The following is a 72,089-nucleotide window of genomic DNA, read 5'->3' on the forward strand; positions in this document are numbered from 1 at the left end:
GACTCAAATTTTATTGGCGGCAGACTTTTTGATTTAAATTTATTTTTAAATAAAATTATAAGTCTGTCGTGTTGTGCTGTCTGCCATGGGCAGTATAACATTGTTGAGAAATCTACAAGGGGTTTGGCTTCCACTTTTGAGTTCAAGTGCCAAAAGTGTAAAACTATAGACTCTTTTTTAAGCTGTCAAGAAATGGGTTCTAAAATGAATGCATCAGAAGTAAATCAGCGTTCAGTTTTAGCTCTGAGATCAATTGGGAAAGGACTGAATGATTTACAAATGTTTTGTACACTGATGAGCTTACCATGCCCTGTCGAGCAAAAGAATTTTGATAATATAAATACGAAATTGTGTAGTGCTATCTGTGAAGTTGCGAAGGAAAGCATGGCTAATGCTGCCTCTGCAGAAAAATCATGTACTGGTAAAGATACATCAACTGTCACCGGTGATGGTACATGTGAAACAAGAGGGCACACATCATTAATAGGGACCTGTATTTTGATTGGTTCAGAAGCGGGCAATATTTTAGACATTGAAGTTATGTCCTCATATTGTAAAGTTTGCGATGCATACCAAGGTGCAAAATTTGGAATAAATTGTAAGAGATGGCTCCAAAAACACTTGCCCTTTTGCAAAAAAAACCATTTAGGTAGTGCTGGACAAATGGAAGTGGATGGTATGTTAAAAATCTTCCAGCGTTCTGAAAAACTTCATGGCCTCAAGTATACGAACTACATTGGGGATTGTGACTCTAAAACTTACCTTGCACTGTCTAAAAATAATCCATATGGTGACAGCTTCCCTATTCAGAAGGAAGAATGTGTAGGGCATGTTCAAAAGCGAATGGGCTCCCGGTTACGAACGTTAAAGACATTGTCCGGTAAAAAAAATTTGTCAGATGTTAAAACTATTGGCGGTAAAGGACACTTGACAGATTCCCCTATACAGAAACTGACAATATATTATGGTAATGCTATATGTGAAAACAAATAGTGTGGCTTCCATGAGAATGAGCAGTAGGGGGACATATCTTTTCAACAGATGATGAGCCAATGCATTGATTTTGTCCTAAGGGTGAAAATACTTGGCGATATATTGACTACCTATATATTATGGTAATGCTATACGTGAAAACAAAAAGCAGTGTGGCTTCCATGAGAATGGCCATATGGGCAGTTAGGGGCTATACCTTTTCAACAGATGATGAGCCAATGCATTGGTTTTGTCCTTAGGGTGAAAATACTTGGTGTAAGTATAATGCTGCAGTTATCAAAGGTGAAACAGTGAAGTATAAACACAAGCAATGGATTGCTAAAACAGTGAAAGATGCAGTAAAACCTGTATTCGCCGAACTGTGTAAAACAGAACTTTTAAAACTTTGTTTGGGAGGTAAAACTCAAAATCCCAATGAAAGCATCAATTCAGTTATTTGGAAATATTGCCTGAAAATTATTGGTTGCGGATTAAACGTTGCTGAGATAGTTGCAAATCTAGCAACTTGTGTATTTGAAGATGGACATCAGTGTTTTGGTGCTATTTTTAGTAAACTTGGGATTAAAATAAATAAAGACTTGTGCTTAAATTTGAAGAACATTGACCAAAGACGAATTACTGTTGCCGAAAAGAGGGCTTCCGCAGCTTCTTTTGAAGCTCGTAGAACCAAAAGAATGAAACTTGTGATTCAAAATGAAAAACATATGAAAGATGAAGGTGTAGTTTATGCAATAGGAGTGTTTTAACAGTTAATTTTATGTATAAAAATCAGTTTTACACTTTAAGTTCTAATGCAAGCAAGGAAGTCGAATTTTTAATGTTTAGTTTTATTATACGCTGTTTTTTTCTTTTTATAAGCAGCGCAAAAGTTTTTTTATAGAAATGTTTAGTATTTGTTCATCTTATACATATCCTAACTATGTTGTAATATATTTTAAACATTACAGTGTTTTTTTAAATAATGAAATACTTTTGACAAATAAAACATTATAAATTTGTTTTTCTTTTGAATGATATTTACGTATTTATTTTCTTCTCGTGCACTTAAAATCATACAAGGGAAATATAAATTGTTATTTTTCATATTTAAATTCCTAATTTTACTTATCAAACTACTAAAGTTCAATAATAATTTAGAGTTATACTCAAGTTTTAACAATGGTTCACATTTAATGCAGGACAGAGATACATATTATTCTCAAATACTCTTCCATTTTTAAACTGTTTCTTCAGTTTTTTTTCTTCATATTTTACTAGTTTATACTTGAACAATAAACTCTAAAACAGTTATCCACGAATAATAAAATTTACCATTATGCTTGAAGGCGTTTTTTTATAATTATTTATTTCAAGTGCAATTTCATTGAAATAGAATTACATTGTTTATAAATTTAATGAAATGTATACAAATTAAAGGTGTCATTGGAAGTAATATTTTCATAATTTGATTTTCTAAAAGAGTACCATAATTTTATGTCAATCTAGACATATAAGTATACAGAGAGCAAACCTCTCCAAAGAGAACCATTCACTCCAGTTACAGTTACAAATCTTAATTAAAGTCCAATTCTACAAAAACAAAATGTCTGCAGCTGTGACTGTTCAACCTACAAAAAAATAAAAGGCGTTCCCTCCTGCTGTTACTTTACACTCATTTGCAAACAATGTAATAATATCTATAATGTTTAATTCCGTTTTAACTAAAAAGTTTAAAATAAATGTTTATTTCATATGCATATCATATCTCATTACTGTTAAACATTTCAGATGTCATGAATATTTTACAATAATTTGAAAAAATAAATTTTTTTTTTCAATAAAGGAAGCTCTTGAAAGGTCATGAAAAAAAATTTATGAATATCCACGGTATAAACTCTGATTTTTTTGAAACTTCAAGAATTAGGATTCAACAACCCTCTTTTTCAAACAAATTGCCTCTGTAAGTTTTTTATTTTTCAATTATCTTATTCATGTTATGTTTATTATATTCACTTATTGCATTTTTACTTTAATTTTTTCATTTCATGCAGTTATATATTGATATTTCAGTTATTCCAGCATAAATAGAACACTTATAAACAAGGACCAAATTTCAAAGAGCTTTAAGCAATAGCTTAATCGATTATTTTTTAGTTATTATGTATTAAATTTTAACTTAGTTTTAAGAATAAAGTTAACTAATAAATGTTTACTTTTATAATAGATGAAAATCCTTGTCACAATAAAGTTTACATAAGAATGAAATATTAGAAAAGTATAATTTACTTTCTCAAACTGAATATAAATATAACATTGATTTATAATTCATTTTACTAATATTTGATTATCATAAATTTGAGGGTAAACATTCAGAAATTTTCCTTCTGGGAATTATATTCTACTTCAATTTGTTTGATTGAAAAAATGTCAAAACTAATACAAATCTGATTATCTCAATATATATTTTCAGTAAAAAGCTAATTGAGGCTATGCTTGTAATTAGTAGTGTAATCACTATGACTTTTTAAGAAGCAATAAAAACTAGAAATTCAGTTTATTTTTTCTGAGTGGTTGAATCATATTAATAATGTTGAATAGGGAGTCCAAATGAACCACCCTGAATAACTTTTGATCCAATGATCGCATCTCCGCGTTTTAGGACTCAATCTTTATGGCTCGAGAGGGTGACCTCAAAGATGCTAAATAAGTGCAGATGCTATTTTAACGTAAGAAAGAAGACGCAAAAACGTATAATCTCTGAATAAATTTTTTCCCCGGCGGATTTGGGTTTCTCTTATCCCCAAAACATAAGGCGTAGCCGCTATATAGGAAATATGGTCCTAACAGTTTGAACAGTTTGTTTTTTCACTCAATTAAAATGGTCGCAATTATAATGACACGAAAATTTTTTTAATTGTTAGGTAGAACATTTTTGCCTCATTTTAAAGAATATAATTTTACATCACAAAATACAAAATTTGAGCAAAATCGGTTGAATAATTAATGAGAAATCGAATTTTGTAAAAGTCAGATATCTAAAATTTGATTTCTCAGGAACTATTAGTTTAGTAGTACTCTAGTAGTTTTTATAAACAGTTACCCTTGTTTTATCCTACCCTTTGCTTATCAAATCAGCATTATGTATCTGTTTTTTGAAAAAGATTTGGTTTCCTATTTTCGATAAGAAATATCACTAGATTTTCATGGACACCCGAATTTTGTTTCAATTCGCTTCAGACTTATTAGTGATTAATAGTCTATTTTATCTCTTATCATAAGAATACATACTTTTCATATCTTTGAAATAGGTATTTTTACGAGAGACTCGTGTCTGGTAAATATGAATCAAAAAGTTCTGCAACCCCAAGACCCATAATTTCCTTAGGAATCACTTAACCACACAACATTTTTAAGTAAATGAAGTATATTGTAAAACCAGATAGCAGACCACCTAATAAAACTAATAAGTTAATGACCTATATTTCATTTTCTTGTATTTTCTTTCGTTTTTATGCATTTTACGAGTTTATCTCAGACGACTTTACGAGTTTGTCTAAACACCAGTATTTTTAGATGTGTATATTAGTTTTTAAACTGATTATTTTATTAAAAAAAAAGCAAGTATTTTGATGTCCAAAATACATATAGTATAAATAAATATCAGTATCACAAAAACATTTATGAAATTAGAAAATTTATCATGATTTTCATTTCAACTTTTTTAAATCTATTATTATGCTTACAAACCTATATTTTACAAAAACTCTTTGAATTTTTCTCTTGGAATCCACTCAAGGTTGGCTTTTGGGGCAATTATACATATTCAATGAAATTCTTATATACAACGTAATAGCATTGAAAACTTGTAAGAAGTTTTCTTATGACAACTTATGAAAAATTAAGAATAAGAAGATAAATTTGACTTTAGTAAACANCAGGCCGAATTTACTACCGTTTAGCGGTACCTTCACAAATTCAATTTTAGGTAAAACGGTAGTTTCACAAATTCAACTTTAGGAAAAACGGTAGTTTCACAAAATACTTTTTCTTAAAATTTTATTTTTGTATCCCTTAAGAAACGATAAATTCATATTTTTACCATATTTTTGTGTTGATTTTTTAACATAATTTTAAATTTTTCACAAATTATGTCTAAATTTTCACAAAATAGGTACCTCTCAGAAAAACCTAGACAGACCCCTGATAAATAAATATCAGTATCACAAAATCTTAAAGTATCAGTACACAAAAACATTTATGAAATTAGAAAATTTATCATGATTTTCATTTCAACTTTTTTAAATCTATTATTATGCTTACAAACCTATATTTTACAAAAACTCTTTGAATTTTTCTCTTGGAATCCACTCAAGGTTGGCTTTTGGGGCAATTATACATATTCAATGAAATTCTTATATACAACGTGAAAGCATTGAAAACTTGTAAGAAGTTTTCTTATGACAACTTATGAAAAATTGAGAATAAGAAGATAAATCTGACTTAAGTAAATAAACAAGATTGATTGAATAAACAGATAGAATAGACAGGTTAGTCAGGTTAGAAAGGTTTTGCTTTATTTAATATATGAAACAAATTTTATTTCTGGATAATAAAGCTAAAGTTGCCCGGATTCAATTCTAAGCAAAAGGTATTATTTAAATACTATTTAAATTCGTTTATATAGAATATGCAATTTTATTCTACTTTAAAAACTTCAAATTTTGTTATTGCCAAGTGTTTTTTTTTTACACATTGTTTTTATGACATTGGTGTTCTATTTCTACTGCGAACAATGCTAAAATTTGTAAAATATATAAAATTGTCTTGCAAGTTTTGATTAAAAAAATTCAGCTTTTGACTTTTTAAATATTTTAGAATAAAAAAATTTTATGTATTTTTGTGAACTTGTGGCTTTTAAGTAAAATGTTTAAAAAAGAAAGTACGGCATCAATTCAAAGAACTACTTGTTCTGATATGTGATCGGTTTATTTTAGCTTAAAAGTTTGTGATTTTACATTGCTTTGTATTTCGTGATGTAAAATATTTTTAACATTTTTCATATTTTAGTGTTAGATAAAAATGCAATAGTATGCGTTTATTTTTTCTGTTTGTAATTTCTTTTTAATAGTTATCTATGATTGTAGCATTTCTTCCCAATGTGGTTTTAGCTTAATCTTAGCTTTATTTTTTCCCACTTTCCTGACTTGGTTAATTATACTTTTTATTCATTAATGTGAATTTTTTTAATACCCATCAGAAAAATTGCTTCCATTTGTTTTAAAGTAATGCCGTACATAGCAGCAAGCTTATTTGAAAACATTCTCAACTATCAATGAAATTTGCAAAATTCACCAGCAGTAAAATACCTAAAACAAATTTTTCAATTATATTCAAAAATATAACCTCATGCTTTATTGCTTGAACCAATTTGGGAATTCAGTCATTTGTTCTAAAAGAAAAACTAATTTAACAATTTTAAATCATCTTATTTTTATGGCTATAGATTTAGGGGTCATACGCATACTATTATTTTAAGCTAATGCAGTCACACAACTTTAGTGTGAATTTATAATTTCACAATTGATTAGTCTCTTTCATATGATTTTGAAATTATCGATTTCAATCATCAATACAGTATCATAAAATTTTAAAATAATCATTTGAGAGATCATCCACTAAAATCACTTGTGTACTGTATTGAAAATGTCATATTCACCGTCTTTTCAATTCGAGATTGTTGACACCTGAATTTATAATTGTTTGATTAAGGAAATCTTGAACTCAATTAAAAATGCTACTTACGCATTTTCATGCAGGAATATAAATTCTACTGGTTCTTAAAGCAATAGAACTACAAAACTTTTCCATGCATTGATTTGAAACTATTGAATTGTTCAGTATTGATAAAAAATGCTGGATAACTTTAAAACTTTTAGCTCTAATGATTCTGAAATAAAAAATATAAAAAATAAATATTTTATTATTTTTTGTGATAAAATTTGCTTTTATTATAATTTTATAAGCAACTTATATTTTCTTTAGTTTGCCTTTTTTAAAAGTGGGCTGGTATATGTGTACTCCTTCAAAAAAAATGTCCTGACTGTGTTTTAATATTTTGAAAAATCTTTTTCGCCCATCTGCCTGATTTTCCTTGGCCCACTCTAAATCCTGCATATGTCACGCATGTCATTTTCTGGTAGCTGAATAATATGACTTTATTCATGTATTTTTCTAATGTGGTTGTTCATTTTTAGGGAAATGAAGTTGGATGATTTAGATGCTAAACCACTAAAACCATCATCTGATGCTCTTAAAACTTTGCTTTTGATACAATCAGTTACAGTCGTCTCAGGTAAAAATTATGAAAAAAAATTTGTTGCAATTTATTTATGATTCACTATATTTACAATGTTTTGAACGTTTTATTTTCATTTGCATATTCATATTTTTTTTTTTTTTATAATGTGTTTTTAAACTCAATTTACTGAAGATAAAATATAATTGTTACACCAGCTTCCAGGGTGAACTGGTCGTAGACTTGAAAAAGCGATTGCCTCTTGGGCCTTCCTTGAAGATGAAGCACTCTGAACCCATGTCATTTTGAACAAAAAAAAGCATTTAAAAAAGTCAAAATAGTTTTAAAACATACTTTGTCCTAATTTTATTTTTGATATTATGAATAAAATATTTATTTAGAATTTTATTTAATGAATAAGTCTGAACTTACATAAGTCAGTCACAATTTAAATAGTTATAGGAATTGCAATTTTAGCCTAATGCATGATGTGCAAAATACTCGAAAAATGTTTTTGTCATACCAAATTAGTTTCAAATTTAAAGAATGTAAATTTACTGGGAATTGTATTAGTGATGTTTAACCTATTTTCTGTGTAATTATTTACATTAATTATTCCTGTCAATAAAAAAAAGTAGCAGTATACAATGTTTTAGAAAAAAATGCTATCGGAAAAGTGACAATTTGTTATCTGTTAGTAAATTGTTTTTAGTAGATTGACAATTGCAATTTTGACACAGTGCAATTTTCAATTTTTCATGTACTCAATAGGTAAAATTTATTCTCTTTTCCTCACCAAATGGAATTTGTCTTCAATATTAATTTTTATCACTTTTGAATTAACTTGAATTCTTATATCTTATCTGAAGGTTTATGTTTTATGACAATACAAAAATTCAAAGCAATTTTATTTTTATCAGACCTAAAACAAAAATTGTAGGGGCAAACTTTTCTAATGTTTTTCTCCTACAAAACTCCTCCTTCCTCTTTGTTTTGAAAGTAGTATGTCTTATATTTTTCAAGTTTAGTTTTTAAATAGTTTTTAAGATACTAAAATTATTGCTCAGGAAATTTTGCAGATTTTAATTCTTAATATCTTTAGTATGTTTAAATTTAATTTCTTTTCATTTTTAACGTTTAAGTGTTAAATTTATTTGTGCCTAAAAATTTTTCTTGTACTTCTCAATAACTTTCCTAAACTTCAGAATTTTTTTAAAGTTATTTCTTTTTAAACAGCAAAACCCAAAAAAAGCATTTTTTTTTAAATTTAAAGGCTTAAAAACCTTTAAAAATCAAGACTTTCATAGCTTATATATAATTTAATGAACTAATTTGAATGATTATTGTGTAAAGTTTATCTTAAGTAGTTGACGATTTTTTTTCAATTGTTACAAATCAATCTCACGTGACCAAAATTTAAGATGAAGTAATTTTTCAATGAAACAAAATTTAAGTATTTTTTTAAATTAATTCTTTAGATTCTAATTGCAGTTAACAGTTATTTTAGTTTTGTTATTTTAGTTAGTGGTTTGTTTAGTTAATAAATATGTTTTTTCTAGTTATAATTATTTATCAACACTTTGCATTACTTCTTCAAAGAGTTTTTGAATATTTTAATTTACTAGGAGGCTTCGCTCTCCTACTCTTATGGTAAACTCAAATCATTTATCTCAGTCTTTCATTTTATCTCAAACTTAGATAAAATGAAAAACTTTTTGTGAGCACAAAATTTCAATAAAAAAAAATTTCTGCAAGCATTGATTAACTTTGAGAACTAGTTTCTACACTTTCGTTGCCACAACATTTTATAAAATTTCTTTGAAAATCCCAAGATTTTTTTTTAAAAATGCCCAATGCAATGAACGGTGAACTAAAGATGCTGTAGTGCTGTCTAGCACTACAAAAATACAATCCCAATTCACTTGTATATAAGACTTGTTAACTCGATTCTATGTTGGAGTATCTCTTCATAAATGAACATTGATGACCCGATCATGAGAAAATTAGTCATTGCAATTTATTTACGATATTTTTTATATTTGATTTAAAAAAATATCGTTATATTTATCATTATATTATGTAAAAAATATCGTCTTATATTTTGATAAATGAAACTTTATTCGTGTTTTTCGTGATTTCCATTTGCATATTCATATTTTTCGTTTAATAATGTGTTTTTAAACTCAATTTACTGAAGATGAAATATAATTGTGACCAGTTTCCTTACACTCGACTGCTAATGAAAACACAGGAGCGACCACGACAATGAACTTAATACAGCTTTCACGATCAGCATCAAGAAAGTCCGGTGATCTTAATACAGCTCTCCCGGCTTCTCACAAAACAGCAATAAATTAACTAGTATCCGCTTATCGAATTCTGTCACAGATATAATTCTGGTGGGTGCGTATTTTAGTGTTTCTACCACTGAAAAAATAAAGTTCCAATTCACTAGTATATAAGACATGTTAACTCGATTTTATGTCGGGGTTCCTTTTCACGGATCAACGCTGACAGCGTGGATAGCTCCTCTCCCCACATGATGACGTCATAATGAGGTTACACTTTATTAAATTAAATTAACATGCTTTTCATTTATATATGTGTAAGTGTGAGTGGCATTTTTTAGTACAGTAAGGAACCGATTATCCGGACCATCGGGACCGTCGCTATTCGGATAACTGATTTTTCCGGTTTCCTGAATCGCTGCAAAAAGCCTTTTTTTTTTATTGCTAACCCAACTAAAAAAAAAATATTTGAAAATAATCTTAAAACGAAGAAAAGGCGATGAAGTAATACACTAATGATAATTTCCAAAATGATGGTAAGGTAAACATCGTTCAAAAAAGAAGGTAAAATTCTAAAATCTTATGAGGAAAAAAAACAATTTTTTTTAAATGGTGGGAAAATTTACCGAATTTCTTTCCGGTTTTCTGATTTCCGGATAACGGGTTTTATACTGTACGCATTTTTTAGGTAGGCATTTTGTTATACTGCAAATCGGGGATAAACTGTTAAAACCAGATGAGTAATTTTTCTGCTTGCCAAATGAAATAAAAATTGGGTCAGTATTCATCAGCAAAATAACATTATTTTTATTTAAAATTAGGATATTGTGTCTGAAATCAAGGTATATACTTTTACACGTGTTTGATTGTATGCATAAAATTTAGAATCACAATTTTTCTCATATTATTGTTTTCTACTTTTTCTATTATTTGATGGGATATCGAAAAATTTCCAGATCATGAATAAAATGGAGGTAAAAAATTTACATTCTGCTCCCTATCACCAATATTTTATATCTTGAGTTTTAAAAATCAATAATATTTTCTCCCTTTTTCTTTATGTTTAAATTTTTGAGGCATTATTCATGCTATAAAAACATTTTTAAAAAATTAAAGGATAGTATATTTACTCTAAATTGAAGAAAAAGTTTTGTTTCTGTATTTATTTTGTTTACTTTGTTTTCCAGGAAAATGAAAAATCTTCTGGTCAGAAAATTGAAATGAGAATTCAGAATTATTTATCAAAATGATGTAGAATAGGATTAACTATCCAAAGAAACATTGAATTATTTCAGTAAGTATAATATTTATACATGTTTTGGGAAACATTTCTCTTGTTACAATTACAAATTACATGTTACAATTCTCTTGTTACAATTACAAATATCTTTCCGGGAAACAAACCTACATCTCCTGTTAAAATAACTGCCTTAATATTTTGAAGAACGAAAAATATTATTTGCATAAACAGAGTTTTAATAATGTAAATTTATTGTGCTTTAACATCTATTAATACAGGTACATTTTTATAATTTCTTTTACTGACTAGAGTAGAGTCAGAAAAATCTTAAAAGAAAAGATTTACCAGTGCTATTAAAAAATGTAAAAATTATATTCTTCTGAATAATTAATATTTTTATTACAGATACGAATTATATTTAAAAAATTACTTATGCNAGTAGAGTCAGAAAAATCTTAAAAGAAAAGATTTACCAGTGCTATTAAAAAATGTAAAAATTATATTCTTCTGAATAATTAATATTTTTATTACAGATACGAATTATATTTAAAAAAATTACTTATGCTTATTTTTGATATTAAGTGTTAAAGAGAATATGAAAGATTCAAATTTTTTAATGGAAATATGTATAATCTTCCTTATACACTGTATAAATTACGATATAAAGAATCTTTTGCAAGGTTATGACATGTAAAAAGGATTTTTTTCTAATATTGTAAATTTATTTGTTATAAAACAATTTCTAAGTTTAATTAGCTAAGCAAATACATAACCTAAATTTGATTCTTTTTTTTCTTTTTTTTTTTGTTGAAAAAAGCACTTTCCATTTTAAGTTTTTGTAAATGTTCTGAAAGGTTTGTCAAGGATTATGAGGAAGGTCTTTCTCACAATCACACCTTATTGGATGATTGCTGATTTTGTTAGAGTTTGTGTTGTAGGTAAATTATTTCATTTCATGAGAAGAATTTGAATTCTTGATAGTAATTCTAGATAACAAAGTTAATCATGCTCTAAAAATATATAAACAAACAAGAATAGTAAAAAACAGTTTTTTTTTCTTCAAATGAACCGAAAAAATTGGTTTTTGGGGTTCAACTAGATTTTTCTTGGATTATTTACAGCAAGGTTTTGAATAATACTTCATCTTCTAAATTAAAAGTGATTAAGTTATTATAAAGTATAATTGTGATAACTTAAACAATCAATTGATAGTATAAAAGGATAATTATATTATATATAATATCCTATTGCGTTTCAAAAACAAGCATAACCAAGCCTAACATACTGATACGAAGCTTTTGTTCTTAACTTGACCCAAAATTACATTTTAAAGTAATTTTGAAAATTATCAGAACTTGAAGTAGATGATGGTCTTTGTTATTTTTAAGAGTTTTTAGTAGCATTATGACTTAACTTTACTAACATGAATTATTGTATAAAATTATATTTTCTGAAGAGCAAAATATTTATAAACATTTAAAAATTTCATTTATTTGTTTATATAAAGTAATACAGACTCACATTAGCAGTTAAGACTCCATATAAAAAATTTTATTAAAAAATATCACTTTTTTTCATTTGGTTATTTTTGAATTGATGATATATACTTAAATAAAAGAAAATAAAGTTACTTTAAAAAAGTTAGGATTTTTTTTTAAGTGTTTTGTTTTAACTATTGTTTAAATTGGCTAATCTTGTCGGAATAATATTGCTTAACAATACCATTCTCCCTCAAGAGTATTTAATTTTTACTAGGTAATTCCAATCACTAGCATTGCTTTCATCTGATACTGTATTAGTAACAAATTCTGTTATCTGAATAATAAAAGTTAATTTGTAATCAAATGAAATTTTTTGCATTTTTTTTACCGTGCACCGATAAATTCATTGTTATATATGTTATGTAATTTAGAAAACAATTTTTTATAATTAGTTTTAATCTAATAAGGAAATCTCAAACTTTTTACAAGTAAAAACTCGTTGTTGAAAGACTATAAATTTCTTAACTTTTCTATTTATAAATTTGAAAAATCATATTTTTAAAGAAAATTTATGGAGTGTTATCACTTCGCCTACTGTCACTCTATGGAGTGTTATCACTGAACCTATTGTAACTCTAACAGATATATTTTAATGGATACTTTCATTTTAGAGATACATAGTAGTTATATTGGTATTTGTCCTTTCTTTTTTTTCCTTTAAATTGAAAGAGATATTCCTAAAGGCACAGCAGTAATTTCTAGGGCTAATATAATGAAAATATTATGTTTATTACATACCCATTTAATGTACCCATACCCATTAATCTCCACCATGTACTTCTATACTTTGCTGTAAAAATTAGACCACTTTTAAATAGGGATGCAACGAATATTCTGCCCTTATTCGTATTAGGCCTTTTTGTCGAATATTTTATTATATGTTTAGCCTAGCATAGACAAAGTATTTTTCGAAAAAAATTTTTTTTTTTTAATATGAATTGATTTATTAAAGAGTAATCTAAAATTATATTTTTTACTATATACTATTTGAAATAGTATTTTACACAAATTTGTTAATCTTAAAAACTTTCAAATTTACATTCTGAAAGGCAATTGAAAGAAATGATTTTTTAAAAAACTATAAGTATAATTGAAAAGGCAGTGCTGCCTTTGTCTCTATTTGTTACTGTATCTTATCTAATATTTTCGTTAACCCAACTGAATAAAATACTAAAGAATTTTCAATGATTAAGTCTGTAATATGATTTTCTTAAATTAACTATGATTGTATTTTATGGTTTTAATGTATAATTGATCTACACACAAACAATCCAGAGTTTTTCTAGATTTACAGTAATGCTCAGCCTTTCAAGTTTTATTAAAACAAAAAGGAAAAATAAGCATTTATTTGGTTAAATCAGTCCTGCTAAGTTTACTAGGTTTAACCTAGAAAAATATATAATGATTCCAATGTTGCTAAAACAGGATTTAGAGGATTATAGTTTGTTTGAGCCCAAAACTATTATCTACAACACACATTAATCATTATCATAACAATCTCATTAAAAATGTAAATGTATAGAAGCAATAATAACCTGCACCTTTAAAAATGTCAACGTATGGACAAAATAAATATCTCTTCAGCTTAAAAAAAACCAGTATGGGAAGTACAAGACAATGGCCCTCAATATATCTTTAAGTTTTAAACGTGTCAGAACTATTAGACCTAGAACTAGCTGTTTAAAGGTAGAATCATGTGAGATTCTTCAAGTTGTAACTAGTTAGAATGAATTGTATTTAGATATTGTATGGACTTGAAAGTATTTTGTTTGCTTGAGCTTCTGCCGTTACTTCCCACGACAAACTGTAAATTAAAGTTTATTTTATTATTTATTTTATTTTATTACAAAGTTATTCATACTATTTGGCAAATTTGATTGCCAAATAGCATGAAAGAACTCTATTTATTTATCCTATTAAGATCTATAAGTGAACATGAATAATTTTGCGTTTAGTAATAAGTTTTTTGTAAAGAGGTGAGTTTACAGTCTTATTTAATGTTCTTGCTTGCCAAACATTAAATACCAATCGTGCATGCATCACAATGTATATGAAACAGATCTTTAAGCTCTAAATTATGTAACGAATATCTTTAACTTCTTGAAGTATATTAATGTAATTTACGCCACAAAAAATTCTTACACTGTTGAAAAGTTTAGACACCAATTCAATTATCCTAAAAAGCAGGTAACATCATAGAGTTTTGTTATAATAAAGAAACAACTCTTTTAATTTTAAGTTATTAATTTAGGAAAAATAACGATGAAAATCATAATGACAGAATAAATATTATTGTTAAAAACCTTTCAAATTTTGGGATGCAAAAATATTTTACAGGAAAACACAACTTTTATAACTTCAATTATTTTTTGTTTATGATAACAAAAAATATGGAAATTAATCTGGATAAACTGGATCCTAATATTTTATTTTCCTGTTGTCAAAAAAATGTACCGATAACTAAAAAAAAATTGCCACACCATCATTATATTTCAATATATATTTAAATTCATAACATATAAATAACTGAAAACGGAAAAATAATGAATTATTTAGTTCGAAAACTATATCCAAGACACTTTTGCTTGATACACATTGTTATCAATCAAATTTCATAGAAATGAATGATTTAAAATATTTTTTGTTATAATTATTTCTGAAAAATAGCAATGATGCATTTCTAAAAGTGTCTACAAGATATTAAATGAACGGATTAATGCCGATTATATTTGATATTAAGTTATAATTGGGGTTTACTTCTTTCTAGAGGCTGATTTGTATAACTATTTAACTTATTATACTTGAGCTACAGTATACCTTGCTACAGTATATTGAAAGGAAAAGATTGCCTCAGCATTGAAAGATTTAAGTAAAGATATCAAAATCAATCCAGCTGGATTTAGCAGCTGTAAGTTTTCTTTCTTTTTTATCGAAATTTATATGTAAGTACTTAATTGAAAGAAGCTTCAACTTTGAAAATATATGTATATATATATATATATATAAAAAATTGAAATATTTATACATTTTATGTGTTGAAGCAACTGGTTTTAATGAATGTAATTTAAAATCTGAGACTTTATTCAGGTTTATTTTTATGTTTTTATTTTCATGCTAAAACAAGGTTACAAAAAGTTTGACTTTTTCAATTTCTGAGGCTAGCATGTTTGTTGTAAGCGAAAAACAAGATTTGTGTGAACTTTTTCCAAGAAAAATATCCAGATTGGATTCAAGATTAGCACCACCGAAAAAATTTAATAATATGCAATAAATAAACCTTTGCCTATTTTTTTGGGTAGTGTCCAGTTTTGAGCTTCGCTATCTGGACTAAATTCAATTGATTGGAGTGCCTGATTAAATTGAACTTTCTCTCATCATGTTTTTGTGGTTCAGTATCCACTCTAATGTATTGCTCTTCGTGATTATTGAGGCAAAACTCCATTAATTTTTTAAGAGTTTCTAATTTACTCTTCTGAAGAGTTAATAGTATATCCTGGTATTCTTAATTTATTAGCTTTTTTTGCCCTGATGTACCTCAATTTTTATTTATATATTCAGAATATTTCATTACCTACAAATAAAAATGCGCGATTTAAAAAAAAAAAAAAAAAATTCATNTTACACTCTTAAAAGTAATCACCTGTTGGTTTTTTTAATATTTAAACAGGTTTCATGTGGTCCTTAAAGAAACTAAGTAAACCGAAGCTTCAACTTTGAAAATATATGTATAAATATATAAAAAATTGAAATATTTATACATTTTATGTGTTGGAGCAACTGGTTTTAATGAATTTAATTTAAAATCTGAGACTTTATTCAGGTTTATTTTTATGTTTTTATTTTCATGCTAAAACAAGGTTATAAAAAGTTTGATTTTTTCAATTTCTGAGGCTAGCATGTTTGTTGTAAGCAAAAAACAAGATTCGTGTGAACTTTTTCCAAGAAAAATATCCAGATTGGATTCAAGATTAGCACCACCGAAAAAATATAATAATATGCAGTAAATAAACCTTTGCCTATTTTTTTGGGTAGTGTCCAGTTTTGAGCTTCGCTATCTGGACTAAATTCAATTGATTGGAGTGCCTAATCAAATTGAACTTTCTCTCATCATGTCTTTGTGGTTCAGTATCCACTCTAATGTATTGCTCTTCGTGGTTATTGAGGCAAAACTCCATTAATTTTTTAAGAGTTTCTAATTTACTCTTCTGAAGAGTTAATAGTATATCCTGGTATTCTTAATTTATTAGTTTTTTTTGACCTGATGTACCTCAATTTTTATTTATATATTCAGAATATTTCATTACCTACAAATAAAAATGCGCGATTTAAAAAAACAAAAAACAATTCAAAGAATCGAATGAGTTACATTTTTGATCCAATATCTTTTTATTTTAAATTGATATTGATAGTAAAAAAGTCGTTCTTACTCGAACTTAATAGTTCAGAATTCGGGACTGTTCAAGTATATTTTCTTAGCTGCAGCATTTACTGCTTCAATATAATATGGAAATTAACATTTTTATCTTATAAATTTTTAAGGGTGAAAAATACTTTGGTGATGCACAAACTTATTTATGATTTCCAGGAAATATTATTTAAATATTTAAAAATGTTTTTAAATTTCACAATTTTTAATTTGTATGATTTTAAAAATGACAATTTATAATCAACAGTACAAACTTATCATACACTTTTTAACTGGTGAATGTAGGAATTATCTATTAAATCACTTTTGTACAATAATGTCAAGCAGCATATTAACTTTGTTTCCGTTTCAATATTAGAAACGAAGTAGGAAATTTGATGGAATACAAATTTAATGGAATTTATACAGAAATAAAAAATTTGAATCCTACTTTAGAATGATTTGATTCAAGAAAACTGTGATTGTAAAATCTAATTACATAATTATTGCTGGTAGGAAATATTAACAAATTAAAAGGTTGTGTTTTAATCCCCCAACAGTTCAATAAAAATTTATCTATTTTGATATCAAACAATTTTGAGTTGTTCATTGCTTTGACCTATAAAAATATTTTGGAAGAAAATATTAAATTAAAATTAAGTGAAAAATATTCTGTTATGAAAAAAGTAATTCTAAAATTAAAAATTTTGTCGTTTTATTACTCTTTTGCTTTACTACTTATTTAGAGAAAACAAGTATTTTTTTTTTAGTTTCCTAATTTCCCTGATTCAAAAGTCTGTGTATCTGGTTCCAAAAAAAAGGCCTGATTGTTTCATGTAATATTGTCATGATTTTTTCTTTTGCAAGTCCTGCAGTAATTGACAGTGAGAAAGAAAAAATAAAAATAACTTGGCAACAAGTTTAGGATTAAGTGTTATGTCTAGTGTCACATTTTAGATGTTTTATTTTTGAAAATGTTACACTACATATAGTTTTCACTACAACAATTTTACACCTCGGCCTTACCAAAAAATATGGAACAAGGAATATGGGATTTATCCTATCTCCCTTTTCTATGAATCTTCCTCTACCACACACCCGTGTATATTACTAATTTTAACATAAATTCAACATGGGCTGCATTCTTATGAAAATTATACATGTCTGAGTATAGACATGTTGCTAACTTTTTTATATTTTATGGATAATGAATATTCTATATCCTATAAATAAAATTCTTAGAAAATGTTTAAGAATTTTAACACCTTGAGTATCAACTTTGTGGAATAAGTTGTCTTTTTTTTATTAATATATTTCTCAATACATAGTTGTGCTCATTTAATTAATGTTTTACTCTACTTTTCAGTAACATAATTGTTTTATGTACATGTCTGAAGTTACTTTCTTCACCATTGGCTACACGAAAAAAAAATTTTAAAAATATTTCAAGTTGGAAATTATTATTTTTTTCAAAATTAAGAACATTAAATGTTATATATACAGAAGAATATTGGGTTTTAATAGGGAAGAATAGAATGAATTGATTAATACAGCTTAAAAACGATATAATAAAATTAGCTTCCGTTGTTTTCAATATATCATAATATGTAATTGTTGGCAGAACAATGTTATGAAAATTTGACAATACTATTTTCTCGTATTAGCTCAACAAGTTTAGCAAAAAAACAATGTCGTATAAAAATTTTTAGCCCTTGGTATATAAATTGTTTTAATTAACTATCTTTCCTTTTTATTTCTTGAAACTTAAATACATATTTATTTTTTTCATAGGGTCAAGAAACATATTTTTGCTCATGGCGTCTTTTGCTGACAATAAGAAAATGGAGGAATAATGTTGCCAAGAATGGTGAAAAATCCTTTTGCCTTTTAGTGGAGGTGTATAAAGACCATCATCGGAAGATAAAAATTAATAGAATTATCAGCTGTACCGTTTGCTTATCTTGAAGAAAATTGAGTATCCAGCACCGTGGTCTAACAATATTATCAAATACTTTTGAAAGAAAATGTTTTTTTCGTTCTATCCAAACTGTATGGGCAATTTAAAACTTGTGGCGTCTTTTGCTGACAATAAGAAAATGAAGGACTATTGTTGATAAGAATGGTGAAAATTCCTTTTGCCATTTAGTGGAGGTGTATAAAGACCATCATCGGAAGATAAAAATTCATAGAATTATCAGTTGTGCCGTTTGCTTATCTTGAAGAAAATTGAGTATCCAGCACCAAACTAACGTGGTCTCACAATATTACCAATTACTTTTGAAAGAAAGTGTTTTACTCATTCCATCCAAACTGCATGGGCAATTTGAAACTCGTGGCGTCTTTTGCTGACAATAAGAAAATGGAGGAACAATATTGATACGAATGGTGAAGAATCCCTTTGCCATTTAGTGGAGGTGTATAAAGACCATCATCGGAAGATAAAAATTCATAGAATTATCAGTTGTATCGTTTGCTTATCTTGAAGAAAATTGAGTATCCAGTACCGTGGTCTAACAACTATTATCAATTACTTTTGAAAGAAAATGTTTTTTTTTTTTCTATCCAAGCTGTATGGGCAATTTAAAACTTGTGGCGTCTTTTGCTGACAATAAGAAAATGGAGGACTAACGTTGATACAAATGGTGAAAAATCCCTTTGCCATTTAGTGGAGGTGTATAAAGACCATCATCGGAAGATAAAAATTCATAGAATTATCAGTTGTACTGTTTGCTTATCTTGAAGAAAATTGAGTGAATCCGCGCCAAACCAGGGTCGAACAATATTATCAACTACTTTTGAAAGAAAGTGTTTTTTTCATTCCATCCAAACTGTTTGGGCAATTTAAAACTCGTGTCATCTTTTGCTGACTATAAGAAAATGGAGGACTAAAGTTGATACGAATGGTGAAAAATCCCTTTGCCATTTAGTGGAGGTGTATAAAGACCACCATCAGAAGATAAAAATTCATAGAATTATAAGGACTATTGTTGATAAGAATGGTGAAAATTCCTTTTGCCATTTAGTGGAGGTGTATAAAGACCATCATCGGAAGATAAAAATTCATAGAATTATCAGTTGTGCCGTTTGCTTATCTTGAAGAAAATTGAGTATCCAGCACTGTGGTCTAACAATATTATCAATTACTTTTGAAGGAAAATGTTTTTTTCGTTCTATCCAAACTGTTTGGGCAATTGAAAACTTGTGGCATCTTTTGCTGACAATAAGAAAATGGAGGACTAATGTTGACAAGAATGGTGAAAAATCCTTTTGCAATTTAGTGGAGGTGTATAAAGACCATCATCAGAAGATAAAAATTCATGGAATTATCAGTTATACCGTTTGCTTATCTTGAAGAAAATTGAGTATCCAGCACTGTGGTCTAACAATATTATCAATTACTTTTGAAAGAAAATGGTTTTTTCTTTCCATCCAAACTGTATGGGCAATTTGAAACTCGTAGTGTCTTTTGCTGACAATAAGAAAATGGAGGACTAATGTTGACAAGAATTGTGAAAATTCTTTTTGCCATTTAGTGGAGGTGTATAAAGACTTATCATCTAAAGATAAAAATTCAAAGGACTATGTGTTGACCTTTTTGCACAATTCATTATCTCAAAAAATCTTTATGTGCCATTCAGCTGACTTGTATGGATTGGTATAAACAGTTTCTTCTGCCTGAAAAATCTTGGATTCCATTTTAACTTCCAAGTATCAGCAGAGAAATGTGCGTAAAGTGCCTTCTTTTTTTCATGCAGGGATCTAATGATACAAAACAGAGGTCATGAAGTTTATAATGAATATTCTACAAGAAGACAAAACCTCTTTTCAGTTAAATGCCATCAAATCTTTTTTTCGACATTTTCCTTCAACACTGGTTATTATAACTATCCTGTAAGCACCAGCTATATTAATATGTGCATCAAAGTATTCATCTTACTGAAACTGCAGTTAATAATTTGATTCAAAGCTGCTCCGTTTGGTTAATTGAGTTCAAATTAGATCAATTGCTTGAAATCAATGAAATGAAAAACATTTTATTTAGTGTGTGTTATGGACAGAGTGCTGTACCCAGGAGCCGAAACGAGACCCATTACTGAAAAAAATGAAATATCAAAGATGGATTTGAATGGGACACATACTGCGAATACCGGCTACTGAATTTATTGGTGCTGCTCTCACATGGGCGCAGGAAGGACGAAGAAAGCGAGAAAGTCAGAAAATGACATGGTGACGAATGATAGTTGGTGAAAGAGATGAGCTTGGAGGAGCTTGGCTGTTTTTGACTGCAAGCGTTGGAGGACAAGCCTTATGCCTCATACTGACATAAGAGAAATCTTGATGGTGATGATTATTGATCATGTTAATGGTAAGTCAGTTTCATTGAAGTTCTAATGGAATTCAATCAGCAAAGAAAAGCTAATTATAAAGCTCATTAAAAGCCCTCTATAACTTTTGATTTATAGATCACACATCATTTTTCAGTGTTCTAAGATTAAACTGTAAATGTATAATCAAATATTCTTACTAGCTAATGCTATCTATAATTTAAGTTCTAAAATCATATTTTTCTAGAGGCTGCAATCTGAAGAATGGGGATCCAAATAGATTGATTACTTAAAAGCTGTCAAAAGTAAGTTTCAACCTAAATCTTTTAATGGTTATTTCACTTTTTCCACCTTTTTTTATATTTCTTTGTGAATCAAGATATTTTTGCACGCATTATAAAACTGATTTTTCAAAAAATAACTTCATCCAAAGATTAGTTTTTAATCATTAATTTTACTATCAATTTCTTAATGTACTAATTATTGTTAATAATAATTTTGTTATTGTTAATAATAATTTTAAACTATAATTTATAAAAATTTTAATGTTCTTAAACAGACATTTTAAATTACAAATTTGGAAGAAACATTTTTTTTTTATAAACAATAACTTTTCTAAAAAATCATGTTTTTAAGACTTTATTTCTAGATCTAATTGCTAGATTTATAAAAAAAATGTCTTTAGAGGAACACTAATACTTTAAACATTCTGAATAATTATTATAATCTCATTAGCATGCAAAGAAGGGGTAATTGTCTCTGACAAAGGAGGCATCTAATTGACGACTAATAAGAATACCAATCTTAAATCTGTTTCCAAATTATTAATACNTGGAGGACAAGCCTTATACCTCATACTGACATAAGAGAAATCTTGATGGTGATGATTATTGATCACGTTAATGGTAAGTCAGTTTCATTGAAGTTCTAATGGAATTCAATGAGCAAAGAAAAGCTAATTGTAAAGCTCATTAAAAGCCCTCTATAACTTTTGATTTATAGATCACACATCATTTTTCAGTGTTCTAAGATTAAACTGTAAATGTAGAATCAAATATTCTTACTAGCTAATGCTATCTATAATTTAATTTCTAAAATCATATTTTTCTAGAGGCTGCAATCTGAAGAATAGGGATCCAAATAGTTTACTTAAAAGCTGTCAAAAGTAAGTTTCAACCTAAATCTTTTAATGGTTATTTCACTTTTTTCACCTTTTTTTTATATTTCTTTGTGAATCAAAATGTTTTTGCACGCATTATAAAACTGATTTTTCAAAAAATAACTTCATCCAAAGATTAGTTTTTAATCATTAATTTTACTATCAATTTCTTAATGTACTAATTATTGTTAATAATAATTTTATTATTGTTAATAATAATTTTAAACTATAATTTATAAAAAAATTTTATGTTCTTAAACAGACATTTTAAATTACAAATTTGGAAGAAACATTTTTTTTATATACAATAAATTTTCTAAAAAATCATATTTTTAAGATTAGATCTAATTGCTAGATTTCTAAAAAGAATATCTTTAGAGGAACACTACTTTAAACATTCTGAATAATTATTATAATCTCATTAGCATGCAAAGAAGGGGTAATTGTCTCTGACAAAGGAGGCATCTAATTGATGACCAATACCAATCTTAAATCTGTTTCCAAATTATTAATACACATTTCTCAGGATATTAAAGTTTTAAATATTTTTTTTAACTAAATATGTCATAGAGAGTCTTTCAAAATTTAAAATTAAGCTTTTAGTCTTGAAATTTAAATACTTTTACATTTAGGAAAATTGAAAACATTTTGGTTTGAAATAAATGAGTTTCTACAAATGAAAGATTCTACTACCATGCATGAAATTTAATTTAAACTATGAAAGTAAATAAGTTTCTTTTTTTTTTTTTCCTCCTCCTTACATTATTTTAATCCTTCTTTCAAAAGCATGTACTAGAAACATTTGGCCCTGGTATTCACATACCTGTGTACTCCATTGTTTGACCTTGCTGTTGATATTCATTAGAGCTCAAGAAATTTAATCTTTTGTTTCCTTTATTTCTTTTTCCAAATCTAGAATTACAATTATTAAATTTATTTGATGTAATTTGATATGAAAAATAGTTTATTTCTAAGATTATTATTAATAGAGGTTCATTTTTTTCTATTGAAGAAGCTTTATTGTGTTCATTTTTTATTATGATTTTCAAACATTTTAATTTTATTTCTTCATTAGTACAATTTTTAAAAGAAATTGAATCTGTACTGTGAATTGCACAGCTTCATCAGCATAAATTATTTTTCTTTTCTTTCCCTTTTTTTTCATTTTTTTTTTTCGTAATTTTATATCAAATCCACTGATAGCTCTTCTGACTTTAAATTTTGTTTTTAGTCTGAATTATTTTTAGCCCTTTTAAAAAACTAGAATCTTTATAAATTTTTCTAGTACTCACTTTCATTGAAGAGGGAATCAGTTTGTCTACTCATGGTGAAAAATTGCAAAAACGTGAATGATACGAAAAAAGAGAAGAAGGTTTGAATCTTCGAAGCAAATGTTAAAATTCAGAAAGTTGAATAGAAAATACGACCTACCAAAATAATGTCCATATAAAACCAATATAATTAAATAGTTTCTGTAAAAGTGTGAAAATTGATTCTTTTTATATCAGCAGAACAAAATTTGTCGCTAAACAAGATTGTACACTTTAACCTTTGAACTATTCAATAATCAGCACACTTAAAAAATTTTGAAATTTTTTTAAATAAAAAAACCATATGAAATATGTTATATTAATTCATTTCATTATTAAATATTTTTTAATATATATTACTTTTTTAAAAGGTAGTGTGTGTGTTTTCTTGATACTGGTTGAAACCTATCTTTGTCTTTACAAAATCATTGAAACATAACTTTAAAATTAGTTAATTATGTTTGTTACAAATTTTAAATATACATTGGTATTATGGAATCTTAACAAATTGAAACTGAAAATTTTTTTAAAGTAGCAGTACCATGAAAGGATCTCAAACTTTACTTGTTCAGTACTTAACAAAAAAATTGAACTGTAAACTATTCAGACTTGTTGCTCTCAGCTAAGTTATTCTGAAATTAAAACAAATATACTTATTATATATTATTTTTTATGTATAATAACTACATATGTTTCAATTTCATATATTTACAAATATATTATTTTTTGCAAATATGTGCCTTTATTATACTAGAGTACAACAAGTTTTTATTTTGTTGTTTGCTCTTTTTAAATACTATCTGGTACATGTATACTGTACCAAAAATTATCAGGTTTTATTTTATTAATTTATTTCTTCATGTGTTCATTTTTTATTTTATTTTAAGAATTTTTTTCTTCACATTTTATCCTAATTTTTCTTTGGTTGAGCCTGAAAAAATAAGCCAAAATCCTGTTTATAATAATAAATTAAGATTTTGTTTATGATTAATTTTTACTGTCAACTTAGTTGTGGTTAATAGCCCTCCTTGTAAAATCATCCTAATTTAACAAATCTTTTCAAATTTGAATATTGATTTATTAGTTTTGAAAATTTTTTGGCTTTGATTTAGTGTTTATTTTTTTATATATGAAATTTTTTTTTTGTATATCGCATAGATTTAATATTACAAAGTTGTCATCTATTCCTGATTTCAAGAAAGCCGCAGTTAGTTTTGATTCCTGAAAATTTACTACCATTTATATCGTAAGTATGATCAATTATATCAACATTTTTAATTGATGAAATTTTTATCACTTTTAACATATTTTTTTATAGGTCATCTTTTTTGTGAATGTATAAAATGTTGTTTAATTAATTTAACACAGAATCTTATGTATTGGAAAGAAACTGGGAAGTTTCTGCAGAAAAGTTTCTCTTAAAAGTAAAACGGTGCGAAATTCGGATGCAAATCAGTTTAGTTTTGATAATATAAAAACTAAAATAGAAATAGAAATAATAGGAATAAGTTTAGAAACAGAAATAAGTTTATGTTAGATTTTCAACTCTTTTCCATTTTTTGATTGGTTTGTTCATTCTTTTAATTAACTCTTGCAATAAGAACATTTGAAAGATAAGTTTTTAGCAAAAGAAAGGCATTTAGGCATTATAATTATGCCTTAGATTTTCCAAAGCATTAATTTTTGCATCAATATAATCCTCAGTATTGTTTCCATTAAGGTTTGCGGCACTATGTTTGTTTTTATAGTAAAAATAAGTTTATCTTACAGTTTCACCTCTTTCTTCCTTTTTTATTGGTTTGTTCATTTTTTTAATTGACTCTTGCAATCAGAACAATTGAAAAATAACTTTCTTAGAGAAAGAAAGACATTTTGACATTATGCTTGTTTGTCTCAAATTTTCGATTGCTTTACCGTTGACATTAAATTTATCCTTAGTATTGTTTCCATTTAGGTTCACTGCCCAATATTTCTTGTTAAGGTAAAAGCAAGTTTCTGTTAGTTTAAACTCTTTTAAATTTTTTTATTTGTTTTTTCTTTTAATTGATTCTTGAAGTCTGAACAAATTAAAGATAAGTTTCTAATGAAAGCATTGGCATTTAGGAAATCTAATTATAAGCCTCAGATTTCTAAATCTTTAATGTTTATATCATTCTCATCCTTAATATTGTTTCCATATAGTTCCACTGCATAATGTTCTTGTTTCTGTAGTTAAAATAAGTCTCTTAGAAATTCAGCTGTTTCCCATTTTTTTATTTGTTTGTTCTTTGTTTTAATTGAATCTTGCGGTTAGAACATTTGAAACATAAGTTTCTAGGTAGAAAATGATAGAAAGGCTTTTAGGCAATATAATTTTAAGCCTCATATTTTCTAAAGTTTGAATTTTTTACATCAAAATAATCTTTAGTATTGTTTCCATATAGGTCCTTCGCACAATCTTTCTTGCTTAGTAGAAGTAAGTTTATGTTCGAGTTTCAACTTTTTTCCATTTTTTTAATTGTTTTTTTATTCTTTTAATTGACTCCTGCAGTCAAAACTATTAAAAGATAAAATTTCTAGGCTTTCAGTAATAAAGTAATATAATAAAGGCTCTTAAGCAATATAATTATAAGCCTCAGCTTTTCTGAAGCTTTAATTTTTGCATCAAACAATTTCTTAGTATTATTTCCATATAGATCCCCTTAATATTGTTTCTTCTCATAGTAAAAATATGTTTCAGAGTTCAACTCTTTTAAAAAATTTTAATTTATTGTTTTTTTTTTATTTATCTGACTCTTGCAATCAGACCAATTGAAAGATACGTTTCTGGGTGGGAAAAAAATACAGGTCTTTGGCAATCGAATTATAAGGCTCATATTTTTTAAAGCTATAAATTTTACATCAAACTTAGTATTTAGTATTGTTTCAATATAGTTTCACGGCACAATGTTTCTTGTTAAGTTAAAAATAAGTTTTTGTTAGAGTCAAACTTTCAACTCTTTTTCATTTGTTTGTTAATTGTTTTACTTGACTTTAGAGTTTACCTATTTATTTTTAATCTTCTTCATAATTCCATATCATATTCAATGTTTTTGATGATGTTTTAAATCTGAATTATGTTTAGTTCTTTTGAAAACTTTAATACATTTTTTTTAGTATTCACATTCTTTGAAGATAGAATGTTTTATCTGTTCATGCTTAAAAACTTGCGAAAACATGAATAATACAAAACAAAAATGCTTGAATCTTTGACACAAATGTTTAAATTCAGAAAGATGAAAAAGAAATACGACCTGCCAAAATAAATGTCACCGCAGTTATTTACATAATTTCTGTGGTAGTGTAAAAAATTTTTTTTTACTTATATCAGAAAATAAAATCAGAAGTAGTGTTATATCAGCAAAACTATACATTATATGACCCTTGCTCTTACGTATAAGGTTATTTGAATAAAATTAATTGTTACTGAAGGATAACTGAAGATTCTTGATCTGATTGATTTATAATTTTGAGCTAGGGTATCAGATTTACCACTATATTTACTCAATTTCACTTTGAACTGAGATTTTACTAATTAATGCTGAAGATATTTTATTCTTCCTATTATGGTTTTAAAAAAAATGTATTTCTTTAATTTTGATATGTGTGTCTAGTGATAGGATATAAAATGACAGCTGTTCACAATTGGGTATTCCTCTTATTTTTAGAGATTCTTTTTTTATACGATATGTTTAGGAAAATAAACTAAGAGCCAATCTCTTATTGATATACAAAAGTTGAGATAACCTGAAAGTGATGTCAATGAAAGCAAAACAACTAGAAATGGGGTTTTAGCAAATTTGAGCGAAATTTGTCGCTAAACCAAGCGGAACTAGGTTGTTCACTTTAACCTTTAAACTATTTAATTCATTCTTTTAATTGACTTTTGCAGACAGAACAATCGAAAGATAAGTTTCTAGGTGGAAAAAGAATGGAAAGGTTTTACCCAGTATAATTATAATCCTTATATCTTCTAAGGCTTTGATTTCTACATCATACTCGTCTTCAGTATTGTTTTCATTTAGTTGCACTGTCCAATATTTCTTGTTATTAAAGTAAAAATAAGTTTCTGTTTGTTCCAACTCTTTTAAAAAAATTTATTTACTTTATTCTTTTAATTGACTCATATTTTCATATTTAAAGTGGTAGCAATACACAGGCTATCCCAATTAACTTTTTGAATTATAATGATAATTATAAATGAGTTTGACTACCACTACGTATAAATAATTACAATAAATATATGAAAGCATAATAATCCTTGCGCAAGCGAATTTCAAGGCGATCAAAATATAAATATATTTTTGAGTCAGATTGTTTTTCGTTTATTGTTTTACAACCACTCTGAAAATCCATTCTCGGAAGGAGTGAAAGTTGGCAGGTATGCTTATTTAATTTTTATTTATTTATTGGTTTATTGATTTATCTGACTCTTGCAATCAGACCAATTGAAAGATAAGTTTTTAATTAGAAAAAGGAATCTTCGGCAATCTAATTATGAGCCTCATATTTTCTAAAGCTTTAATTTTAGCATCAAACTAATCCTTAGTATTTTTTTCATCTAGTTCCACTTCACAGTGTTTCTTGTTACATTAAAAATAGGTTTCTGCAAGAGTTTCAACTCCTTTCCACTTTTTCATTTGTTTGTTAATTGTTTTACTTGACTTGCAAAGAGAACAAATGAAGCTTTTAGACAATCAAATTATAAGCTTCAGATTTCTGAAGTTTATATCAAACTCATCCTTAGTATTGTTTCGATTTGGGTCCACTGTAAAATGTTTCTTGTTATAATAAAAATTAATTTTTGTTGGAGTTTCAACTCTTTTCCATTTTTTCTTTGCTTAATTACTCTTTTAAATGAATCTTGCAGACAGAAAAATTGTAAGATAAACTGCTTAGTCAAAGATACGCTTTTAAGCAATATAGTTATAGGCCTCACATTTTCGAAAGCTTTAATATTTACATCGAACTAGTCCTTAGAATAGTTTCGGTATAATTCCACTGAACAATGTTTCATATTGTTATAGTAAAAATGAGTTTCTGTCAGAGTTTAATCTCTTTTAAATTATTTTCTTTTATTCTATTAATTACCCCTTGCAGTCAGAAAAATCGAAAGATAAGCTTCGTAGTGAAAGAAAGGTTTTTTGACAGTATAATTATATGCTTCAGATTTTCCAAAACTTTAAAATTTGCATCGAACAATTTCTTAGTATTGTTTTAATGTAGGTCTACAGCACATTGTTCCTTGTCATGGTAAAAATTAGTTATTGTTAGAGTTTCAACTCTATTACATTTTTTGTATTTATTTGTTCATATTTTTAATTGACTCTTTCAGTCAGAACAATTGNTTCAGATTTTCCAAAGCTTTAAAATTTGCACAGAACAATTTCTTAGTATTGTTTTAATGTAGGTCTACAGCACATGTTCCTTGTCATGGTAAAATTTAGTTATTGTTAGAGTTTCAACTCTATTACATTTTTTGTATTTATTTGTTCATATTTTTAATTGACTCTTTCAGTCAGAACAATTGAAAGATAAGTTCCTTAGTGAAAGAAAGGCTTTTAAGCATTATAATCATAAGCCTCAGAATTTTTAAAGCTTTAACTTTGATATCAAATTTATCCTTAGTATTGTTTCCATGTAGGTGCAATACCCAAATGTTGTTAGATTAAAAATAAGTGTATTTGTTTGTTTCTTCTTTTAATGACCTTTGCAGTCAGTAAAATTGAAAGATTAGTTCTTCTTGAAAGAAAGGCTTTTGGCTATAATCATTATGTCTTTTAAATAATATAATTATGACCCTCTGATTTTCTAAAGCTTTTACTTTGAACTAATGCATATAATTGTTTCCATTTAGGTCCTTTGCACATAGTTTCTTGGTTAATAAAAATAATTTTCTTTTTCGTCATTTTTTGATTTCTTTCTTCATTCTTTTAACTTTTGTAGTCATAACATTTGTATTATAGTTACTAGGTAGAAAAAGAAGAGAAAGGTTTTAGGCAATGTAATTACAAGCTTCAAAGTTTCCAAAGTTTTAATTTTTCCTTAAACTAGTCCTTAGTATTGTTTTCATATAGGTCCACTGCACAATGTTTCCTGCTGCTATAGTAAAAATAAGTTTCTCTCAGAGTTTCAACTGTTTTCCATTTTTTTTTATTTGTTTCTTAACTGTTTTAACTGACTCTTGCAACCGGAATGTTTGAAAGATAAGTTGATAGGTGGAAGAAAGGAGTTTTGGGGAATATAATTATAAGCTTCAGTAATTCTAAAGCTATAACCTTATATTTTATGTGTATCGGTAAGAGAATTTTTAAACATATAATTCACGCATAGTATTATTTTATTTTATTCTTCTTCATTCATTTGTGCAGTTCACATGCTACAGTTAAGATGGCGTATACATCAAACTAATTCTTAATATTTTTTCCATATAGTTCCACTACTCCCTGTTTTTTGTTGTTATTGTTATAGGAAAAAGTTTCTGTTTGATTAAAAAAATTTTTTTTGCTTGTTTACTGTTTTAAATAACTCATGCAGGCAGTACAATTGAAAGATAAAATTTTTAGTGGAAGAAAGGTTTTAGGCAATATTATAATAAACCTCAGATTTTCTAAAAGTTTAATTTTTAACTCAAATTAATCCTGAGTGTTTCCATGTAGGACCACTGCTCAATGTTTCTTGTTGTTACAGTAAAAATAAGTTTTCATTAGAGTTTACACTCTTTTCTATTTTTTATTGGTTTGTTCTTTGTTATAATTGACTCTTGCAATCTGAAGTTGTGAATAAAGGCATTTAGGAAATGTAATAATGAGCCTCAGATTTTTACATCTTTAATGTTTGCACTATACTCGTCCTTAGCATTGTTTCCATTATAGGGTCTATTGCATAATGTGTATTGGTTTTACAGTAGAAATAAGTTTAAGTTTGAGTTTCAACTCTTTTCAATTTTTCGAGTTGTTTTTTATTCTTTTAATTCTAACTTCTTTTATTCTTATTATTCTTTCTTATTGTTCTTTTTATTCTTATTCTGTTACAGTCAAAAAAATTGAAGAAAAAATTTGTTAGTGAAAGAAAGGTTTTTAGACAATATAATTATAAGCTACAGATTTTCTGAAGCTTTAATTTTTAAATCAAACAATTTATTAGCATTGTTTCCATATAGGTTCACCGCACATTGTTCCTCTCTATGGCAAAAATTAGTTTTTGTTAGTTTCATATCTTTGTAATTTTATTTTTAGTTATTTGTTCACATTTTTAATTGTCTCTTGAAGTCGGTACAAATGAGAGATAAATTTCTTAATGGAAGAAAGGTTTTTAGGAATCATAATTATATGCCTTAGATTTTTTAAAGAAAGTTAATCCTTAGTATTGTTTACATATAGGTGCAATGCACAATTGTATAGGCCCTAGTGCGCACTATTGTTATCGTAAAAATAAGTTTGTATTAGAATTTCAACTCTCTTTCCATTATCGTATTTGCTTGTTTCTTGTTTTATACTGACTGCAAAAATCATTTATTGAAAGATAAGTTTATTAGTAAAAGAAATGCTTTTGGCCATTATCATTATAAGCCATAGATTATCTAAAGCTTTAACTTTTACATCAAACTAGTCCTCAAAATAGTTTCCATATTGGTGCGCTGCCTAATGTTTCTTGTTGCTATGGTAAAAATAAGTTTCTGTTCGAGTTTAACTCATTTCCATTTTTTTGTTTGCTTATTTATTACTTTAATCAAACCTTACAGTCAGAATAATGGAAAAATAAACTGCTTTTTTAAAGAATGGATTTTAGGCAATATAGTTTTAAGCCTCAGATTTTCTAAATCTTTAATTTTTGCATCAAATTAGTTCATAGTATTGTTTTCATTTAGCACATCATTTTAGTACTTGTTGAAGAACTTGTTGTTATAGTGAAAATAAGTTTCTTTTATAGTTTCAACTCTTTTCCATTTTTTTATTTCTTGGTTCATTGTTTTATTTAACTCATGCAATAGTATAATTGTAAAATAAAGTTTTTAAGTAAAGAAAAGCTTTAAGGCAATATTATAAGCCAAAGGATTTCTGAAGGTTTAATTTTTAATTCAAATTAATCCTTATTGTTAATTCCATGTAGGACCACTGCACAATGTTTATTGTTGTTGCAGTAGAAATCTGTTTCTGTTTGAGTTCCACTCTTTTCATTTGCTTGTTCATTGATTTTCTTGACTTTTTCAGTGAGAACAAATAAAAAATAAGTTTCTTAGTGAAAGAAAGGCCTTTACGTGTTATATTTAAAAGGTACATATTTTAAAAAGCTTTAATTTTTACATAAAACTAGTCACTGGTATTGTTTCCATTTAGGTCCACTGCACATTGTTTCTTGTTTAGTAAAAAAAACTTCTGTTAGATTTAAACTGTTTTCCCTTTTTGATTTGTTTGTTCATTCTTTTAACTTTTGCAGTCACAACTATAGAAAGATAAGTTTCTACTGAAAGAAAGGCTTTTAGGCAATATAGTTATAAGCCTCAGGTTTCTAAATCCTCAATGTAGTAGTCAAACAGGACTGTTGCACTGATGAAGGTTGCCCTTTGAGCGAAACAGCTGTCTGCATTTATAATATTTTTGTGCTCTTTAACGTTGTTTACCTTAGTTTGTACAGTGTTTCTTGTTATGGTAAAAATTAGTTTTTTTAGAATTTGATCTCTTTTCTATTTTTTTAAAATTTTATTTATTTGCTCATATTTTTTATTGAACCTTGCAGTGAGAACAATCGAAGTATAAGGTTGTTTGTGAAAGAATGGTTTGTAAGTATTATAATTATAAACTTCAGATTTTTTAAAGCTTTAATTTTCACATCGAATTAATCCTTAGTATTGTTTCTATATAGGTCTACTGCATAAGGTTTTTGTTGTCAGATTAAAAATAAGCTTCTTTAAGAGTTTGTCTATTTTTTTCTCTTCTTCATAATTCCATAACATATGGAATGATTGCTGTTTTAATTTTAGATTAAGTTTTAAATCTGAATTATGTTTCGTTCCTTTAAAGATTTTAATGATTTTTCTTATTATTCACATTCTTGGAAGATGGAAAGTTTTCATCTATTCACGGTAAAAACTTGGGAAAAACTTAATGATACAAGAGATAAATGCTTGAATCTTTGGCACAAATGTTGAAATTCAGAAAGTTGAAAAGGAAATGCTAAAATAATGTTGCCACAGTTATTGACATAATTTCTGTAAGAGTATAAAAATTGCTTTTTTTATATCAGAACTGATGGTATATCCGCAAAACTATAAGTTATGTCACGTGCTCCTAAACAGAAGGTTGTTTGAATAATATTGGCTGTTACTGAAGGATTGCTGATATCTGAAAACTCTTGAAATGATTAAATTATAATTTTGAGCTTGGGTATCATGTCTGCCACAATGTAATTCAATTAAGTAACTGAATTTCAAGATTTTTTTTTAATATGATAATAACTTTATTTGATCCAGTCATATTTCTTAAATATTTTTATGCAGATCTTAATTTTTTTACAGAATTATTTAAAAAAATTACTCGATTTCACTTTGAACTGAGATTTTACTGATCATTGTTTAACATATTTTATACTTAATATTTTAAAAAATTATTTCTTATATTTTGATATGTGTGTAACTATCTGGGAAAGGTATAAAGTTTACCTGTTTTATTTTATTTATTTATTTTTTATTTAATTTATTTGCTTATTTTTTTTTGAAAAATTTTATCCTAGTTTTTCTTTTCTTTTCTTGTTTTTTTTTTCCCTCTTAAATTCTGATTTTAATCATAAAAAAAGATATTTTTTTTTTTGAAAAATTTTATCCTAGTTTTTCTTTTCTTTTCTTGTTTTCTTTCCTTCTAAAATCCTGATTTTAATCATAAAGTAAGATTTTATTTATGATTAATTCATCACGTTATTTTAGTTGTGTTCATTAATCCTCCTTGTGAAACCGTCCAAATTTAACATATCCTGACAAATTTAATTTTGAATGTATTAGTTTTTCTAAATTTTTTATCCCTGATTTAGTGTTTATATATTTACATGTGAACTTTTTTTCTTTTGTAGATCATATCGATAAAGGTGTCATCTACTCGTGATAATTGCTAGGAAGCCACAAATTTGTTTGCATTCCTGAAAAATTGCTACCATTTATATTGTAAGTATGATAAATTTTATCAATAATTTTAATTGTAGCTGACAATTTTATCACTTTTAAGAAATGGTTTTAGATTTCCTTTTTCTTGAATGTATAAAATGTAGTTTAGTTAATTTAATTCTGAATCTTATGTTTTTGATAGTACACAAAACATTCTAGTTTTGCCAGAACAGTTTCTCTCAAAAGTAACAATGCTGATTTCTGATGTAAATCAGTTTGTTTTTTGATAATGCAAAATCTAAAATAATAATAAATAAAATAACATACTAGGATTTAAATTTAATCATTCAGGGTGGCAGACTATATTTTAAATTACAAAATAAGGCACAAAAAATTACTTTCTCTAAATAAACGTGCCTTTTTTTCCCCATCTTGAATTCTTGACCCTCAAAATATGAAATGGGGGTAGCCATAATCTTAAAAGTTGCATCCAGAGAGTTTGGTCAAAAGAGCGTTAATAATTTTGGATCTTTTCAGAGGACGCCATACCAGAGAAGAAACTTTTCGTCATAAATTCCTTTCTTTCCATTACTAATTTAAAATTTAAACGATCGAAAGAATGTGCTCTGGGAAACCTAGAGCAATCTATGAAGTTTATAATTTCTAAAAAAAAGTTCAAAATATAAAAATACAAACGAATTTTTGGAAGAGAATTTCTCCATTTTGTAATTCTAAGTTATCTTCTCCTTTATTTTCATTCTGATATTTTAAGAATTTCTTTTCAGCATTCGAAACTTCATGGCTTAATCCAGGTTAGACTGAACTCACTTTCTCTGTACTTTAAAGTTTAAATTAGTCATGATAAAAATTAATAAATATGGATTAAAAATGAATTAACAACCGAAAAAGACGCTCAAATGAATCAAAATTTATTTCACCATTTTCTTTAATAGTTTTTTTTTCTTTTAACTAACATTAAAGTTATAACAAATATATCTTATTTGCAGAGTTATAAATATTTCAACGTGGAATAACTTAGCCACTTAAAAAAAGTCAGACAATAAGAAAAAGACAATGTGAATTTCTTTAAACACCTACTTTATGCCATAATAGGATTATTCCTTTTTAAAAATTCTTTTTAATATATTTGCAATAAATTGTGAAGATTGTATTTTAGAGCTAGGAATAAATAGCATGTTCCTTTCTATAATGTTTATTGAAAAAAGTAGTCCATATTAAATAACTATTCCTTACAGATGATGTATGGTATGTGTAAAGAAACTACTTTACATTTCCACTTTCTTCATTTGTATTCTGAAAAATCCAAATGAATTATAAGATTTTTAAAATGACATGCTTGCTAATTAAAATTTATTAATATAGCAATAAGCTTATAATAAAATATATTTAAAAAATAATAATCAATTTAAAAAAACATTCTAGCGATTACATGTGTAATTATTTTTTAAAGTGGTATAAGTCTAAGGTTTTTAAGGGTTAAAGTTTGAATAACTTTAAAAGTATGGGAAAGATAAATCAATTTGGGTTATTTTTTAACACTATAATTTGATCGGAAGAATTTAAATAAACTTTTTATTTGCTCGAAATAGATTTATTCCACTTTTGGAAATTATGGTTCACGTATTAAAATGCTTTGTAAATTTTTAAATCTGGTGATTTTTCTTTTAAAAAGTCATAAAAGTTTTTTGAAAAAATCAATTAGTTTAAAACAAGGAACTCTGCCTGAAATGTTTTTCGTATTAAACTGCAACTGATTACTATTAAAAGATTAATATTTGACTTAAAGTAATGGTAACCTTGTTGCGTCTCACTCTATGGCATGCAGAATGCTGTCACTCATTTTATGTAAATCCCTGTATTAAGCATTAAATTATTTCAATTCTGAAACAGAGCAAAAGCACTTCTCATTGAAGATATATATAAAAAGAAAATCCTTAGTTATAAAATTTCTCGAAGGAAAAAAAAGTAATGATCTAAATCAACTTAAAAAAATATATTAGTTTTTATGAAAGTTTTCTGTAAGTTTGCTTTTTTAAAAAGTTGGACTGATAGTTTTTAAAAACTAAAAATCATAATACAAAGGAATTTCTTATAGTAAAGCATTAAAATGTTAATCTGTACAAAAAATTAACAAGATTGAAGTTGGCCACTGGTTAAGTATTGTAAGAAAGGGTCCTCTTGTTTAATTTTTTTTTTTTTGGTCATTTTACGATCCTGTAGATTTGGTCTAGCTCAAATGCTAAACAGTTGGAATAATCATTGAAAAACAATTAGTAGTTTGTCTCAGAGAAAAAAATTTCTCTTTATATTCTTTTATCTTTTTATTTGAGAGCTCTTATCTTCTCAAAAAATGCTTGAATAAATTTAATGACATGAAAAGACTCGAAAAGATTTTGCTACAATTTTTTTTTTTTTTTTTATGATCTTTTAATTACTTTAAAATATATTTCTTGGTCTTTTATTATAACGAAAAATATTTTATTTTTTCAGTGGTTTTCCAAGTTTTTTGATGCCACTGGAACAAGTTTGTTTCTTTTTGTCCAATTATTTTCCCATTATTTGATACCAATTATGTGTTCTTGAATTTGAAAAAAAGTATTAATCTAGTAAATAAGTAATTTTATTGTAAAACAGCTTGTAATAACAATTTTATTAAATGGCTATATTGTAATCTAGCTTTATAAGACTAAAATTAATAAGTTCATGCACAGGTTTTAGTTCTAATTTTAACTTACGAACAAAAGGAAAACGCATGATGACAGTAAATAAAAATCGCTTATGCACTATTTTCCTCTTTAAAAAGAGAATAAGATTAATTATTTGTTGCAGTTATCCCGGGGTTAAACGCAAAGTTTTAAAATTAATTTAAACTTTCCTTAGGATTTAAAATAGTATAATTTCCTGGAAACCTGCCTGCTGAAATATTTTAGTGTTAGCAGAATTATAAAGTTTTCACTGAAGTTTTGTCAGCTTTTTAAAAATGAACTTTGACTTTCACTAGAACATTCAGCCCAAGAGAGCTAATCTTCGATTTGGGCAAAATCAAGGGTTTTTAACAAATACTTTGCTTATATATATAACTCATGTAGAATCTGCAAACCATCGTCAAAAAACCGAATTTTGCTTCCATTTAAGTGACAAAGTCTTAGGTGAACATAATTTGCTGGTGAACTTCGCTCAGTTGTTAAGACAAGAGCAGTGAAAGGGAAAAAAACTTGAAGGATGAAATGGACAAAAAATATTAAGGAACAACAAATGAACAAATCAATTTTTCAACAAATGAACGATGCTATTTGAATTAGAAAGGGCACATAGCACAAGAAATAAATTATAAGAATGATTCATGTTGATCAACTTGTCTGATTCATGTTAATCAACATATGAATACAAAAGCATTCCAGCCTATTGTCACTAAACTGTTTCTTCCTGATTTGTGCATGATTTCGGTCGGTGGTCGATGACATCCAACAAGAAGACACACCATGCCCTAGTGCTGGTGTTGCACATGATCGGTTTGAAGAGTGTGTAGGATCGCTACTCTTCTCAGGTCTCCCCTTCTCCAGTCACCTGATCCCTATCTAGTTGAATGTGTGTGGGATGCGCTTGGAGGACACAGTACCTTGAAATCCTGATGACCTAACATTCCATCCACGATGCCAGTTTTCATAATGAAACAATCAATTATTCAATATATCAAGAAGCCCATGTCAATTTGAATTGCCACTGTTTAAAGGATGAAAGCGATGCACATATAATTTAGACTCAACTCCAACAATAATTATTAATGCTGCTATCTTACTCCATATATATATATCTTACGTGTACTCCAAATTCTAATGATTATTTTTTCCCAATCTTAGGTATATGTTTTAAAAATGTGTAAGTACTTTAACAGTAAAACATTTGGACTAAAATTATAAAACACTATGTTAAGGAATTTTTTAATTTTCGACGGATGTCCATCGCAGTTTCAGGAGATGGGAGGTTGATAGGGAGGGGGGTATCCGGAAAACCATATGGGGTATGCCAGGAAATGACACACTCTTAATGGTTTTTTGACGAAATCCCATTTTTTCTCAATTTTGTAGTTTTCATTTGTAGGAAATATTTTAATTGTAAAAGTTATTTTAATTTTTTCATACATAACAACAAAGTTCCTGTGCTTTTAGAGTTGGTTAAGAAGTAAAAAACAATCTGTGTGCAGGCCTGTTTCATTGTTAGCATTGAAGGCATATTTGATATGAAATTCTTAAACCAACTGCCAATTATTTGAAATTGTCAATCACCTTTTACCATCTCAAATAATAAAGTAAATTCAATATTATTTTTTAAAATAAAGGAAAAATATACATAACTTGTTGAAATTTTTAACTTTATTCCACAAAAATTGCCACAACAATGCACATGCCACTATATCAATAGACAGTTAACCATGGCCTAAATTATTCTCAACCTATCAATAAAATAACATATTATTTAACTTGAAGCTAAATTAAACATGTTAATTAAATTTGTTGTTAAAAAATCTCATTCAAATTGATTTTTTATTAGTATAAACATTTTTAGGCTGGTTCAATTCTACCTGCAATAACATTGAATCGACTTTAATATTGATTGATTGTTGTGTGATAGGTTTGGAATACATTAGATATAAAATAATTATATTCATGAAATTATTGCAATTATTGTTCATTGTTTTAGTCGTCATTTTGAAGTTAAAATTATTTCAAATCTTAAAAAGCATTTTGTATGAGACACAAGGCAGAGATTTTAAATTTTAATCTAATTTTTTTTTAATTGAGTGTTGAAAATTTTCGATATTTATAAAAAAGAAAAAAATTCACTACCTAAAAAGAATCAGAAGCAAAAACTGCTAAAAGCTAGTTGAAATCTTCTTTCAAAGTTTTTATTATGATTATTATTTTCTAATTCTCTAACAATTAGGAAAAAGTCGTTTTTTTATTCGTTTAAAGTTATTACCTAAGAGAATTAAGTAAAACTAAATTTTCATTAGAGTTTCACTATAATATTTTGCTAAAGTAGAGAAGTAAACAAGAGTAAATTTGATTAACTGAATATTATTTCGAATAAACAACTAAAATAATAAGAAATAATTTTGAAAGTTTTCTTAACTTTACAAATGCTACAAAATCTTTGCATCAAAAATTTAGAAAAATTTAATATTTATTTCTCAAGCATGCAATTTTTACAATCTATAAACTGAAATCAGTGGTTTTCTCCTATCTATTGTGTGTAACTGTTTTTAAAATCCTTGTTTTTGTCATGTCTCTTTCAGTGTTAAATATTTTAAAGGTTACGAGTTTTTCGAAGACTAACTAGTGAGTTTTTACATATTATTCTGTGTTTTAAACTTCCCGTCCCATAAACATAGAGTTTGTCTAAATAAAGAACTCCCCCACACATTCATCTGGACCTGTGACGGTGACTATGGTAACGAGGTATAACTATTTTAAGTAGGGGTACGGGGTCACTATTTTGATGAATATTTATTTTCTCATTATATCGGAGAGAAAGGGAATCTTTGTGCGGTCTATTTTGTTAGTCCTAGAGAGAAGCTACCCTCCCTTGCACCATTCTTGTTTCCATAGCACCAGACGGTCCAGACTTTGTATCAGTAGGAGTTCTTAGCTTAGATAAACTATAGATAATTCCACCTGTTCAAAGTTACTCTATAAGCATGGAATTCTAGTTTCCACCCTACCAATAAGTCAGTTTAGGAGTTTAGTTGCATTTTATCCCATATTCCCTGTTTTTCAGTTGTCTTGTCTCTTTCAACGTTGAATATTTCAAAACTTCGGAGGATGAGTTCGGCAAGTTAAGGCACTATAAGACTAAGCCTTATGCTTCCACATCTTATTCTGTTCTTTATGCCATCCACCCCTTGAACATAAATATTTCAGACTATTCAATGAGACTGCATAAACATGTGACTGCTTGCTACCCCTCTATCACTAAGACAGCTTAGAAGTAATGTTGCATTTATCCCATTTTCCATGTAGTTTCATTACCATACATTTTTGATTGTTTTGTATTTTTATATCCATTGAGCTTGAATGCTTCCACCATTCACCTGAGATGACTTAGGATTTTGATTGCCCTTTATTCCATAATCTGTGCAGAGTGTTTTTTTTCCCTATAAATTTTGAATGCTCTGTATTTTGAATGAATGCTTCTACTGAGACAGTTTAGGATTGTGGTTGTATTTTACCTCATATTCTATATTGAATGTTTTTTCATGCAATTTGGGATGCTTTCTACTTTGAATCACCTGTCTATCAATGCTTCCACCCTATCCACTGAGATAGTTAAGAATTTTGGTTGCATTGTATTCCATATTCCAACTTTCTTTCTGTTTTATTTTTTTCTCTTACATTTTGATTGTTTTGTATTTCTATTCCTTAAAAATGAATGAATGTTTCCATCCTTCCACTGATACTGTTTAAGATTTTGGTCGTATTTTATTCGGTGTTCTGCGTTGAGTCTTTTTTATTCTCAATACGTTTTGGATGTTTCGTAATTTCTTCATGCACTCTGAATCATTTGTATTTTTTCCATACGTTTTGACAGTTTCATATTTTGTCCATGCATTTTGAAAATTTCGTTTTCTTCCATGCATTTTCAATGTTTCTTATTTTTACCACTTTCAATGTTTCACATTTTTTCCATACATTTCCAATGTTTCGTATTTTTTCCATATATTTCCAATGTTTCGTATTTTTTTCCATACATTTCCAATGTTTCGTATTTTTTTCCGTACATTTCCAATGTTTCGTATTTTTTTTCCATACACTTTCAATGTTTCGTATTTTTTTCCATACATTTTAAATGCTTCATATTTCTATCCCTTGTGTATGAATGTTTCCCCCTTCTAATGAGACGGTTTTGGTTGCATTTTATTCTATTGTATTTTTTTCCCATACATTTACAATGTTTCGTATTTTTTCCATACATTTTCAGTGTTTCATATTTTTTTCCATACATTTTCAGTGTTTTATATTTTTTTCCATACATTTTCAGTGTTTTATATTTTTTTTCCATACATTTTCAGTGTTTCGTATTTTTTTCCATACATTTTCAATGTTTCGTATTTTTTCATACATTTTCAATGCTTCGTATTTTTCATACATTTCCAGTGTTTCGTATTTTTTCCATACATTTCCAATGCTTTGTATTTTTTCCATACATTTCCAATGTTTCGCATTTTTTCCATACATTTCCAATGTTTCGTATTTTTTTCCGTACATTTCCAATGTTTTGTATTTTTTCCCATACACTTTCAATGTTTCGTATTTTTTTCCATACATTTTAAATGCTTCATATTTCCATCCCTTGTGTATGAATGTTTCCCCCTTCTAATGAGACGGTTTTGGTTGCAATTTATTCTATTGTATTTTTTTCCTATACATTTTCAATGTTTCGTATTTTTTCCATACATTTTCAGCGTTTCGTATTTTTTTCCATACATTTTCAGTGTTTCGAATTTTTTTTCCATACATTTTCAGTGTTTCGTATTTTTTTCCATACATTTTCAGTGTTTCCTATTTTTTACATACACTTTCAATGTTTCCTATTTTTTTCCATACATTTTAAATGCTTCATATTTCTATCCCTTGTGTATGAATGTTTCCCCCTTCTAATGAGACGGTTTTGGTTGCATTTTATTCTATTATTGTATTTTTTTCCCCTATACACTTTGAATGCTTCGTATTTTTTTCACGCATCTTAAATGTTTCATATTTCGGTTTTGGTTTCATTTCATTCAATATTTTATGTTGATTTTTTTTTGTACATTTTGAATGTTTGTCTATCCCATGTGAGTTGTTCCCTTTGTGTTATTACTGAGACTGTTTAGGACTTTGGTTTCATTCTATTCCATATTCTGTGTTGGTTTTTTTTCTCTTTTAATTTTGAATGTTTCTTATTTTTGTTCTTTTATTATGAGCGTTTCCTCCTTTCTATTAAGTTTTTTGGATTTAGGTTGTATTATATTTTGCATTCTGTTTTGATCGATTCTTTTCTATATAATTTTAATGTCTCATATTTTTTTTCCAAGCATTTTGAGTGCTTCGTATTTTTTCCATACCTTTTTGAATATTTCATATTTTTGTCCATGCATTTCGAATGTTTTGAATTTTATTCCACATATTTTTAATTGTTCATACTTTTCAATTTTCAATGTTCCGTATTTTTCCATGCATTTTGAATGTTTTATATTCTTCCTTACACATTGGATTAAAACTTTCAGAATATATGTTTTTTTTTACCCTACCCCTGAGACTGTTCTGGTTTTTGATTAATTATTTTTCAATGTTCTGTGTTGAGTGTTTCTTTTTGATTCATTTTAAATAACACAGATTAAAGATCCTAATTTAGGATCATAGATCCTAAGTCATCTCAGGTGAATGGTGGAGGCATTCAAGCTCAATGGATATAAAAATACAAAACAATCAAAATGTATGGTAATGAAACTAAGCATGGAAAATGGGATAAATACAACATTACTTTTAAGCTGTCTTAGTGATAGAGAGGAAGCAAGCNAAATTCATCACTTGAAAACTTTTTTTATTTCCTTGATTGACTGGGGAAAGACACCTAATCTAACCAGAAAGGAAATGTAACGAAGCTGGATTTTTTTTTCTCATCCTCCTAATTTTTGGAAATATTCAGCATTGAAAGAGACAAGGCAACTGAAAAACAGGGAATATGGGATAATATGCAACCAAACTCCTAAACTGACTTATTGGTAGGGTGGAAACAAGAAATTTCATGCTCATAAAGTATCTTTGAACAGGTGGAAATATCTATGTTCATGGTATGGGAGGTTTAAAACACTGAATAAGAAGTAAAATTCATATTATACAACACTATTGTAGCATTTGTTAGGAAGTTTTAAGAAAACTGTAATAACTTTTAACAATGTATAAATTTTTTCGCAAAATTCCCTGATGGAAGAAAAATGATCTGTTTTCTATGTTTTAAAATGTTTTTTTTTAATAAATAAAAAATTATCTTTAAACTATGCGCAAAATTTATTAAATTTAATCATCAAATCGCTCTTGACGAAAGTCTTTACGTCACAAAAGCTTATTTCAAAATAAATTCATATTAAGGTTAGGACAATGTATTTCATTTGGCATCTGTAGACAGTTTTTTTCCTGAAATAACTTGTTGAAATTTCAAATATTTTGCAGCATGCGGCTTGAAACTCCTTTAAATTGCATTATTCTAAAATAAATTTCGTCCAATTTACTTACAATATAATGTGATAATAGTAGTACTTAAAAAGTAGTGCTAAAGATAAAACCCCTTCATCATATCATAAATGACTTGAAGACAGATTAGACTTTTCCAATTAATTCCAAAATTATAATGCTCTCATGTTTTTTAGTTTCTGGTCAACTTTAAAAAACAGGAATATTTTACATTACATGAAATTAATTTCTCATTTACTTACAATATAATGTGATAATAGTAGTATTTAAAAAGTAGTGCTAAAGATAAAACCCCTTCATCATACCATAAATGACTTGAAGACAGATTAGACTTTTCCAATTAATTCCAAAATTATAATGCTCTCATGTTTTTTTAGTCTCTGGCCAACTTTAAAAAACGGGAATATTTTACATTACATGAAATTAATTTCACATTTAATAAATAAAAATCTGTAAATATACGAAACTGAACCAAATGAAATCTCATTTTATCAAAAAACCAGTAAGTGCATGTCATTCCCACCGTTGTCCTATTCATGGCAACCCCTGTATCTACTCTTTCAATTAAAAAAAAAGTAGTTTCTGTTTCGAAAATTTTTTTTAATGTTACGAGATGTTTTGGGGGATCAAAATTGCACTACATAGTAGGAAATAAGCAGCATTTCTGTGTTGAAGATTATGCATGAAACACATAGCAGTACACATAGCAGTATGCATCGAAATCCTAAACTATCTAATCAGATGTATCTTTACGAGAAGAGTACCGGGGAAGAAGTTCATTGAGAGTGATAAATATAATCTGTATAACCAAAATACTAAGATCACCCATTCAGTTCTTTCTTGAACTTCTTTTAGTTTTTATTCAGTACTATTGATTTTGGTATGGGCTCCTCGAAATGTTGAATCCTTGTTTGTGCCGTCTGAGACCACGCATTGTGAAAGGGATGTTTCAGTTTATCTAGATCCCTTGGTACTGTATCTTTCAAGTTCTTCCCACGCGTGTTCACCGGATAGAAATCAGGTAGCTGTAAGAGAGGTGACCTAGGTTGAGTGTGGTTTCTTTCGTGTTCCTCAAACTACTTCTGTACAACACAAATGCACTGCCGTTGGTGTGTTTTCCTGCTGGAGGCCATCATCTTTGGTTTGGAAACCATGATTCGAACAGGAGAAATGCACTTAATGGTGAAAGTATCGAATAAATTATGCATTCGCATGTTAATCAACATAGATCAGAGGAGCTAAATGAAAGTAGGAATAGCAATGAGTGAAATGAGATTTAATTTGTATTGTGAGTATTTTAACTTTAATGACTCTTGACCCACTTAAATACAGAACATGCAAAATATTCACTGAAGAACCTGAAAATTGGTACAAGTATGCTTATCCATATGACAAAGGTGTGCCACATGATCAGCAATGCATATATAAATCGATATGGAAGATAAGGATTTGAAGCCAAACAACCAAACACTGCAATTAGACCTACATTCAAAATTGAACCTAACCAGAAAAATGTGAATATCTACTTATGCAATTCCCTTCTGAGATCTCACTCTTCATTGAAAAGGGTGGCTAATTAGCTTGGTAATATTTAGTTTCCCACTCCAAGAGTTATCTTCTGAGTTAAGACGCTTACTTTGGCTGTCTAAATGTCGAAGTAATATTCAACACATCAGTGATGCCTTGCAACGTTTTGCTTAGAAAAAATGCATACCTGCCACACATGGTACTTCGAAGGTGCGAAATATGGTAAATTGATTAATTGAATAATCTGTCTTGAGACGCTAGTGAAATTATCGCATACGTTGTGCAACTTTTGCATTATCAAGATCAAGGGATGCTGGCAAAATTAGGCAAGTGAAAAATAATTTCTGGATCTTCAGTGTTTTGTATAAAAAAATTAATATTCATAGGGAAGAAAGATAAAAATAGAGAATTTCTAAGAAAGAATAAGAATATATATATTGAAAAAATAGGAATATTGAATTGACATTTCTCTTTTAACTCTAAAATTCTGAAAAAAAAGTGGAAGGAGAAAAAAAAATTTCACGCATTTATAAATTTTTAATCAAAAGGAAGAAAACAAAAAAATAAAAATATTTTATAAAAGAAATTTTAATAAAAAAGTGAAATTTTCTTGCAAAAATTTTAATTTTGGAGGACAAAAAAATTTAAATATTGAAGTTTTAAATTGGGCTTATTCAAATGGTTTTCTGGAGAGTTGCATCTTCATTATCAATTAAATATACACTTTTTTAATGAGCACACACCAATAACCGATTTAAAATAACATAATTTAGAAATCTGAGTTTTAATGCATGTTTTTTAAAAACTTTTAATTGTGTCTCAAAAAGGGCTAAAACATGCCTCTTATTAATCCCAAATTTAACAGTGTAAACGTTTTTTGGGGGGTCACGATAAATAGCTTAAGAAGCTGTGATCAAAAGAGAGTATCGCATGCCTATCATATGATTAGCATTATACTAAGCATTAACTTTATAAAACTGATATGTAGTAAATATACCACACGCTGAGTTAAGAAATTATCATGCTTATATAATTAAATTCATCACTTGAAAACTTTTTTTATTTCCTTGATTGACTGGGGAAAGACACCTAATCTAACCAGAAAGGAAATGTAACGAAGCTGGATTTTTTTTTCCTGAAAAATTGTGCAGGACAGAACAATATTTACTAGTCACTCAGTCTTGTACATACTTAAATTATCCCCAAGGATATTGCTATTCCCTTCAATCTAAGACTATAAAATTATAATCAAATTTTTCCTGATATATCTCATACATGTTTTTTTTTCATACCTCATTTGGAATTTGTAATGGTTGTTTGTGCTAAATTCTAACAGTACGATGAATTATGAGATTTAAAAATTTGATCAAAAATAAAAGTTTGACTTTCATGAATTACCCAAAGAAATTTTGAGAACACACTACTCTCCAAAATAGAGGGTCCCCAAAGTTTTCTCTATTAATGCATTTCAGAATATTAAATGAGCAACAAACACTGTGTTTTTATCCTAAAGAATCGATGAATACCAGGTTCTACAAAGCATAAAGTTTAAGCATCACGGCTATGTTATAAAATTAGCTTAACTTAAATTAATAAATGTTGACATCATGAGAGTTTAAATACTTGCTGCAAATTTAAAAATTGGCTTTTCAAGAATGCTGTCGGTATTGAGCTAGCTTAGCCTTTAGCTGTTGGTTTTCGACATGAACAAATATTTTCCGACGTAAAATGTTCTAAAGAAATTATAGTATAATTTTTTTATTGAATAGTTTTTGTTAAAATGAAAAATAATTTCAGTAAAATGAACAATAAATTCAAGTTGAAGGCTTGTAAAGCATGGTAAATTAAAAGGAATTGAATAAATAAGCAAAATGAGAAAATTTGCTAAACTAATTTTATTCTGTATTGTAAATTAATCCAACGTAACGTTTATAAGAAAATGTAAATATACAATTATACATATTTTTGATAATTTTAAATAAATTTCTTGCAAACATTTTTTTTTTCAATTCAAGAAAACAATAATTGGTATCAGATAATACAAATAATTTTGTGACAAATCAACAAGTTAAAATTGTGTCAGCTAACTAAACATATGTTTACTGAAAGAACTGGATAAAACAAATAATAGAGATTGAACAGGGACTGCAAAAATCATAAGGAGGAAGTAAAGCTAGGAAGAGGATGCTTCTGAGAAACGCCAGAAAGATAGGAATTTCCAGGAGATGAAATGAAGATAAACTAAACACCATAAACCAAATCAAACAGAATGAGAAAGAAGTAGATTCAAAGTTACGGAGGAACAATATGGATGGAACAAATATAGAGATTGAACAAGGACTGCTCAAATCATGAGGATGTAAAGCTAGGAAGTGACTGCTTTTGAGAAACGCTAGAAGGATAGGAATTTCCAGGAAAGGAAATAACAGGAATCTAAACACCTTAGACGAAATGAAACAGAATGAGAAAGAAGTAGATGCAAAGTCATCGATGGAACAAATATAGAGACTGAACAAGGACTGCTCGAATCATGAGGATGTAAAGCTAGAAAGAGACTGCTTCTGAGAAACGCTAGAAGGATAGGAATTTCCAGGAGAGGAAATAAAAAGAAACTAAACACCTTAGACGAAATGAAACATAAGGAGAAAGAAGTAGATGCAAAGTCATGGATGGAACAAATATAGAGATTGAACAAGGACTGCTCAAATCATGAGGATGTAAAGCTAGAAAGAGACTGATTCTGAGAAACGCTAGAAGGATAGGAATTTCCAGGAGAGGAAATAAAAAGAAACTAAACACCTTAGACGAAATGAAACAGAATGAGAAAGAAGAAGATGCAAAGTCATGGATGGAACAAATATAGAGATTGAACAAGGACTGCTCAAATCATGAGGATGTAAAGCTAGAAAGAGACTGCTTCTGAGATACGCTAGAAGGATAGGAATTTCCAGGAGAGGAAATAAAAAGAAACTAAACACCTTAGACGAAATGAATCAGAATGGCAAATTGCATTTCTTAAAATGATGCTCCAGGATGAACTCTTATCTAAAGTCGAAACCAAATATGGAAGAAATAATTTTCATTAGATATACCTGACAAACTTAGACAGGCAACAGTGGCCCGTAGACGCTTTTTGTATATTTACCGAACATGATTACCATGCTGTTCTATCTGTGCCGTGTTGGATTCTTACCAAGACTGTTTTGCCCCTCTGTGCGACAAAAGAAAGAAGGAAAAACCGAACTTATATTACTTTTGTACCTGTATATCTATAAAGATACGAAATATTGAGGGGCACGAGGAAGCCTAATGAGGCGATAAACTTATTCGCTTTTCGGTGTAATTGATGTTAACGTTTCTTTCTTTAAGTTTTCTAGTTTCCATTCTTGTTCAGAGCTCCAGCTGTTGGGGGGTGAATTGACAGCAATGAAATGTTACCCCTGTTCGAAATGGATAGCATTCTATCAACGTTTGAAAATTAACTCATTCAGGTTTTATGAAAGTTATAACAAATTAAATAATATGTACGCATTATTCTTGTTGTCATTCTTTTAATAAATATCATTACTGAAAATGCTCTAGAATATTCTATCTCATAATCTATATTCATCCAGACATTTCTACTAGATTTATTATTCTGACAAACTTTGTCGTTTAATTCACTTTTTAGTTGGTAACGAGCCGATTTTTCAAAAGATTTTTATCATAAAATTAACATTTTAGTTGTCATAGAGAAATGCCTAACAAATTATCTTGAAAAATTATTTTGAAAAGGTTAATATCAATCGATTACATAAATCTTAAGAAGAGTAACAATTTTTTTTCCTTCTCTACATTAAAGTAGCTTCCTGATTCTGTAAATTATTTTATTAATTTTTCATTCAATTAATAATAACAAATTTAAGTTTTTGCCAAAACTAGTTTTTTTTTTAAAAAAATTTTTGTAATCTAATACGTGTTTACCTTTGATGAAATGAAAATATATAATTAACTAGCTGTTACCCGCACGGAAGTACTTTGATTTTAACTATTTTCAAAAAATATCTGTAATATTGTCTAAATCATCTATAATCATAATAAATCACATTGAGTAATAATTTAAAATTTGTCCCGGCAGCCATTAAATTACACAAACCACTGTAAGTATGATTTGCGTACATTTCAGGATAGTAGAAGTAGCAGAAATAATAGAATTATTTTAATCTCTGTAGCGAGATAATGTAGAAAACTTATCCCAAAGTTCTATTACGTGACGTAATACTTCCTCATGCGCATCTCGTCATAATTTGATGTCATATAATATATATTCTATTGCTTGTGAAAGACAAGCACCATCAACAATAACTGGTATGCATATATGGCAACGTTACTTTTATAAAGTAACGAGTAAAAGTACAAGTATTTTTAAAAAAAGTAACGAGTAAAAAGTTTTTATTTTAAAAAGTAGCGAGTAAAAAGTACAAGTACTAAACAAAAAAAGTAACGATTTAAAAGTACATTTCTAGGAAAACGAAAATTCAAAGTAACCTAAATTTTATTGAATAATATTCTTATGTTCTTTAATGTTTTTGTAAAATTGTTGTTATTTATTTAATTATTTTTAATTTTGAAAGTTATGGACATTAATTTATTTTTAAATTCGGAAGAATATTATAATATAATCGTATAATAAAATTTTAAAATCAAATATAATTTTAATATCAAACTTTTTATGGATTTGCACGAAAAAGAAATTTTATCTATTGATTTTAATTTTTAGTTTATTATTTTTATTTATTTAAATTACCATTGATTTAAAATTGTTTTACTCTATAGAAACGCGTTTTAAAAGCACAAACATAAACAAAGCAAACACGGGGTTTCAGATAGCTTTGTGATCTTTGAGCTAGTAAAAAATAATTGAATGTGCAGTATAAGTTGAAACAGAACAGTCTACAGTTTTATTTGTAACAATGGCTAATGCTGAAGTCATGCGAGAAAATCATTTTCCGAACATTTCTGCCTAACGGAATAATTAAAATTTGTAAACGAATTTTAGTATCAGCGGCTAAATTAATACCTTCGAGTTTTCAAGAGTTAAAATAGTAATTATAATAGTTTTCAATAGCACAAATAGTTCTGAAGTTCTTAGAGATTTGACTGGGCGTTGTTTGACAAGGTCGGGCATAAACATAATTTTAGTAAAAAATGTACTAGGTAAAAATGTATTTAGTAAAAAATGTATTAAGACAAAAATGTATTATTAGTGAGTTCAAAAAGAAAATTGAAAAACGTAATAACAAAATCCAACATTTTTTATTTAAAATGTATTAAATAAATGCATAAAACTCGAAAATGAATGAAAATAACTTGCTAATTAATATTTTTATTCATTTTGCAAAATAATTGCATTTCGAAAGTGGTGTCACTGAGTCTGTTGCCAGAATTTCTCAGAACGTGCTTAGCCACGCTGAATAAGCGCGCCACGGGAGGTCAAGGTATTTAAACACGAAGTTAGCTGTGAATGCATATATATTGCGCATTAATTTTATAAATTAAAAAAGAAGCATTTTTTTAAATTTAATAATTTTTTTTAGAAAGCTCTAATTTTATAAATTAAAAAAACAAGCATTTTTTCTAAATGTAATTTTTTTTATTTTTAGAAAGCTAAACCGAGTTTTAGAAAAAAGTAACGATTTCATTCGACATATCCGTTTCAAATACTTGTACTTTTTCCCTAAAAAAGTAACGAAAGTACAAGTAAAAGTACTAAATTTAAAAAGTAACGTAGTACAAGTAAAAGTACGTACTTTTTACTTGTACCGGCGGTACAAGTAACGAAAGTAAAAGTACTGCCATATATGCTGGTATGACAGTATACGGCACCATAGCACCGTCTTTTGTTTAAAATTTCAACAATTTTAGGAAGGATCAAAATTAAATCCAATTAATTACTTAGTAATTAAGTTTTCAATTCGATCAAAATACAAAATATTTGAAATAAATTGTTAACGCATAACATAATTTAAACTATCACTTAAGACTAATTTGCAAAATGTATTATTCTAGGCGACTATGTCTTTTTAGATGGAGAAATACATACTACTCAGCCTCATTAGTATTCAAGTGGCATTAAAACAATGTTCAACAATCTGAGTGCAAATATTGTCTACCACTTGAGTTGGTAGTTTTGGCTATCAAATAAAAAATTTGGCATTCTAAAGTAAATGCAAATTTCATGATTATACGTAGCCACGGTACTGTATTTTGCTAAGTACACCAGTTTTTTGCTTGCTTGAGAATTTGGCATAACAACAAGATATTTTTTATTTTAAGTATTTTTAGGTCCCATCTTTAAATGTTGTAATTGTTAGTGTAACGTTTATTTCTTTCCGTTGATTTTTCATTGTCTATAAAGGGAACTATGAGTGAACTATTTTATTTATTGCACTATAGTTGGCATCAAATTTACGAGTATGTATCATTTTGTAAAATCTATCGGATTTTTTCCTAGGTACCTATGCCTGTACGATTTTTCTATGGGCTAAGTACATATTTCTGAGAAATCAGTAAACCGGTTCTGGTGATTCATTTTTTTCAATGAAATTATTATTTGTTAAAAAAGTTGTTCATGTTGTTGATTCACGTGGTTTCATTATGTGGATAACACAATTAAAAACTTTTTTGTTCAACTTTTAAAAGACCTTTTTTATAAAAACGAAAGCAAACTCTCGAATGGAAAATGTTAACTCAAATCTAACATTAATCATTATAGCATTGATAGTTTAGAACAGGGGTTTCCAACTGGCGACCCGGGGGCCGCATCCGCCCCGCGAACTAAAATATATTAGTTGTCACTTTTTTGCGGACAATCTTCGTAAAAAATCTATATGGGTTTACAATACCTTTCTCGTTAATAAAAACCTAATTTCTTCGTTTCTGTGAAATATAACATACCAACACACAGTTGGCCCGAAGACCATGATCTTTGGCCAAAAATTAAATTTCAACTAAAATATGTTTAAGCAGCTTTAATATCGCCCAAATTAGGTATTTATAATCATTCCAAACATTATAATTTACTTTTTGGACCGACAAGAGTACAATGTAGTGAAAATTATGTTAAAAAAATTTTTTTAAATGCAACTTTTAAATTTATGTTTCAGAAATATATATAGGAATTTCACCTTTCTGTTACATTTTAATCAGAGTAATTAATCTGAAAATATAGTACAATTTTTCAATTTGTTGGATTAGTTAATACTCTTGACAAACTTATAGTTTATATCTTATCATTTGACATTTTACAATGATTGAATCACTTTTGAAACTTATCTCCAAAAAGTTCCACGAGGCAATTAAACTTTTTTTTGTTGTCTTCTTTGATGTTTCTTCTTTAGAAAAAAACCTGCCCCATTTTGCCCATATTGCAAAGGCGGACTAAATATACCGAAAAACAAAAGTTATGTTTTTTTTCTTGTTTTCGCATTATTTTCTAATTAATTTCCGTTATTTTGTAATATTACTTGAGAAATATAATCTGCTCTTCATTTTTAATATAAAATTACGAAAATTATTATATTTTCATTGCTATATTTAATTATTTAAACGTACAATATTATTTTTTTTATTTTTGNTTTACCTGCACATGAAAACCCTAAATAAAACTCCCCAATTTTGAGGCAAATTTTATCGAAATACTAATTTTGGCCACCAAACCTTGGATGCTAGCCCAGTGTGCAACGGTGCAAATAAATTTATTTCTCAGGTTTTGCATTCAAGAAAATATTTATTCAATAATCGTGTATGTTGCTCTTTTTTGTTTTTTGTATTTTGTGAATATAATGTAGCATGTGCGTATCAGAAATTTTCTCGAAGAAATTCTCCGATTTAACTTTTCAAAACCACTCATTTTGGATGAAAATATTTACACACACATTTGTAAATTTTAAATTGAAATATCTATTCTCTTTTTGTTGCAGCAGACAAACCTCAATTTTCTCATTGAATATTGTGTGTGCTACTATGTAAGTTTTAATACCAACCTTTTCAAAGTTAGATATCTTAACAATTAGATATCTGTTGCACATTAATTGTTTAATACATTGGTGCACATTAAAGTTATTGTAGCCCGAATTTTTATTCTTTGTTTAATATTTTTGAAAACCTTATTAATAACAATTAAATATTTTTAAAAATCCACTTATTTTAATTTGTAATTCAATACTTTTGTTTTGTACAACTTGGTAAAAATCTGACAGTAATATTTAATGTTCCTTCAAACATTGAAAAGTCCTACGTAAAATTTTGATAAAATTGCGGCCCGCCATTTGATTTTTGTTTTTAATTGTATCCCCCGGCCTCATGTAAGTTGGAAACCCCTGGTCTAGAAAATGTTCTATATGTTTGTTATTGACTCCTACCTACTTTTTTGTCTCCTTTGTTCCCTTTAATATTTAGTTACTAATAAGTGATAATAAATTAACCTTACTAATAAATGATGAAAAACAGAGTTTAAAAATCATGTTAAGGCTCTCTGTATCCATCACTTCTCATCTTAAGAGGAACTTATGTGCTGGGCGCTATAAAAATTTTAATAATGTGATATATTGCCACAAAAGAGCAATATATCTTAAATATCGTGATTTTTAAAGATTATCATGCTAATTTTCCAATTTACTTTGGTTTTAGGTGGGACAATGTTCTCGTTTTAAATAAAAAAATTTCTACACTTATAATATCAGATTCGATAATTATCGTTAATATTCGAGCCATAATTGTATTCTATATTTCTCGCTGTTAATATCAGCAATATTATTGTAATTGATTGTCTCAGTTATCGATATTTCTCACGACTTTGCGATATTACGTTAATGTTACAATTGCGATGTTATCGTTGACGATAATTATCATACGTTTAATATTTATCAGAAGATTAGATGTTCGCAATATATTTTTAAATATCGTCATCGCCATGATTCAAAACATATCGATATATCACGATATTTTTCCAATTTAGCTAATATACATATTTTTCTTAGAGTGGTCAATGTTTTTGTGACATAAATGAAATCCATCAACATTGACGATAATTCTCGTTATCAATAATACTAGCAACATTTTCCTATTCGATTTTTATGATTGTGTATAACTTTTGGCACATTTGACATTTACTCTGAAACATATTGCAATTTATTGAGAAAATGATTTTTAAAATATTGCGTTAGGAATGTTGAGAAATATCAGTATTTTATCAACATTTTTCCAGTTTAGTAATTTACAGTATTTTTATCCAAGCTGCGTCTATCGAGTAGCTCAATAGAGTATTTTACCATAGTTAAATCCAATTTTTTTTTAAATATTTTAATAATGCATATTTATGTACAAAAAATATACAAATGTCATTCAGCGCAATGCTAAACGAATGAAACAAATTAATACACAGTTTCTTTCCACAACTTGTACATATTACTAATTATGTTAATAAATACAAAGCCTTCTTTCCCAGGAGCGGAATCACAACTCTATGTATCACACATTAAAATAAACCACTTTTTACTGTTTTTCCTTGATGGTAAAATACCTGTAAAGAAACTTTGTTTCTTTTAAAATTTGTATCAGAACTTGTTTTTACATTTTACGCAATTTACAAAAGATTGCTCTACAATTTATAGCCAGAAAAATGCAGGTCATAACTGTTCCAAGACAGCAAACAAAATAATAAAAGAAAAGCTGGAAAACTATTCAAACGTGACCCAAAAATTGACCGAAGACTAGGAAAAAACAATTGAAAAAAAAAAGGTTATATAAAAACATATGATGTAGCTGTGTTATTAGGGAACTAATTTTTTTCTCACTAAGTTTTAAAATTAGTAATAAAGTTAATTACCAGATGACGCTGACAACTAAAAAAAAAAAAACTATAAGCACTGTTTTTGATATAAACACCTATTTGCAGTAAGAGCGTGATATCATTTGAGCATAAAAATTAACACATGTCCAAGCAAATATTTCAATTGGAATAGTATGACTTACAACCGGAAGTCTCAAGCATGAAAAGTGATAACCCACATCTTATAAAAATTTTACTTCCTTCGTAGATAATTTTATTCAACACGAACTTTTTTTCTGTTCAATTAGTACAAGTCTCAGTCAAGAGAGGAGGATAGCATGTTAATGGTTAACTTTCACAAAAAGTCTGATATCTGCAGTATTTATGATAAAAAAATCTTAGTATTTAAACTACTCAAATCTGGGTTATAATTTTCTTATAACGAGGAATTACAGAAGATCAAGATTGCAAATTACTCTTCAGCTCATCCTCGAAGAAGTTTCTAAAACCATCACTGTGCAACTCTTGTGTGACGTAAATAAAGTACTACTACTATCAAATTTGATAAGCGAAAATTTTAGCGTTTGCTTTTTTTTTAAAAAAAACAAGGCTTGATTTTTTTAAAATTTTTAAATAAACTGCAATTTAAAGAATAATATTTAAAAGTTATGTGTTCAGATTAGATTACGAAAGCTTTTGCACAATTTTTCAAACTCTCCTGCATGACCTAGACAGAACCTTGATCACTATACTTTCTTCGACAACTAATTATTTTCCCACAATAATTTGTAAATTGTGTAAAATTTAAAGGCAAATTTCTTAGAAAAAGTATGAATGAACAGACCAATTCTCTGAACAGAGTAAAAAGAGTTTCAAAGACTGGTGGTGTTGGAATAATGCAACACACATGAAAAAAAAAATGCGTCGTATCATTCTAACAGCTTCCGTTTCTGATCAGAGAATTAACTCGGTGAAGTTTCCTGATGCTTATGGAAAATGGCTTCGATTCTGATGAAAATCGATTAAGGAAAAACAGGATTAATTGAAACCGGGATTCGTATGCTCGATGATACATCGCTTGCAGAATTTTCTAACCGTCCTATAGCCGTCCAGCGTTATAGGGCAGTCCTGTATGTTTAATTGCTGCAGTCCCCTGCAAAAGTAAGCAATGATTTTAACACCTTCGTCAGTAATCATTTCGCAAGACTTTAAGCTTAATTTCCTGAGATTAGGACAATGATGAGAAATGACTTTGAGACCTCTGTCCGTGACGTCACATTTTCCGATGTCCAGAGCTCTCAATTTTGAACAACTTCTTGCAATCACCTCCAGTGCGTCATCTGACACTGCCTCGCAACCCCTCACGTTGAGGTATCTGAGTTTGTAGCAATGCCGAGCAATTTGCTTCACCCCGGCATCGGAAATTCGATCACATTTGGCGACGCTCAAGTAACGCATGTTTGGCCCCAGTTTTGCTAATTCATACAGTCCGAAGTCCGTGAGTAGAACACAGTCACTCACACTAAGTTCTCTCAAAAGTACACAGTAATTGGCAACAGTTTTTAACCCTTCATCCGTGATGTGCTCACACCTTCTTAAGTACAGGTGGGTCAGTTGGGAGTAGTTTCGAACGATTCGTTCTAATCCTGGATCGTCCAGTCTGTGGCAGTCCGTGAGGTCCAAGTAACGTAAACGAAAAGAACAAGTGGTCAGTGCACTAGGATCCAGCGAAGACCGAGACTGTATCGTCGTTACAGCACTGCAACCTGAAATAAAAAAGTAACTTTAATAAATACCAATTATTAGAATATACAAATTAGTAATAACACAGATCATAAATCAATCTCGCACATAAATGAGCCATTAAGACTATTTGGCTTCTACCACTTTAAATAAAACAAAAGAGGTAAGAGTTATATCATCTTTTGCGAAACTCAATATTAATCACAAATCTTATTAGAAGAAACATGGAATTACAGTAACATCTCTTGTAAGGAATTCGAACTTTTAGAAGTCTGAACGTTGTGACAATTGTCTTATTTTTCCCACACGGCTCAGTTTAGTAGTTCGAAGATTGTGGCATCTTTTCTTATTTTTACCTTACTGCGTAGTTTATGTTCGCTCCTTCGGACTACTAAACTGGTCCGTGCGAAGGCTTTTTCTCTTTTAGGAGGTGTTGGTTATACCCTCTTAGCGGAACTCGATAACCATGCATTGATATCAACAATAATCACAAATTAATCGCCATAAATATGATTTTAAGAAATCACAAATTTTGTTAGAAGAAACACAAATTATCAACCGATCTGGCAAGGTAGAATATGTGACCTGTGCTCTGTCCGAATACACCACGTAAACTAATTGGCTTCTACCTCATCAAATGGAACGAAAAAGGTAAGGATTTCTTGGCATCACTCAATAATCAAATGGAGTTTTTAATTATTCAGTTAAAATTGTGTAAAAATTTAAAAGCGTTCTTTAACAAAATGGGAAATATTCCGTTTCTGGCACAAGCTGACAAAATTTTAAGAACCCTCTTCCTCTCCTTCAAGCGCGACAACATTTATAAACGTTCCTATAATAAAATAATTACAACTTACACAAGGGACTAGGCCCTTGTAACTTGTAATTATAGCTGCCGCTCACCAACTCAAAAGATTGCTTCGGGGCCGTGATAGCTCAGGGGATAGAGCACTCACCTTCCAATGAGGTGAACCGGGTTCGAATCCCTGCGAAGGCTGGTCGATACGAATTTCGCATCCGGCTTGCACTGACCACAGTGCTGACGTAAAATATCCTCAGTGGTGGAATGACGCTAACATTCTACGGATTAGAGCCCCCTTGCCGTCAGGCTAGCCGTGGGAGGTTTTTGTGGCTTCCCTCTCCATGTAACGCAAATGCGGGTTAGTTCCATCAAAAAGTTCTCCACAAGAGCAATTTTCTCCCAATGCTTGATCCAGGAGTTCCCTTGTGTTCTAGATTAGGTTCAAAATTACGAAGTTGAACATTTTAGTAGTCGTAAACCCAAAATTGGGTAGGCTGTTCAACGACGGTTGTAAAATATAATATAAAATGATTTGCTTCGTAATAATTGTTGATTCTCAGCATAAAGCAATTTGAATTATTCACTTAAAACATATTACTTGAAAGAATTCTATTTGCTGAGACTTGTGCCCCTACTTCCCACGTCCAAAATTCATTTCTTTAAATTAAATGTTTATTTTGAAACAAATTTGATTGGTAAATGCAATGAAAAAATTGTATGATACTATTAAGATCGATTAGTGATCATTATAATTTAATTTAGTAATAATTCTTCTTAAAAATAACATTTAAAATTAAAGATATATTATTACTAGTGGGCTGCGCCTGCTGGTCGCTAACGCTCGCCAACCACCGAAAATTGTTACGCAATCTAATATGGTTTGCTTCGCAAACCAAGTTCGCTTCGCTCGCTACTAACTAAGGTACATTGCAAATGCGCAAAATTCTAAGAATTCAAAACAATCAATCAAATCCATATAAAAACATGTTTTTTTTTAAAAAAAACTACCTTCTTTTTCTTTTATAGTCCACATTCTTATCATATTTACAGAGCATGTCCATGATTAAACATTGACTCCATTTNTTGCCACCGGCGGAAAAGAAATACAGCCAAAATTTGAGAGCCACGTAAGAGAATTATATGTATTATTATTATATAACAAATATGGTAAGCTCACAACTATAATTTAAATATTTTCGCTTACCTAACAGAATGATGTATGCAAAAATACAAATCTGCGTGCATCACATTGTCATGAAGCTAATCATTAGGTTCATTTTAAAGATCACTTAACGAATCTCTTTAAGGGCAATTTTACAATTGCATAACAATTTAACTAATAATAGCGTATTAATGTAATTAATAACAACATATGAATGTAATCCACCCCAAATAATAACAATTGTAAAACGGTTAATAAGTTTAGACACCGATTCGAATAAGTTTATCTTAAAATGTAGTGATAAGTACTAATAATAAATGTAATGATAGCAGAGTAAAACAAGATAAATAAATATTACAGGTAAATAAGTTAATTTAAATTTGAGATGCAAAAATGTTTTAAACGAAAACAATATCTTTGTGACTTTTAATTTTATGATGACAACCGAAAAAATATGAAAATGGGGGGAAAATCCACTTTACCTATTTCTCAGAATATTTCAGAACATTTCAAAGCATTTTATAGGGAAAATGACCTGGTATTGATTTTCGAAAGCCATTTAACTTTTAGAGAAAGCAGTAAAATCCCATTCCCTTTTTTGTTTGCATTTCAAACGAAAAACTCAGACAAAATTAACGGATTTTATCAGTAGCAATTAAACCTAAGAACGCGTGTGGTGATACAGGTTTAAAATTATTTTTATAATAAATACAACTATAATTTTGTACATAGTTTTTTTTTTTAGTTGAAAATGTATGTAACATAATAGTGTAACACTGGATAATGTTTCGCTCTATTCTATCTTTCCATGCAGATTTCATGCATGGTTAAGATTTATAAAATAAACAGTAGATACCAGTTTAGAAGATAAAGGTTGCTATTTTTATCATGTCTAGTTCTTAAGAATTCAAAACCTGTTTTGTATTTCAAAAGGTGATTTTCTATTTAACTAATTTCCCATATAACGAACTTATTATCGGGATTTAGCGACTTTGTTAAATAGAAGTCCAACTGCACTCCGTTCACCTTTTTCTTGACTTAAAATGTTGCGAACTGTCAGTTATGCCTTCATATGAAGACGCCAACAAAAAATATCAATGTTCACAAAAGCATTAAGTTTTTTTTAAAAAAATCATTCAACTTAGACTTACTCGAAAATATCAGTTATCTCAACCAAAAAAACCACAGATTTAATCCATTTACATATGTATAATTTCATTAAAATTCTTAAGTTAATTGGATGATGCGTTCGTTGCACCATTTTATCAATCTTGAACGTGCTACAATTTTGAATTTAAACATTTCTTCACAATTAATTTTACACATTAAAATTCATGTAATGTTTTTTTTATTTTTTTTTATTTTATTTTACTTTTCTTCTTCTAATTGGCAGGGGGGAAAATTATCAAATATATTCCAATCACTTCTAAAACTAGTTTTATCTACTGCTCTTTTCAGTTTCCAAGCATAATTTAAAAATTAACTTTTATTCTCTAAGATTTTTTTACTCTGTATACACTTGAAATTATGTAAAGTTATGGATAGAAAATTTAATGAAGGTTAATTCTAGTGAATTTGAGTAAATTAGTTAAAAAGTTTATCCGTTGGCAATGAGAAATCAAGATTATGATTTGCCATTATTTCTTATCCAAAAACTCCCATTTGGTTTAGTTTAAAATTTCCAAACAATAATTTAAACTGTTCGCTTCATAATGCTCGCATTGTTGTCTTTTTTATTTACTGTTTAATAAGAGGCTTCCTATAGTAACTTGTTGACTGTTTGTTGGCAAAAGCACTAGGATCATTCTTACACTTCAAAAATATTTAGAGATAGTCACTTAGCCTCTTCATTTACTGAGATTTCCGAAATTTTGAGATTTAATTTTTATGGTAAAATTATATAATGTTGCACAATTTAATAAAACTGGAAAAAATATTTTCCGGAGAAATTTTATATTTTTCAAAAATATCACTTAGCACTTTCTTCTATTGAGATTTTAGTCCCGCAGTGGACTGATCGTTAAGACACGGTTCCCAGCAGATCACCGAAGTCAAGCATCACTGGTTGCGGTCAGTGTGCGGGTGGGTGACCACTTGGATCAGTCTGCGTAGGGACCGAGGGTGTGCGGTATTGGTCCTCGTTAAACTGTGCTACCGTAAAGTGCTCGACTTCGCGCGCAGGTCGTCGGGCTACCGAAGCGGGGGTGCCATCCCCTCCGCAGAGGATCAAAATTGTGATGGCATGTCTTCGGATCATCCTCCGGGATGTTTCCCAGACCGTCGCCAATAGCCCATTGTGCAGCTCAAGTGCGACGTAAATGAGCAATCACAACAATCTATTGAGATTTTAAATTGTAAAGAAAAGTGCTAGAATAAGATAACATTATGAATTACAGTAATGGCGTTTGAATTCAGAATAGAAAATATGGTGAATCGAATTTGGCGTTGTTATATTTCAGCATAATTTGTAAAGTATTATTTTAAAAAATGGAATTAGTGCAAAATGTCAGAACGAAGAAAAACCAAAGTGTTATGAAAACTAAAACAGCCTGTGATCTAATATTTTAATATGTAAAAAGTTACTTCAGCACAGAGGTCATAAAAATTTGCAAAAATTGAGAATTCTTTATTGATTTTGATCGCTCTATCTAAGTGACAAAATCTCACTAAATAGGCGATTTTTAAAAAAAGTTAAATAAACCTTTAGAAACAAAAGTTATTTGTCGATTCTGGTACGTCCCTTCTACACACACATATATATATATATTTATAAATCCGACATTCTGGATTGCGTCTATCTAAGTTTAAAAGTGTTCAATATTTTCTAATCTACTTGTTTATTTCTTTTGCCTGATTACAATAATCCTGCACGGCAGTAGGCCAATTAAAAATGTGTGAGCAATGATTTAATCAAACTGAATTTGCTTAGATTTATTTGCTTAGATTTATTTGCTTAGACTTCGAATTCCAACGATGGCTGGTTGATACGAATTCTGCCACCGGCTCGCATCGACCATAGTGCTAACATAAAATAGAATCCCCTTGACGTCGGGCTAACCATGGAAGATTTCCGAGGTTTTTATCTTCAAGTAACGCAAATGTGGGCTCGTCCCTTTAAAAAATCCTCCTCGAAGGCTAGTTTGTCCCAATTTTTAATTCAGAAGTTCTTTGTCTTTTGGGTTTGGCTCAAAATTACAAGGTTACGGAGTTTTATACATAATAAAAAGAAATTGGGAACTGTCTGAAATAAACCATACTTAATTAAGGAATGACTGATATACTTTGTAATTAGCCTTCAGATATATGGGTTCACTGCATTAATCCTAACAAGCAAGCTTCGAAAAAAACCCGGGTTATTAAGAAATAACCCAGCCCATGTAGGTATTTTCAGGTTTTTCTTATGAAAAAGAATTTTGCAAGTAGATAAGTAGATTTTGTCGGGTTTTTACATGAAAAGGCCCAATTTTGTTCAGAGATAAGTAGTTTCTTTTTTTTTTTTCAAATGCATAATAATGCATTTGCTATTATTACAAAAAAAAGCGTTTGCTAAATATAAAAATAAGATAGAATATAAACTAAAAAGAATATTGCTTGGTTATGAGCAAAATAATTAATAAACGAATGGTTAGAAGAATAACTATTTCAGGCATTTTTCTGCCTTCAATAAACATATGATGAACTGCATAATGATGAAGTTACTGAAATGATTGTTTATAAAATGTAAAGCAAAATAAGTTATGCGATTATCTTTAAATTATATATAAACACATAATTTGCTTTAAAGTTATTGAATGGAATTTCCAAAAATATTGTAGAGATTCATGAAATAAAAAGCACATATTCACGGTAGGCTCATTTTTATGTTTCATTATATGAATTATTTGTGTTTTAAAATTTACAAAAATTATCAACTTTTATCTTTATTTATTACTTTTTGTCTTTAAAATGTATGGAAAAGGTAATAATTTCTTAATGTTTGTTTTCTAAGCATTACAAGTATATAATTTAAAATTTTAATGAAAACACATAAATTCTTTTAAAACATAATAATTATGTACGAAACATATATTACAAATATGTACAATATGCACTCACACTTCATTTTAGGTTCGTAATATAACATAATCATTTTTTTTTTTTGGTACTAAACAAATTTTTCACCACATGCAATTTAAGCAAATAAAAATAAGATTTTGCTACTCATTAAAAATGTACAACTCGAACTCAAGAGTCATGACAATTTCAATAAACCAAAAAATTTAAACTATTTAACTAATTTCTCAACGGCAGAATTTTTTTGAGCTATCTGCGACAAAACTATCTAGCACTTATATCTTCAATATATTAATAATCTTCAATACACTAACATCTGCACGATACTTTTAATCATAACAAACAAATATGTTACTGATTTAAAAAAACAGCGCTGAGATTACGAAAAAATAATAGAATTTTTTCTTTTAATTGAACATGCAATAATTTTTTATTCTAATATTATGAGTGATATTCTCTCATTTTGTTGTGTAGAAAAATGCGAAAATAATCAATTAAAAATCATGAAATCCGTTGCCGAAAAAAAGATCGACCACGAAATCACGCGAATCGGACTCCTCAAAAAGGAATTACTCAAATGCGTGTTTCGTTTCGAGATTAGGTTGTTGTTATAAATAATACTCACTTCTGCCTAGCTTATTAGTATGATGGTGAGAGTAGACATTTGGTGAGAATGCTCTCTCTGATTATTTCAGTTTCCGTTTTTAAAAGCGCTATATGTTGAACCACCTCAGATAGATTTGGCATGTGACATTTTTAGCTGCAATCATTGGTCGATCTAGCGTTGCAATTCGGGGAGTTGTAATGAGGCTTTTTTTTTGTCGCCGTGTAAGAGAAATATATATATAGATTGCATTAAAAAATGTCCGATTTAAAAACTGTGCAGAAATCAAATAGCGACAACTGCCAAAATATCGATAGAATCATTATCTTAAAAAGTACATACTCATAAGCACGATTCGAATTTTCCTATTGTTTTAAATATATCGGGATGTTTAAAAGCCACGTGGAAATCAAGATCAATAACTGCCTAAAATTCAATTGTAATATTACATGGATTTACGATACTATCGGCGTAAATCTAGCTCATCAAAAAGTAATTACCTAAATACAAGATACAAATAATACGTGTAAATTTCTGTAGAAAAGTAAACTAATATTTTTTACTTTTCAAAAGAAAAATCTTTCTGCAAGAGTAAAAAAACCTGAAAGGTTTACAATTCAAGTAAATTATACGATAGGTGTAATATGTATGCATTACAGAGGAAACGTGATCAGCCCGTGCTCGACATAGGCTCAGACTCGTTTACTGGAAAAAGGTTTTTGAGTTCGGACTCATGTGGAAAAAAAATGTTCATAATTTTTAAACTACTTTTAAACAAACTTTTGCTTCAGTTTTTAAGTATAAAAAATGTAAAATTTATAAGGAATAAAAATTACAGCTATCTGCCATTTCTGTTCCACGTGTTTGTTTTTTCAGACATCAAAGACTGACTGGCGAGACAGTAAAATGTGGCCTTTATTCGAGTATATCTCAGGGTTGGGCTGTAAATAATCCAATGTATTCCTGGCTCGGGAAAAAATTCCTCGGGTTCCGGTGGGCTCCGTCTTCGAAGTCACTTTTAATACAATATGTTACGTTTGTTTTATACGTAAGTAATAAATAATAATTTTACAGTATTTTTTTTAATCATGTACTTTTTTTTTTTTTCTTTATTTAGTTCATTTATATTAAATTTTTTTCTCAAAACTCAGATTGCTGAAATATATTTCGCATAAAAAGTTACAAAGTAAAATTTATTAAACAATAAGTTGATAATTGCTACGAATATTGAACGGAAATGATAAAATGCGAAAAAACTCACTTGGTGGGGTGCAATGTTTTTTTCTTTTTTTTTTCAAGTGAGCTCAACCGAAAAAAACACGCTGGTCGTCAGTGCCCATCTTGGCGAACCCTGGTAACAATGCTGGAGAAAATATTTGTTGGAAAACATGTTAGGGTTGATCAGAAAATTCCTTAGGAAGGCAAGAACATGCTAGAAACTTATCTAATTAGCCTGGTGCATTGAAAAATAGCAGCGGCTTTTTGCAAAAATCCAATATGCCGAACGAATTGCAAAATGACAGAAGCTGTTCGCAAAGACCCCGTATAATCCAATTAGCCTAATGCAGTGCAAAATGCCGGTTACTGTTTGCGAAGACAAAGATTATCTAATTAGTCTACGACCTAAACGAAGATGTCACTGTCGTAATATCACACGAAAAGGAAGGAAATAATATCCATTTCGGCGACTTTGTCACACTTCGGTGTTCTGAATGGCGTAGTAATAAAACGAGCAGAAGTGCCCTCGTCTTGTAAAAATGACCAAGTACATATAAAATTATCACATCAACATTTCCTAGACAAAACTTTACGAAATTTCGTAAGCCATCGCTCAAGCAAAGTGGCTCCATAAATTCCAAAGAAGACATAAAGAAGTCATAGCTGGGAGGTGAACCTGACAGCTTATACCTTGTCAAAGAATTTTTTAATAACCTATAGAGAGGGGTGGGGGGATAGAGAGAGAATGTGAGACAAGGTAGAACCAATGGCATTGACAGTAATTGATTAAGGGTCTGGTGATTCCAAAAGAACTTTTAATCGATGCTAGAACAACCAGATGAAGCCTCCATAATTCACTGTAACTTTATCTAGCTGGAATCTTACTAATGGCTACGGCCGCACCCATGGACCCTTTCTTCTTTTTAGAAAATTCGAACACGCCTCGGGAATTTTTTTAGAAAACTGTGGAAGAAATTATGGCCACAATCATATGCCCCGCGGTTATCAGATCTGAGCGATGCCATTTTCATAACAGGATTTGCTGGTAGAAAGGAACAGCTGAGATCGAGCATCCAGAATTTTAGGCAGCTTATTTTCGAAGTTGAAGCAAATTCATACTTTATTTTCACGTAAATTTTGTACAATGAGCAATAACAATGCGCATTGTACTATTACTGAGGAGCAAAAAACAATTCGCAAACAAAACTATACCGGAATTAATGAAAAAAATAACAAATAATGATTAAGGGTCATCAATATGAAAATGAGATCTAAATCGGTTCGTATTAAAATGAAGAGCTTATGGCTTGGTATATAAGACAAGTAATTCAAAATAAATAAATAAAATTCAATGCATTTTTGAATCTAGACAGTACAACTGTTTCGAGGAACTGCAAAAACTTAAGAAAAAGGCAACGCTATAGAAATCCATGGAATAACTAGCGAGAAAAGCAAAATGATACAACATCAATAAACCAATTAAATTGACCGTTTCTTCCGGTTAAGAAAGAAATTTATTTTTTCAATCCCTCTTTTGTAATTTGTTAGATTTCGATGATAGCGTTTTTGTTTCTTCTTATTTTACATATCTATTAGTTACTTTAAATGTACTGTATACTAAATATTTAAAGAGAACACCGTAATAACTTATGATATAATAATGAAATTTTCACCTACCACAATGATGTCAATCTCAGTAATTCAACGAACTAACCTTGAACGCGATAAAATATTTTAAGTAACTAAAGTCAGACACAAAAACGCACTTTTTCACAATGACATTTTTTTTTCCAAACAGATTTGGATTCATGACCTGTAGAATGGAGGAAAAAAAAGTCGCATGAATGTGTTCCTAATAGTTAATAGGAAAGGCAGCCTTAAAAGTTTCTCTCAGTAACAATTAAGATAGAGCGAATAGTAATGAAAACAGAAACATTGTCATACATAATAATACATATTCAATAGATATGAACAACAAGTATAATTATTACAAAAATTATACGAGCAGAATTAATATCCAATGTGCTCAAAGTAAAAGTAATTATCAAAAAATAAGAATTTAGATGATAAACATACACCGAAAAGCCATTATATTATGACCATCCTCCATCTATAACAATGGGCTCACCCAGGTTTTCATGGTTTCTCCCCCAGGAACAATGTTTTCATGGGGCACATTAGAACCCATAATCCTCATAGAACAATCCCCGACGTCTGCAAGCTACTTGAACATAGTTACAGACCAGGTTCACCCATTCATGGCAACAGTTTTTCCTGCGGGGGATGGTGTTTACCAACAGGATAATGCACCATGTCATAAGGGTCGAATCGTCATGGATTGGTTCGAGGAACATTCCAGTGACTTTCAAGTCATGTCTTGGCCCCCAAATTCACCTGACCTTAATCCAATAGAGCATTTGTGGTCCTACTTGGAAAACCAAATTCGTGCAGCCACGCTACCCCCTCGCAATGTGAGGGAATTGCAGGACCAGTTGGTGAGCGCTTGGTACCAAATACCTCAGACTACCTATCAGCACCTTGTGGAATCAATGCCACGGCAGGTGCTAGCACTTTTGAGGGCTAAAAGTGGTCCTACATGTTATTAGCAGGGTGGTCATTATGTAATGGCTCTTCGGTGTATATCTATCACTTTGTTCACAGTTAAAACTCAGAAGTAGTGAAAAGCAACTGAAGCCTGCATTCAATAATTCCATAATGCATATTCAATAGATAAAAACTTCCAGTATAATTGTTAATAAATTTAAAAATTAGGATTCATTTCCAATAAATGATTGCAAGCTTCCGGTAAAAACAATTATAAAAGTCTACAAAAAAGAATCATAAGAACATATCTAACACTTTTACACTGTATTAGATATTCAATGAACACAAACTACTACTGAAATTAATATTATATTATTAGAAAAGAAATATTAACCAGAAAAAATGTGTATGTTTCCAGGAAAAAAATAATCATCAGAATCTAAAAACTTAAATGATAAGCATATACCTAACACTTCCTCACATTTACAATTAGTAAATAGTGAAGAGTAACAGAAGTTGTTAATTTGAAACATTGTGTTACAAATCCAATAAACAAAAACCACTAGTATAATTAATATTATATAAACAGAGTAAAATTAATATCCGGCTAAATTTTGCACGCCACTTCTAAGAATGATTAACAGAATCTAAGAAATTAAATTATAAGCATATACCTAACAGTCTCTCACAATTGCAATTCAGAGATTGGGGAGAGCAGGCAAAGTCGTTAATTTTTAGCATTGTGTTACATGTTCAATAAACATGAATTATCAGTACAGTTAATATCAGAAGATAATTAATATTATATAAGCAGAGTAGAATTAATATCCGGCTAAATTTTGCAAGCTACTTCTAAGAATGATTAATAGAATCTAAGAAATTAAATTATAAGCATATACCTAACAGTCTCTCACAATTGAAATTCAGAGATTGGGGAGAGCAGGCAAAGTCGTTAATTTTTAGCATTGTGTTTACATGTTCAATAAACATGAATTATCAGTACAGTTAATATTATAATATCAGAAGATTATTAATATTATATAAGCAGAGTAGAACTAATATCCGGCTAAATTTTGCACGCTACTTCTAAAAATGATCAACAGAATCTAAGAAATTAAATTCTAAGCATATACCTAACAGTCTCTCACAATTGCAATTCAGAGATTGGGGAGAGCAGGCAAAGTCGTTAATTTTTAGCATTGTGTTTACATTTTCCATAAACAAGAATTACTAGTACAGTTAACATTATAATATCAGAATATAATTAATAACCATTTTAAATTTTCATGTTCTTGGTAAGAATAATTATCAGAATATAAAAAATTTAAATGATAAGCATATATCTAAGAATTTCTGACAATTACAATTCAAAGATATTGGACAGCAATAGAAACGTTAATTTGTAACATTGTGTTACATGACCAATAAACAAGAATTACTAGTATAATTATTATTGTATTATCAGAATAGAATTAATATACAGTTTAAATTTTCGTTCTCCTGATAAGAATAATTATCAGAATCTAAGAAATTAAATGTAAGCCTAACACTTTCTGACAATCACGATTAAGAGATATTGGAGAGCAATAGAAATCGTTAATTTGTAACAATGTGTTACATGCCCAATAAACAAAAATTAGGAGTATGATTATTATTGTATTATGAGTATAGAATTAATATCCAGTTCAAATTTTCGTTCTATCAATACGAATAATTGTCAGAATCTAAGAAATTATGTGATAAGCATATATCTAACACTTTCTCAGAGACAGTGGAGAGCAATAGAAATCGTTAATTTGTAACAATGTGTTACATGTCCAATAAACAAAAATTAGGAGTATGATTATTATTGTATTATGAGTATAGAATTAATATCCAGTTCAAATTTTCGTTCTCTCAATACGAATAATTGTCAGAATCTAAGAAATTAAGTGATAAGCATTTATCTAACACTTTCTCAGAGACAGTGGAGAGCAATAGAAATCGTTAATTTGTAACAATGTGTTACATGTCCAATAAACAAAAATTAGGAGTATGATTATTATTGTATTATGAGTATAGAATTAATATCCAGTTCAAATTTTCGTTCTCTCAATACGAATAATTGTCAGAATCTAAGAAATTATGTGATAAGCCTATATCTAACACTTTCTCAGAGACAGTGGAGAGCAATAGAAATCGTTAATTTGTAACATAGTGTTACATGTTAAACGAACAAGAACTACGATGTAATTAATATTATACTTTCCCCATACAAAAATTGAACGCTATAGTTAAGAAAAATTATCAGAAATGATTACAAGCCTCTACCCTACCCCAACACTTTCTTTCTCACAATTACAATTCAAAGAACGACGACTGAGACAGAAGCCGGTAGTCTGCAACAATGTAATACATTATATTTAATCGACAAAAATTACTCGGAAATTCAAACCAACATCAATAATTCATTTTGAGAAGCTGTAAGGGAATACAAGATACAAAATCTTTCAGAAACTTTGCGAAGAAAAAGAAAGAAAAAAAGCAACACATCGTATTGGAAACATAAACAACAGAAACAGCGAATCTCAAATAACATGTCATTACGATATTTTTGGCGATCACTGTTGATCAATGAGTTGGAGTACAACAAGTCTCTTCTCATTTTCGCCGTTCCATCATTTTTTAATTGTCCATCTGTCCGCAGTTTGTCGCCATTTTCTGCGATTGGCGAAACGGAATGACATGAATGCGACATATTCGCATTGTTGATGAGATGGTATCGTGACAGAAGTTATAAAAAACCGCTTAAAACTTACATGCCTGGGAGGCTATAACATTTGCCTTTTGTGCAACTGTCATTCGCCAATTGAAATTGAATGAAGCGTTGGCGATAACTGGACAGAACCACGCGATTTTGATAGAAGGAGAAAAAATGGTGACAGAAAACTGTCAAGTAACTGTATATTAGAGGGGAAATTATTCAGGTGTAAGTAGTAGCTAAAGCGGTGTAAGTAAATATAAGAAAATCTTTGAAGTAGAAAAAAAATAGCATGCAATAAAAAATATAACGCTTCTGTGTAAAGTGCCTTGTGTAAGTTTTTTAATAACGAGTTAGTTTTTTTTCTAACATTTTTGAACAAAATGTTTAAAAATGAGTTTTCGAAATAAACATTAATCTTTGAAAAATCGTCATTTGCTTTAATTAATAAAATAAAACTAATATTTTAAAATTATATTTTTAAAGCAGAATAAGAAGAAAAAAAATATTTTTGTCAGATCTAAAAAATGGTTCGGATTTTCGGTGATGATAGACGTTAATTACAATAGCAATTTACCTAACGTTTTCAGTTATAAATCTGATAAAAGTAAAATTATTTTCTTTCCTTTTAGTTTACTGAAAAAGAGTAGCTTTTAAAATTTAAATAATTTTATTTCATCATTAACATTTTTTTAAATATCCTCCTGTTTTTTTTTTTTTTTAATTATCGAAGATTTCGATTTCAGACTATGTAACGATAAATTTCATTGCGGTGATCAGTAAATAGTAGAAATTTATATTCCAATCCAGAACAGAGCTCTAGAAAGGTATGAGCTTTATAGCAAATCGAAAGAGGTCGTTTGTCATGGGTTGATATTGGAATTTTGATTGACGATAAGTTCGATTTGACTGTAAAAAAGAGACGAATTCTCCTTGAATCTGTCAAAAAATAAAACTTACATGGTCTTTGGGAAATTTTAACATTCTAATAAGTCAGAAAGTAGCCCATAATATTTGAATGGACCAATTAACCAATAAGCCAATAAACAAATTACAAACCTCTCTTATGCTTACTTACTGAAGACACAACACCCCTTATTTTTTGATTTAACTTTAAAACTTATTTCGGTAATCCGTTTTTTAAATTTCGAACTTGAATTTAAATAAAATATTGAACTGTGCATAAAACAAATTTCAAGCTTTAATTTAGATTATAATACTTCAAAACTCCTAGAATAATTTGTTTTTTCCAACTTGTTCTTTTCACTATTTTAACTTTTATTTCAAGTTTCTCCACGTGTAAATTTTATTACATATTTTTGTATTTTTAAAGAAAAATTAAAAAGTGATAGAAAGAGAATGTTAGTGCTTTACATAAGCATTTCTCATATCCCTGATTCCTCTTCTCAGCAAGAATCACAACTTTCTTTTTTGATGAATACATAATATTTGAACGACCCCTAAGCTCTAAATCATAATATAACCAGCAGAAATTACTAAGCATTATCGAAATGAAAATGTTCTTCAGTTTGTTTACATGAACAGTTTGCTTTTAAATTCACATATCTGTCCACTTTTTTCCCCGTAATTTTTTGCCATGGGAGGAAAAAAAATTCATTGTAATATGTAGATTTCTATTTTACGATATGATCGATGTGTATAATGTATGTGATAATTTACATATATATTATTGTTTCATGGATTGTTGATCGTAAAAAAACTAAGCGTAGATTTTGCTAAGGGATAAAATTCGTAGTAAGACTTCCGGGTGATCTTTATGCCTAAGCTAGGAAAAATGCACCATCCAATATTATTAAACAGAATTATTCATAATTCCCTCTGCCTGTAAACGCCATTTTTTTTACAACAACTGGCTTCAGGGGTACATGTTACTGCCATCTACCGACAACTGCTTAAATTAAAACTTGAATACTTTAGGAATAATTTCATATGTTCTTTTTTGCCATTTTTCGTCTTCGTTTTTTTTATTATAACGCTTCGAAACCCCGGAGGGAATTATGAATAAGCCTGTGCTTGTATTTTTTTCAATATATCGCGTTTTTTCAATCTAACTTCCTACGAAACAAACAAACAAAAAAAAAGGAATTCAGAAGACTCCGCAAGCTTACTATGACGCTACACAAAAAATAACAAACTGTTCCATTTTACACAAATGTAGACAAATAAGGAATAATACTTAAAACATGGCCACACTTACACTTCTTTTATGCTGTGATATTAATTTTGTTTAAATTTTTTTAGGCTCACGAATTGTTAGAATTTATAAGTTACAGAAACCTCTCATGAATGGTAAAAAATTACGCTTTAAATTTTAAACACAAATCACAATGAAGTTTCCTAGAATATTTAGCCTCTTCACACGTCGCCTCATTAGCATAACATAAGCGGAGGGATACACCGGAAGTTTCCTAAATTTCTTCCGGTGTTTGGAAGCTTGTTATTGTTTACATTCAATCAACCATCCATATAATAGGATAGATACTAAAAAAGGATAGAAAACGTGTGCGCCGTTGAAAAAAGTGCACCACTGAAAATTTAGTTCGAAAAAATTTATAAGATCGGTGATAAAAACAGGTTAGAATTATAGGGGAAAATTACCGTCTCCGCCAGTTACAGGGCGACTAAATTTAATTAATGGTTACCAGTGGACACTTTTTCTGTCGAAATTCCATGCCATGAGTAATATATTTGTTTGTTTTTTTTAAATTGGAGGCTATGATCGCCAATACCCGAGATTTCTTCTCCTTCATTATTGTTTTTTTTTTCCTTCTTAAAAGTCGATAAAAAAAAGGTTATTTTGTTCATAAAATATACAGTTATTAAAATTTTATGTAAGCACGCAACGATATGATAGGATGTCTGGCTTTGAAAAATAAGTAAAATTTAAAGTTAGGAATGCTGAATCTGTATGCGACACAATAAATGAAAAAAAATAAATAAAAAGTAATTTTACTAGTTAAC

General features: G+C 28.7%; 2 protein-coding genes and 3 long non-coding RNA genes across 6 annotated transcripts in view; 4 read left to right on the plus strand and 1 right to left on the minus strand.

Annotated features, from left to right (window-relative positions):
* LOC139426207 (uncharacterized) overlaps positions 1-2,004 on the plus strand; it is a 2,361-nt gene extending 357 nt beyond the window's left edge. The window contains exons 1-2 of the mRNA XM_071184103.1: positions 1-992; positions 1,142-2,004. The exon at positions 1-992 is cut by the window's left edge and continues 357 nt beyond it. Coding sequence (XP_071040204.1) covers positions 1-992; positions 1,142-1,232 — 1,083 coding nt within the window. The 3' untranslated portion in view covers positions 1,233-2,004. The remainder of the gene's footprint in view (positions 993-1,141) is intronic.
* A 4,996-nt stretch (positions 2,005-7,000) lies between these two features.
* On the plus strand, positions 7,001-15,238 carry LOC122270834 (uncharacterized). Its single transcript, XR_006226010.2, has 3 exons — positions 7,001-7,324; positions 10,743-10,849; positions 15,104-15,238. It is a non-coding gene; the product is annotated as an uncharacterized lncRNA (long non-coding RNA).
* Positions 15,239-18,558: 3,320 nt separating this feature from the next.
* LOC139426208 (uncharacterized) lies at positions 18,559-21,371 on the plus strand. Its single transcript, XR_011637412.1, has 3 exons — positions 18,559-19,673; positions 19,770-21,107; positions 21,314-21,371. It is a non-coding gene; the product is annotated as an uncharacterized lncRNA (long non-coding RNA).
* A 521-nt stretch (positions 21,372-21,892) lies between these two features.
* On the plus strand, positions 21,893-38,181 carry LOC107440552 (uncharacterized). The gene is made up of 5 exons (XR_011637411.1): positions 21,893-21,971; positions 22,178-22,231; positions 24,694-24,781; positions 33,619-33,709; positions 36,161-38,181. It is a non-coding gene; the product is annotated as an uncharacterized lncRNA (long non-coding RNA).
* Positions 38,182-53,583: 15,402 nt separating this feature from the next.
* The window catches only part of LOC107440538 (F-box/LRR-repeat protein 7), a 108,556-nt gene continuing 90,050 nt past the window's right edge, over positions 53,584-72,089 (minus strand). For both annotated transcript variants that reach the window (XM_016053495.3, XM_071184131.1), the window contains one exon: positions 53,584-56,007. In XM_016053495.3, coding sequence (XP_015908981.1) covers positions 55,280-56,007 — 728 coding nt within the window. In that variant the 3' untranslated portion in view covers positions 53,584-55,279. The remainder of the gene's footprint in view (positions 56,008-72,089) is intronic.

Source organism: Parasteatoda tepidariorum, chromosome 8 (genome assembly GCF_043381705.1).
Source record: "Parasteatoda tepidariorum isolate YZ-2023 chromosome 8, CAS_Ptep_4.0, whole genome shotgun sequence".
Classification (NCBI taxonomy): Eukaryota; Metazoa; Arthropoda; class Arachnida; order Araneae; family Theridiidae; genus Parasteatoda; species Parasteatoda tepidariorum.